General features: G+C 48.3%; 1 long non-coding RNA gene across 1 annotated transcript; it reads right to left on the minus strand.

Annotated features, from left to right (window-relative positions):
• Window positions 1–4,150: 4,150 nt before the first annotated feature.
• Window positions 4,151–23,966, minus strand: LOC140404290 (uncharacterized). The gene is made up of 2 exons (XR_011938490.1): window positions 23,853–23,966; window positions 4,151–5,676 (listed from the first exon to the last, which is right to left on the minus strand). It is a non-coding gene; the product is annotated as an uncharacterized lncRNA (long non-coding RNA).
• Between the last annotated feature and the right edge of the window lie 48,123 nt (window positions 23,967–72,089).

Here is a 72,089-nt window from a genome sequence, read left to right on the forward strand (position 1 = left end):
TGTTCTGTGTTCCCGCATTAGACAGCTGTTTTCATATGGACATATGTTTACATCCACTGCATGTATATCTGTTAATATTGGCCTATTCTTGTAAATACGTTCACATATGTCATCCAAACATTAAAGAAAAGGGGAGATGTCATGATATGCGGACACACACATAATGATATACAGACAAGCAACTAATGGACACAGAGAACAGGACATGACCAATAAGCAGGCAGGACACTCAGGGGTGGGATCTGACTATAAAAGACACGAGGCACTCACACTCCGCCTCTGAGATGATTAACATCTAGAGGGTCAGTCAAGGGTGTTGTTACAATCTCACACCTCCACCCAGCCAGCGCAGAGCTAGTCTGGTTCAGTCAGACAGAATAACCACACTTATGTTAGAAGAGAGTCGAACTCACAGAGAACTGTGCTAACTGTGCTATTAGTTCAATAAACCTGACTGAACTAACTTCAAGGTCTGGAGTATCTTTTTGATCTATGCTGCATCCAGTTGCAGCCAGTGTTATACCAGTGTACCTAACACGACAGTCAGCAATCACAGAATGCTGTTTATGAGCTGGTTTAGCTCAGTGGGCTAGATAGCTGGTTTATGATGCAGAGCAAGGCCAGCAGCGCGGGCTCAATTGCCGTACCAGTTTACCCAAACAGGCGCCGGAATGTGGCGACTAGGGGCTTTTCACAGTAACTTCATACATGTGACAATAAAAGGTTATTATATAATTATTATCCAACGGGGACTTACTCGATTCACTGCTGGGAAGGACGTTTTCTGAAATTTCTGCTATTTTAACACTCCCTTTAACCCCCTTCTCTCAGTTTCCCCCTTTTGCCATCCCTCACCAGTACCATTCACTGACCCCCAAGTGCCTTATCCTCTGCCTCCTGCTGTCTATCACTAATTCTGCCCCCACCCTGCTCACTGCTGGCTTTCCGCCTGCCTCTAACAAAAACCTCTTTCATCGCCTTCTTCACCACAACCTAAGTATCAGCTTTCACTTCTTCAAGGTATTTCCTATGCTTTTATAAAGAACATCACAGTGAGATCCCAGGTTACAGCCACGAGTAACAAATAAGACCGACAATTATCTATGCATTTAACAGAGTAAAATGCCCAAAAGCACTTTGTAGGAACTTAATCAAACTAAAGTTTAAACAATTTTTTCTTTTAAATTTAGAGTATCCAATAAATTTTTCCCAATTAGGGGCAATTTAGCGTGGCCAATCCACCTACCCAGCACATCTTTGGGTTGTGGGGGCGAACCCCACGCAAACACGGGGAGAATGTGCAAACTCCACACGGACAGTGACTCAGAGCCGGGATCGAATCTGGGACCTCAGCGCCGTGAGGCAGCAATGCTAACCACTGCGCCACCATGCTGCCCTTAGTCAAACAAAACTTGACGCTGAGCCGCTTAAAGGAGCCACATATAAGGCCAGGTGACTAAGAGCTTAGCAGATCTTCAGGAGAGTCTTAAAGGAAAAGAGAGTATCAGAGAGAGGTGACGCAATTTAGTGAGGAAATTCCAGGGCTTAGGGCCCAAGCAGCTCAATGATTTCCCACCAAAGGTCTAGTAATGTAAAACAAAGAAAATAAGCCTCTCCTCCAGGCAGTGGTGTGCTGATGGAGGCGAGGACCATTTTAGTAACAATCATTTTCATCCCCTCCCAACCCCTTGTACAAATCCACCTCGCATGCCTTGCTATAATTAAAGCTATGATGTGGAGATGCCGGCGTTGGACTGGGGTGAGCACAGTACGAAGTCTTACAACACCAGGTTAAAGTCCAACAGGTTTGTTTCGATGTCACTAGCTTTCGGAGCGCTGCTCCTTCCTCAGGTGAATTCACTTGAGGAAGGAGCAGCGCTCCGAAAGCTAGTGACATCGAAACAAACCTGTTGGACTTTAACCTGGTGTTGTAAGACTTCGTACTATAATTAAAGCTGGAGGATAAACTGAAGCATCGCAGAATGGCCAAGAGACCTAAGATACTGTAGGCTGGTTTCAGCGACTAAGTGCCCACTCCGTTTCAGCCAGCACTTAGTCCCTGAAACGGAGAATTCGCGGGGGTTTTACAACACCAAAATCGGCGCCGACCCTCATTGATTCCGGAACTGTTGAGGTTGTAGCAGCGGCTCCGGGTGAAACTCCCTGCTCCCGCACCAAAAACGGCCGGAGATTGGCCGATTCCCTGGCTGTGCATGCGCACGGCGACGACCTGCAGTGGTCACGCCGTACAACATGGCCCGACCGTGCGCGGACTCGGCCCGCCAAATGCGACCACACTGGCCACCCCCCACCAGTCCCCCCAGCCCTTATGGAAGTCCCCCCCCCCCCGGCTAGCGGCACGGATCCCGGCCGAATGTTGGGTTCCCGACTGCTCAGACCACACGTCAACCGCGCGGTCTGGAATTCGGCCCATCGGAGGCGGATCATTGGGGGAGGGCATTCCGGTGACGCGCCAACGCCGTTCCAAAGGCACGCGACACAATGATGCCACTTCGGAGGGGGCGGAGACTCAAAAACCGGAGACAAACCGGTGCCGCCCAAGATTTGGTCGTTGGAAGGGATTATCCGCCTGATCGTCGATTACAATATCGGCGTCGGCCCTGTGTGTGAAGCCTTCATTGGGCCTTATTAGAACAGTGTGGTAGGTCAAAACAAGAGAGGTTAAATTAGAAATGGCGGAGACAGTAAAATGAACCATTTGTAAACGGGCCACACTGGTGGACAGAGTGGAGATATTTGGCAAGGGGGCTGAGGTGGGGTTACTTAGGGAATTGAATTTTGCCGAGGAGGTTGGAAAGGAGAGTTGTGAAACCTGCTTGGCGTGACCTGTCTCCTCTAAAAGGGCCCCCGCCTGCCATGCTTCCATTACATAGGGGCGGGGGTAGGTTGGAGCGAGCTCACTGCCTCTGGAGGATGTTTGCGGTGTTGCCTTTTTTACTCGCTATAAATATGGTTGTCAATAAGGGTGCCCTTTTATATAGATATGAATATGATTTGCTCTCAGAGTCGCCAGGTACCAAATGATACCACCACAAAGTTCAACCGGGTGTCGATCAAAGAGCCAAACAACCAGTTAGTTAGTTCAAGATCAATGGTACTTTATTTACACACAAGATTAACTTACACATGCAACATAAACACTACTAGTTAAACTACACCTAACAACTATGCCAACCTGTACTTAACTTCAGGCACCCGGCTTAGGTCAGAGGAACAGTGGCCTTTGTTCGAATCTGGATCTACTGGGTCTGGAGACGTAACTGCTGCTCAGCTGGGCTCATCCATCTGGTAGCGAGCGTTGAACTTGGACTTGCTTCTGGTGGTGCTGCAGTTGGAGATGGACGTTGCCGGAGCTCCAGGTCCAAAAGAGATCGAACACATGGCAGTATTTCTCTTTATCCTTGCGGAGTTTCGCACTCTTTTGGGCGGTCCTTAGGTATGGACCCCACTAATTGGGCAGTTCTCGATCACTGCCTTCGATCTGAGCCAATAAAGGGGTGGGTGCCTTGATGGATGGGCGTGTCCTAAGCGGTCAATTACCCTGTTGTTTATGCTTCCTGAGTAAAGGGAGTGGCGCCGAGATGTCTGGACTTGTATCGGTTACCTGAGTATCAATCCTTTGTCTTATGGCGATGGGCCATTAAAATGCTAATCGGTTGGGGGTTTCGATGCTGTCTGGATTCTTTGCTCACAAATACACATGCAGGCTCTGTGCCTGCCTGAATCTTACATTGTCCATATTTCCCGTTAGGCTTTGCGAACGTCCATGTTTCATGTTGTAACTGGCCATCCCAGATGCTACAGTTCCGCCCTCTTGATCCTAAACGCGAAGTAGATTACACTACTGAATCTTCTTCTGTCCTCTGGTATGCCGGGTACCCTCCATCAAGGACAGGTTCTATCCTACTCTGTCCTATGGGTCGGAACATTTACCTAAGTTTTTTCTTAATACAACTGTTGCCTTTTTCTTTTACTTTGTCTTTCTGTGGCTCTGTTCCAATTATGGCAATCAGTGAGTTTGCCCTTCTTTCTGTGTTATCCATGTCTTAATGCTTAGAGTCACCAGATATCAAATGATACCACCACAAATTTCAACTAGCTATCGATCAAAGAGCCAAACACCAGTTAGTTAGTTCAAGGTCAAGGGTACTTTATTTCCACACAATTAGTCATGCAACATAAACACTACTAGTTAACTACACCTATCGACTAAGACAACCTGTACTTAACTTCGGGCTCCTGGCTTAGGTCAGAAAACAGTGGCCGCTGTTCGCTTCTGGATCTATCGGGTTCGAAGGAGTAACTGCTGCTCAGCTGGGCTCATCCGTCTGGTAGCGAGCGTTGAACTTGGACTTGCTCCTGGTGTTGCTGCACTTGGAGATGGCCGTGACCGGGGTACCAGGACCAAGAGAGAGCAAACATAAGGTGAACTCTTCTTCTTATACTCGGGGGGTTTCGCGCTCTTTTGGGCGGTCCTTCGTTTTGGGCCTTACTAATTGGGTGATCCCTGATCACTCTGTTCGATTCCTTAGCCAATAAGTGGGCAGGGATCTGGATGGCTGGGCATGTCCCAAGCGGTCACTGACCCTGTTGTTTGCGTTTCCCTTGAACAGGGAGTGGCACCGAAATGCCTGGGACTGTCCCGGTTGCTTGAGTACCAGTCCTTTGTTTTGGGGAAGATGGGCCATCAAATGCTAATCGGCCCCATTAAAATGCAAATTGGACGGAGTTTCGATACCGTCTGGACTTCTGGCTTATGAATATGCATTTCAGGCTCTGAGCCTGCCTGAATCTTGGCTTGTCCATTTTACCCGCTAGGCTTTGCGAGTTTCTCTGTACCTAGTTGGAAGTGGCCATCCCAGATGGCTACACTCCGTCCTCTTGCTCCTCAACGCGAAGCGTGAAGGATCACAATATTGCATCTTCTTTGTTCTCTGAAATGCCGGGTACCCTTAACCAAGGACAGGTTGTACTCTACTCTGTCCTGTGGGTCAAAAACATTTACCTAATTATCCCTAAACAACACATATCTAAAGATTTCTAAGGGGACATTTAACATTCAGTAAAAGGGGAACCTCCATCTGTCTCTAACGAGACTACACTAATGCTGCTATTTAACAATCAAAGAACTTATATTACAATACAAAAAAAATCCAATAGCAGCATCACATTTCTTCCAATCATTAACATTCATACACAGAAAAATAAACTTTACTAACAAAAGAACAACCGCGGAATTTATTAAAGAGGAAGATTCAGAAAGAGTGTGGGATTTGCTGGAGTCCGAAGAAAGGGGCTCTAAATGTGTGTACTGGAGGGGGGGAGGATCGCCTCCTCCATTTTCGCAATCTAATTGTCTGATACACTGTACAATATGGCTATCACTAGTAAGGCTTCCACTGTGTAGGACAGTGAAAACCACTTAACAAGATTCTCACACCATGTGGGGGTGTCGGTGGCTGGGTGTGTGTGGGGTGTAGTATCCGGGCTGGGGGTGTTGTGTTGGGTGGTCGTGTTCAGGGCCTGTGTGGTGAGGGGGTAGAGGTGGGTAACGTGCGCTACTGTACTGTTCCAGCGACGATCATGATGCCGATCATCAGGGTTGTCTTCATTTTGTTCAGGTTTTCCTTCGCCTTCGGGTATCTTTGTATCTTTCTAAGGGAACAAGCATAGTATTTGTTATAATCGTGTTGTTTAACATCTCGTATGGCCACCTGTCTCTCCTTAATGTCAATGTCCCATTAGAATCGTCACCATATGTTAAGTGACTCCCTCATTTTTTTTTTGAAACCAACCATTTGCGGAGACAAGATATCTGGAAACAAAATTCTTTGTCACAGTGCGAGCACTCTCGCAGCTTGTGGTCGATGGGCTGAGCGGGCGGACAATTTCTCCGTCCTCTGCTAACTTGTTTTTCTAACCAAGTGTTTCTGACATGTAAATAGTCGAAGGGTTGCCGGAAAGGGCAAAAGTTGTGGCAAAAGGCATTCTTTAAACCACAGGGGAGAAAAAGAACAGCAAACGAGTTTCGAAAACAATTATCCGAATGGGGTGGTGAGTATGATCCGCGGCATGGCAAGAATGGGTGGGATCCCCGGGCAGGGCGGTGATCAGTGCCGTTGCTCCACTACCCGAGCTTGGCTGACCAAATGTATAGGGGGTCCTCAGGCAGAGCGGGGATAAGCGCCGTTACTCCACTGCCTGAGTGACCTTCCAAGAGCGGTAAGAATTTGTAACTATATGGGCTCCAGACCAACTTGTTTCACGAACTGCCATGTGGCATCGGAAGAGTCGTTATGACTGCATCAAGAAAGCGTCCGTGAGGACGACACACAAAATCGTACAAGAGAGGACGAACAACATTTTAAACACAAACTTATCATAAAAGCGGGCAGGTTCCATCAGAGTACAGGACACTGTAAATCTCAATTGGTTCCTGACTCTCATCATTTGGACACCTCAAGGTTCCATTCCAACAAGATTTCTGAAGGGGTTACCATGTTGGGAGTCAGACTCGGAGTTGTCACCATCTCCCGGGTGCCAAACTTGTTCATGGAGTTTGCGTGCTAACTTGGGGTGTGCCGATGTGGGATCCATTTCATCATTCCTAGTCAGACGACAGGAATTGTCACGGTGCCAGTGCTTCATGTTCCGTAGGGAGATTGCAAGGGGGCTGTCGCTATCGTTGGGTGGCGGGTCCGGTGTGGGCAAATAAATTGTTTCAAAGAGGCTGAGCGTATCGTGGTCGGGGTCTCTGGGCCTGTTGTGACTGGGGCCTGGTTCGTGGGAGCTTCCTTCGGGTCTCTCAGGGCTTCAGTTGTGCTGTCATCCAGCAGATGGCAGTAGAGCGAGCTGCTGATTGGTTGTTCACCCTAACTTAAAGGTGTACCTGAGCAAAAGACCCTAGCTGTTCAACTGAAGACAAGCATCCAGCAGAGGGCAGTAGAGTGGAGCTGCTGATTGGTTGTTGCGGGGGCAATTTGCATACGCCGTTGTGCTCACCCTAACTTGAAGGTGTACCTGAGCAAGGGACCCTAGCTGTTCAAGTGAAGACAAGCATACAGCAGAGGGCAGTAGAGCGGAGCTGCTGATTGTCTGTTGCGGGGGAAATTTGCATAAGCCGTTGTGCTCACCCTAACTTGAAGGTGTACCTGAGCAAGAGACCCTAGCTGTTCAAGTGAAGCCAAGCATCCAGCAGAGGGCAGTAGAGCAGAGCTGCTGATTGACTGTTGCGGGTGAAATTTACATACGCCGTTGTGCTCACCCTAACGTAAAGGTGTACCTGAGCAAGAGACCCTAGCTGTTCAAGTTAAGACAAGCATCCAGCAGAGGGCAGTAGAGTGGAGCTGTTGATTGGCTGATGCAGGGGAAATTTGCATACACCGTTGTGCTCACCCTAACTTGAAGGTGTACCTGAGCAAGGGACCCTAGCTGTTCAAGTGAAGACAAGCATACAGCAGAGGGCAGTAGAGCGGAGCTGCTGATTGTCTGTTGCGGGGGAAATTTGCATATGCCGTTGTGCTTATCCTAACTTGAAAGTGTACCTGAGCAAGAGACCCTAGCTGTTCAAGTGAAGACAAGCATCCAGCAGAGGGCAGTAGAGCAGAGCTGCTGATTGGCTGTTGTGGGGGAAATTTGCATATGCCGTTGTGCTTATCCTAACTTGAAAGTGTACCTGAGCAAGCGAGCCTAGCTGGTCAAGTGAAGACAAGCATCCAGCAGAGGGCAGCAGAGCGGAGATGCTGATTGGCTGTTGCCGGGGAAATTTGCATATCCATTGTGCTCTCCCTAAATTGAAGGTGGTTTGTGGAGGAGCTGTTGTCAAGTGACACTTAAACCTGAAACACTTCTTCAGTGTTTCCCTCCCTACCCACTCCTCTAACCCAAAAAAAACCAACCGCTGTAAAGATCAAGAGGAAGGCTCGAGGGCAGGTGGAAGTCGAAAGAAGTTGAACCGTGACATCACAGCCTGCAGGTAAGGGTCTGGCTGGTGACTGGTAAGTAGTTTTTCTTTTATTTTCCCTCAGGTGTTATCGTGCGGGGCTCAGAGGTTGCTGAGTGAGTGCTTGCTGAGAAGGGGAGTGAATAACAGGTAAGTCCTTTCTTTGTCTTTTTTTATCTGGAGGGGTTGGCAGGGAAGGTAGTGCAATGTTCCTCCTGCAGAATGTTTGAGGTGAGGGACGCCGTCAGTGTCCCTGCTGATTTCATCTGTGGGAAGTGCACCCATCTCCAGCTCTTCAGAAACCGCGTTAGGGAACTGGAGCTGGATGAACTTCGGATCATTCGGGAGGCAGAGGTGGTCATAGATAGAAGCTTCAGGGATGTAGTTACTCCGAAGAATAAAAATAGATGGGTGATGGTGAGAGGGATGGGAGGAAGCAGTCAGTACAGGGATCCCCTGTGGTCATTCCCCTTAGTAACAAGTATACCGCTTTGGATACTGTTGGGGGGGGGACTTACGAGGGGTAAGCCATGGAGTTCAGGTCTCTGGCACAGAGTCTGTCCCTGTTGCTCAGAAGGGAAGGGGGGGGAGAGGAGTAGAGCATTAGTCATTGGAGACTCCATAGTTAGGGGATAGATAGGAGAGTCTGTGAGAACGAGAGAGACTTGCGGTTGGTGTGTTGCCTCCCAGGTGCCAGGGTGCGTGATGTCTCGGATCGTGTTTTCGGGATCCTTTAGGGGGAGGTGGAGCAGCCCCAAGTCGTGGTCCACATAGGTACCAACGACATAGGTAGGAAAAGGGACAGGGATGTAAGGCAGGAATTCAGGGAGCTAGGGTGGAAACTTGGATCTAGGACAAACAGAGTTATTATCTCTGGGTTGTTACCCGTGCCACGTGATAGCGAGACGAGGAATAGGGAGAGAGAGGAGTTGAACACGTGGCTACGGGGATGGTGCAGGAGGGAGGGTTTCAGATTTCTGGATAATTGGGGCTAATTCTGGGGTCGGTGGGATCTCTACAAACGGGATGGTATACACCTGGACCAGAGGGGTACCAATATCCTGGGGGGGAAATTTGCTAATGCTCTTCGGGAGGGTTTAAACTAGTACAGCAGGGCATTGGGAACTTGAATTGTAGCTCCAGTGTACAGGAGGTTGAGAGTAGTGAGGTCATAAGTAAGGTTTCAAAGTTGCAGGAGTGTACCGGCAGGCAGGAAGGTGGTTTAAAGTGTGTCTTCTTCAGTGCCAGGAGCATCCGGAATACGGTGGATGAACGTGCGGCATGGGTTGGTACCTGGGACTTCGATGCTGTGGCCATTTCGGAGACATGGATAGAGCAGGGACAGGAATGGTTGTTGCAGGTGCCGGGGTTTAGATATTTCAGTAAGCTCAGGGAAGGTGGTAAAAGAGGGGGAGGGGTGGCATTGTTAGTCAAAGACAGTATTACGGTGGCAGAAAGGACGTTTGATGAGGACTCGTCTACTGAGGTAGTATGGGCTGAGGTTAGAAACAGGAAAGGAGAGGTCACCCTATTAGGGGTTTTCTATAGGCCTCCGAAAAGTTCCAGAGATGTAGAGGAAAGGATTGCAAAGATGATTCTGGATAGGAGTGAAAGCAACAGGGTAGTTGTTATGGGGGACTTTAACTTTCCAAATATTGACTGGAAACGCTATAGTTCGAGTACTTTAGATGGGTCCGTTTTTGTCCAATGTGTGCAGGAGGGTTTCCTGACACAGTATGTAGATAGGCCAATGAGAGGCGAGGCCATATTGGATTTGGTACTGGGTAATGAACCAGGAGAGGTGTTAGATTTGGAGGTAGGTGAGCATTTTGGTGATTGTGACCACAATTCGATTACGTTTACTTTAGTGATGGAAAGGGATAGGTATATACCGCAGGGCAAGAGTTATATCTGGGGGAAAGGCAATTATGATGCGATGAGGCATGACTTAGGATGCATCGGATGGAGAGGAAAACTGCAAGGGATGGGCACAATGGAAATGTGGAGCTTGTTCAAGGAACAGCTACTACATGTCCTTGAGAAGTATGTACCTGTCAGGCAGGGAGGAAGTGGTCGAGCAAGGGAACCGTGGTTTACTAAAGCAGTCAAAACACTTGTCAAGAGGAAGAAGGAGGCTTATGTAAAGATGAGACATGAAGATTCAGTTAGGGCGCTCGAGAGTTACAAGTTAGCTAGGAAGGACCTAAAGAGAGAGCTAAGAAGAGCCAGGAGGGAGCATGAGAAGTCTTTGGCAGGTAGGATCAAGGATAACTCTAAAGCTTTCTATAGATATGTCAGGAATAAACAAATGACTCGGGTAAGAGTAGGGCCAGTCAAGGACAGTAGTGGGAAGTTGTGCTTGGAGTCCGAGGAGATAGGAGAGGTGCTAAATGAATATTTTTCATCAGTCTTCACACAGGAAAAAGACAATGTTGTCAAGGAGAGTACTGAGATTCAGGCTACTAGGCTAGAAGGGCTGGAGGTTCATAAGGAGGAGGTGTTAGCAATTCTGGAAAGTGTGAAAATAGATAAGTCCCCTGGGCCGGATGGGATTTATCCTAGGATTCTCTGGGAAGCTAGGGAGGAGATTGCTGAGCCTTTGGCTTTGATCTTTAAGTCATCTTTGTCTACAGAAATAGTGCCAGAAGACTGGAGGATAGCAAATGTTGTCCCCTTGTTCAAGAAGGGGATTAGAGACAACCCCGGTAACTATAGACCAGTGAGCCTTACTTCTGTTGTGGGCAAAATCTTGGAAAGGTTTATAAGAGATAGGATGTATAATCATCTGGAAAGGAATAATTTGATTAGAGATAGTCAGAGGTAGGTTGCTGTGTCTCGCAGTCGAATCAAGCGTCATGGTGAAATTTGCTTCTGGGGGCGTGGTCAAGGTCATGTCTGGATGTGCTGCTGCTGCTGGCGGAGGGGGGATTGGGTTGTCAATGGGCGGGTCCTCATTGTCTGCCATCGCCAATGAGAGGTGGTGCGCGTGGCTGCGCTGCGTTCCATAAACCTTAAGCTGATTTACATGGAACCATCCTGATTTTCCGTTTGGATACTTGATTTTATAAACTGAGGGGCTTACTTTGTCTGAGATTGAATAGGGTCCTGCAAATTTAGGGGAGAGGAATGAGCTGGGGTTGTATAAGGTGATCATTACTTGCTGTCCCGACTGTATGCTCTGTCGGGTGTACTGCCTTATCAAAGCACGCCTTACTCTGCTTTCGTTTAGCGCCTAGTCTAACAGCTGCAGCGAGCTGTGCTGCCTTAATATTCTCTACCATGTGCTGGACTGCTTTCTGATGGGTCAGGGCGGTGACTGCGGGGCTGGCCAAGTCAAGTCCGAATAAGTATTCGGTACCCTTCATTGTTTGTCCGGTTAAGAGGGTATGGGGGGTATATCCTGTTGAGCTCGACACTGTGTTCCTAATAAACATCAGTGTGAATGGGAGCACTGTGTCCCATGTCGTGTTGTACTGCTGCACCATTTTTCTCAGTGTGGCCTTTAGTGTCCGATTCATGCGCTCCACAATGCCGCTGGACTGCGGGTGACAGGCAATGTGGAACTTTTGATTAATCCCAAATATCGTCATCACATTTTTCATGACCCTTCCCGTAAAGTGGGAACCTTGGTCTGACTCAATACTACGGGGGAGTCGCCAACTCGTAAAAATTTGCTCTGTTAAGATCTTCGCCGTGGACTTGGCTGTGTTTGTTCTCGAGGGAAATGCTTCGACCCATTTCGTAAATGTGTCTTATCACCACTAACACATACTTGTATCCATTTCTGCAGGGGGGGAGGGGACCAATATAATCCAATTGAAGGTTTATCCACGGGCCATTTACAGGGCGGGTGTGTTGTAGCTGGGCTTTTTTCGCATACCTGTCGGGGTTGTTTTGAGCACAAATTAAACAGTTTTCGACGTAATGGGACACATCGGTTTTCAAATCAGGCCACCAGAAGAGGGGTCTGAGGTGGGCAAGGGTGGATTTAATACCTTGGTGACCATGTCCGTCATGGAACTCGCAAATTATCTCATTCCTGTCCTGGGTATAATTTGATTAGAGATAGTCAACACGGTTTTGTGAAGGGCAGGTCGTGCCTCACAAACCTTATTGAGTTCTTTGAGAAGGTGACCAAACTGGTGGATGAGGGTAAAGCAGTTGATGTGGTGTGTATGGATTTCAGTAAAGCGTTTGATAAGGTTCCCCACAGTAGGCTACTGCAGAAAATACGGAGGCATGGGATTCAGGGTGATTTAACAGTTTGGATCAGAAATTGGATAGCTGGAAGAAGACAAAGGGTGGTGGTTGATGGGAAATGTTCAGACTGGAGTCCAGTTACTAGTGGTGTACCACAAGGATCTGTTTTGGGGCCACTGCTATTTGTCATTTTTATAAATGACCTGGAGGAGGGCGTAGAAGGATGGGTGAGTAAATTTGCAGATGACACTAAAGTCGGTGGACTTGTGGACAGTGCGGAAGGATGTTACAAGTTACACTGGGACATTAGATGGGCTGAGAGATGGCAAATGGAGTTTAATGCAGAAAAGTGTGAGGTGATTCATTTTGGAAGGAATAACAGGAAGACAGAGTACTGGGCTAATGGTAAGATTCTTGGCAGTGTGGATGAGCAGAGAGATCTCGGTGTCCATGTACATAGATCCCTGAAAGTTGCCACCCAGGTTGAGAGGGTTGTTAAGAAGGTGTACCGTGTGTTAGCTTTTATTGGTAGAGGGATTGAGTTCGGAGCCATGAGGTCATGTTGCAGCTGTACAAAACTCTGGTGCGGCCGCATTTGGAGTATTGCGTACAATTCTAGTCGCCGCATTATAGGAAGGATGTGGAAGCATTGGAAAGGGTGCAGAGGAGATTTACCAGAATGTTGCCTGGTATGGAGGGAAGATCTTATGAGGAAAGGCTGAGGGACTTGAGGCTGTTTTCGTTAGAGAGAAGAAGATTAAGAGGTGACTTAATTGAGGCATACACGATGATCAGAGGATTGGATAGGGTGGACAGTGAGAGCCTTCTTCCTCAGATGGTGATGTCTAGCAAGAGGGGACATAGCTTTAAATTGAGGGGAGATAGATATAAGACAGACGTCAGAGGTAGGTTCTTTACTCAGAGAGTAGTAAAGGTGTGGAATGCCCTGCCTGCAACAGTAGTGGACTCGCCAATACTAAGGGATTCAAATGGTCATTGGATAGACATATGGACGATAAGGGAATAGTGTAGATGGGCTTTAGAGTGGTTTCACAGGTCGGCGCAACATCGAGGGCCGAAGGGCCTGTACTGCGCTGTAATGTTCTATGTTCATAGCAAGTTCCCTCCAGCAGTATTGTGATCTTAACCACATTGTGGTCGGAATTCTCCAACCGCTGCGATTTACTTTTCCCGCCGGGAGCGCACCCCCGCGTGGGTTTCCCAGCGACATGGGCGAGACTTCAATGGGAAATCCCATTGACAAGCCGCTGAGCGGGAAGGTAGAATCCCGCCTCCTGCGAACGGCGCACCTCCGAGGAACACACGGCTGAGGATTTGGAGAATCGAGCTGTTTGAGCGATGAGGGATATTGGCTGGGACACTGAGGAAACTTTGACAGACTTAATTAGATAAAATGCCACAGTTCTGAAGATTCATATGGGCTCGAAACGCTTGCTCTGTTTCTCTCTTACACAGATGCTGCCAGACTTGCTGTGATTCCCCAGCATTTTCTGCCTTTATGTCACAGTTCTTTAGCTGGAGAGGGTTGAAATGTTTTAAAGGTTAAAATGTCATCCGAAATCCCGGGAGTGCTGCCAAACATTTCACTGAAGCATGGTAACCGACGCAGTCAAATCAAGAAAATTAGCAACATTTGTATTTTACCGTTGAAATGCAACCGGCTGGAGAAACCATGATTTCTCCGACTAAACATTTGCTTTCGGGCGGCAGGGCAGTGCAGTGGTTAGCACTGCTGCCTCTCGCCGCCGAGGACCCGGGTTCAATCCCGGCACCGGGTCACTGTCCGTGTGGAGTTTGCACATTCTCCCCGTGTCTGCCTGGGTCTCGCCCCCGCAACCCAAAAAGATGTGCAGAGTAGGTGGAAAACAGAAAAAACATTGCTGTCTTGAAAATTGGTGAGAATGGTTGGTTCAATCAGTTTCTGCAAATAAATCCCTCTTGTGAAGCTGAATCTGACTAAACGCACGTCTGATTCTCCGGTCCGCCGGTCGCGTCTTCCTCGGCCAGTCGCTATTGGTTGTCAGCAGGATTCTATCTTCCTATCTTGTCAATGGGATTACCCATTGGAGCCACCCCACGGCGCAGCGAAACCCACTGGCGTGTCTGTGCCCCCGGCAGGAAAATTGAATGGCAACGACCGGAGTATTCTGGCCTTTGTTTAGAAAGGAAGAGTGAATACGCACTCAATACCCGTGACAGAACGCTGCAAACTTTGGCCCCGGCAATAAATATTCTCCTTAAACTGAGCCGTGATTCATCGACTTGGTTATCATGTCCACTGTTCCTTATGTAAATGATCTTCCAGAGGTTCATTCCTCTTCAACTAGCTTCAACTTGCTAATTTTCAGCAATTAGCAGGCTGGCATAATTAGATTTGTGCATTTCAATCATTACACGACCTCCAAAAGCAGTTTTCCCAGTGTAAACAACCATCTTCACATGAAAACGCCTGGGATTTGCTATCCTCAATTAATTTTGCATGTGCTTGTATCACACAATTGTCCTCGAGAGCTTTTGACTGTGAGCAGCCTCCCATCCTCACTATGTTACTTTATTCATCTTCTGAAGTTTCCCAGATAGAATTATTGCGATTTTGCGGCCAAGATAGATGAATTCAGTTTCTTTGAAAACTCAGAATTTTCCTGGTCCTGGATGATTCCTCTTCAACGAGCTTGTTTTGCACACATGGATTTATGCATTTCAATCATTCCACTATCAAAAGCGGCATAAACCACCAGCTTCACGTGAAAACTTCTGGATTGGAGTTGGGACTGGGACCAAATTTAGAAAATCTTGTGTCGATGGGCGTTCTCCCCATTGTGTGATCCTTCCGGAGCATGTTCTGACCAACAACGACGCTCATTTGAATGCAGCAGATTTTGTGTCCATTGCATATCAAGTCAGAACTTCCAGTGCTTCGGGAGACAGGGCAGCTATCTGTGCAGAACAAGGCCCCACAGATAGCACTGAGATAATGCCCAGGTAATCTGGCTAATTGATGTTGGTTGAGGGTTGAGCATAGGCTCAGTTCACCTTTGAAACAGTGCAACGGAAAAGGGACCTGTGTTATAAGTCTTGTCCAAAAAAACGGTACTTTCGACAGCTACACGCCCTCAATACCGCACTGCTGTAACAGCCAAGTCACGCACTCAAACCTTGAGCTAATGATGCAATTTTTAGTTTGGTTGGCAATATTATACGCACTGCTGTCTTTGGGCTCGACAGCAAACAGTCCCTCACATGGGGAGCGCAGTTATTTTCCACTGCGTTAATTTACACGTCAAATAAAATAAACCAAGAGCTTCAGAAATAGGGAGCTCAGCCATTGGGCATACAGACCGACACGGTCCGAGCTCAGCCATTGGGCATACAGACCGACACGGTCCGAGCTCAGCCATTGGGCATACAGACTGACACGGTCCGAGCTCAGCCATTGGGCATACAGACCGACACGGTCCGAGCTCAGCCATTGGGCATACATACTGACACGGTCCGAGCTCCGCCATTGGGCATACATACTGACACGGTCCGAGCTCCGCCATTGCGCATACAGACTGACACGGTCCGAGCTCAGCCATTGGGCATACATACTGACACGGTCCGAGCTCAGCCATTGGACATACAGACTGACAAGGTCCGAGCTCAGCCATTGGGCATACAGACTGACACGGTCCGAGCTCAGCCATTGGGCATACAGACTGACACGGTCCGAGCTCAGCCATTGGGCATACAGACTGACACGGTCCGAGCTCAGCCATTGGGCATACAGACTGACACGGTCCGAGCTCAGCCATTGGGCATACAGACTGACACGGTCCGAGCTCAGCCATTGGGCATTCAGACTGACACGGTCCGAGCTCAGCCATTGGGCATACAGACTGACACGGTCCGAGGTCAGCCATTGGGCATACAGACTGACACGGTCCGAGCTCAGCCATTGGGCATACAGACCGACACGGTCCGAGCTCAGCCATTGGGCGTACACACCGAAAGGGTCCGAGCTCAGCCATTGGGCATACAGACTGACACGGTCCGAGCTCAGCCATTCGACATACAGACTGACACGGTCCGAGCTCAGACATTGGGCATACAGACTGACACGGTCCGAGCTCAGCCATTGGGCATTCAGACTGACAGGTCCGAGCTCAGCCATTGGGCATAGAGACTGACACGGTCCGAGCTCAGCCATTGGGCATTCAGACTGACAGGTCCGAGCTCAGCCATTGGGCATAGAGACTGACACGGTCCGAGCTGAGCCATTGGGCATACAGACTGACACGGTCCGAGCTCAGCCATTGGGCATACAGACTGACACGGGCCGAGCTCAGCCATTGGGCCTACAGACTGACACGGTCCGAGCTCAGCCATTGGGCATACAGACTGACACGGGCCGAACTCAGCCATTGGGCATACAGACTGACACGGTCCGAGCTCAGCCATTGGGCATACAGACTGACAAGGTCCGAGCTCAGCCATTGGGCATACATACTGACACGGTCCGAGCTCCGCCATTGCGCATACAGACTGACACGGTCCGAGCTCAGCCATTGGGCGTACAGACTGACACGGTCCGAGCTCAGCCATTGGGCATTCAGACTGACACGGTCCGAGCTCAGCCATTGGGCATACAGACTGACACGGTCCGAGGTCAGCCATTGGGCATACAGACTGACACGGTCCGAGCTCAGCCATTGGGCATACAGACCGACACGGTCCGAGCTCAGCCATTGGGCGTACAGACCGAAAGGGTCCGAGCTCAGCCATTGGGCATACAGACTGACACGGTCCGAGCTCAGCCATTCGACATACAGACTGACACGGTCCGAGCTCAGCCATTGGGCATACAGACTGACACGGTCCGAGCTCAGCCATTGGGCATACAGACCGACACGGTCCGAGCTCAGCCATTGGGCGTACAGATCGAAAGGGTCCGAGCTCAGCCATTGGGCATACAGACTGACACGGTCCGAGCTCAGCCATTGGGCCTACAGACTGACAGGGTCCGAGCTCAGCCATTGGGCATACAGACTGACACGGTCCGAGCTCAGCCACTGGGCGTACAGACTGACACAGTCCGAGCTCAGCCATTGGGCATTGAGACTGACACGGTCCGAGCTGAGCCATTGGGCATACAGACTGACACGGTCCGAGCTCAGCCACTGGGCGTACCAGACTGACACGGTCCGAGCTCAGCCATTGGGCATTCAGACTAACACGGTCCGAGCTCAGCCACTGGGCGTACAGACTGACACGGTCCGTGCTCAGCCATTGGGCGTACAGACTGACACGGTCCGAGCTCAGCCATTGGGCCTACAGACTGACACGGTCCGAGCTCAGCCATTGGGCCTACAGACTGACACGGTCCGAGCTCAGCCATTGGGCGTACAGAGTGACACGGTCCGAGCTCAGCCATTGGGCATACAGACTGACACGGTCCGAGCTCAGCCATTGGGCATACAGACCGACACGGTCCGAGCTCAGCCATTGGGCAGACAGACTGACAGGTCCAAGCTCAGCCATTGGGCATCGAAACTGACACGGTCCGAGCTCAGCCATTGGACATACAGACTCACACGGTCCGAGCTCAGCCATTGGGCATTCAGACTGACACGGTCCGAGCTCAGCCATTGGGCATTCAGACTGACACGGTCCGAGCTCAGCCATTGGGCATCGAAACTGACATGGTCCGAGCTCAGCCATTGGGCATTGAGACTGACACGGTCCGAGCTCGGCCATTGGGCATTGAGACTGACACGGTCCGAGCTCAGCCATTGGGCGTACAGACTGACACGGTCCGAGCTCAGCCATTGGGCATTCAGACTGACACGGTCCGAGCTCAGCCATTGGGCATTGAGACTGACACGGTCCGAGCTGAGCCATTGGGCATTCAGACTGACACGTTCCGAGCTCAGCCATTGGGCGTACAGACCGACACGGTCCGAGCTCAGCCATTGGGCATACAGACTGACACGGTCCGAGCTCAGCCATTGGGCATACAGACTGACACGGTCCGAGCTCAGCCATTGGACATACAGACTCACACGGTCCGAGCTCAGCCATTGGGCATACAGACTGACATGGTCCGAGCTCAGCCATTGGACATACAGACTGACACGGTCCGAGCTCAGCCATTGGGCATACAGACTGACATGGTCCGAGCTCAGCCATTGGGCATACAGACTGACACGGTCCGAGCTGAGCCATTGGGCCTACAGACTGACATGGTCCGAGCTCAGCCATTGGGCATACAGACTGACATGGTCCGAGCTCAGCCATTGGGCATACAGACTGACACGGTCCGAGCTCAGCCATTGGGCATACAGACCGACACGGTCCGAGCTGAGCTATTGGGCATACAGACTGACACGGTCCAAGCTCAGCCATTGGGCATACAGACTGACATGGTCCGAGCTCAGCCATTGGACATACAGACTCACACGGTCCGAGCTCAGCCATTGGGCATTGAGACTGACACGGTCCGAGCTCGGCCATTGGGCATTGAGACTGACACGGTCCGAGCTCAGCCATTGGGCGTACAGACTGACACGGTCCGAGCTCAGCCATTGGGCATTCAGACTGACACGGTCCGAGCTCAGCCATTGGGCATTGAGACTGACACGGTCCGAGCTGAGCCATTGGGCATTCAGACTGACACGTTCCGAGCTCAGCCATTGGGCGTACAGACCGACACGGTCCGAGCTCAGCCATTGGGCATACAGACTGACACGGTCCGAGCTCAGCCATTGGGCATACAGACTGACACGGTCCGAGCTCAGCCATTGGACATACAGACTCACACGGTCCGAGCTCAGCCATTGGGCATACAGACTGACATGGTCCGAGCTCAGCCATTGGACATACAGACTGACACGGTCCGAGCTCAGCCATTGGGCATACAGACTGACATGGTCCGAGCTCAGCCATTGGGCATACAGACTGACACGGTCCGAGCTGAGCCATTGGGCCTACAGACTGACATGGTCCGAGCTCAGCCATTGGGCATACAGACTGACATGGTCCGAGCTCAGCCATTGGGCATACAGACTGACACGGTCCGAGCTCAGCCATTGGGCATACAGACCGACACGGTCCGAGCTGAGCTATTGGGCATACAGACTGACACGGTCCAAGCTCAGCCATTGGGCATACAGACTGACATGGTCCGAGCTCAGCCATTGGACATACAGACTCACACGGTCCGAGCTCAGCCATTGGGCATACAGACTGACAAGGTCCGAGCTCAGCCATTGGGCATACAGACTGACACGGTCCGAGCTCAGCCATTGGACATACAGACTCACACGGTCCGAGCTCAGCCATTGGGCATACAGACTGACACGGTCCGAGCTCAGCCATTGGGCATACAGACTGACACGGTCCGAGCTCAGCCATTGGGCATTCAGACTGACACGGTCCTAGCTCAGCCATTGGGCATTCAGACTGACACGGTCCGAGCTGAGCCATTGGGCACTGAGACTGACACGGTCCGAGCTCAGCCATTGGGCATAGAGACTGACACGGCCCGAGCTCCGCCATTGGGCATTGAGACTGACACGGTCCGAGCTCAACCACTGGGCATTGAGACTGACACGGTCCGAGCTCAGCAATTGGGCGTACAGACTGACACGGTCCGAGCTCAGCCATTGGGCATTTTGACTGACACGGTCCGAGCTCAGCCATTGGGCATTGAGACTGACACGGTCCGAGCTCAGCCATTGGGCATTCAGACTGACACGGTCCGAGCTCAGCCATTGGGCATACAGACTGACACGGTCCGAGCTCAGCCATTGGACATACAGACTGACACGGTCCGAGCTCAGCCATTGGGCGTTCAGACCGACACGGTCCGAGCTCAGCCATTGGGCATACAGACTGACACGGTCCGAGCTCAGCCATTGGACATACAGACTGACACGTTCCGAGCTCAGCCATTGGGCGTTCAGACCGACACGGTCCGAGCTCAGCCATTGGGCATACAGACTGACACGGTCCGAGCTCAGCCATTGGACATACAGACTGACACGTTCCGAGCTCAGCCATTGGGCGTTCAGACCGACACGGTCCGAGCTCAGCCATTGGGCAGACAGACCGGCACGGTCCGAGCTCAGCTATTGGGCATTCAGACTGACACGGTCCGAGCTCAGCCATTGGGCATACAGACTGACACGGTCCGAGCTCAGCCATTGGGCATACAGACTGACACGGTCCGAGCTCAGCTATTGGGCATACAGACTGACACGGTCCGAGCTCAGCCATTGGGCATACAGACTGACACGGTCCGAGCTCAGCCATTGGGCATACAGACTGACACGGTCCGAGCTCAGCCATTGGGCATTGAGACTGACACGGTCCGAACTCAGCCATTGGGCGTACAGACTGACACGGTCTGAGCTCAGCCATTGGGCATAGAGACTGACACGGTCCAAGCTCAGCTATTGGGCATACAGACTGACACGGTCCGAGCTCAGCCATTGGGCATTGAGACTGACACGGTCCGAGCTCAGCCATTGGGCAGACAGACTGACACGGTCTGAGCTCAGCCATTGGGCATTGAGACTGACACGGTCCGAACTCAGCCATTGGGCGTACAGACTGACACGGTCTGAGCTCAGCCATTGGGCATACAGACTGACACGGTCCAAGCTCAGCTATTGGGCATACAGACTGACACGGTCCGAGCTCAGCCATTGGGCATTGAGACTGACACGGTCCGAGCTCAGCCATTGGGCGTACAGACTGACACGGTCCAAGCTCAGCCATTGGGCATTGAGACTGACACGGTCCGAGCTCAGCCATTGGGCAGACAGACTGACACGGTCTGAGCTCAGCCATTGGGCAGACAGACCGGCACGGTCCGAGCTCAGCTATTGGGCATACAGACTGACACGGTCCGAGCTCAGCCATTGGGCATACAGACTGACACGGTCCGAGCTCAGCCATTGGGCATTCAGACTGACACGGTCCGAGCTCAGCCATTGGGCATACAGACTGACACGGTCCGAGCTCCGCCATTGGGCATACAGACTGACACGGTCCGAGCTCAGCCATTGGGCATACAGACTGACACGGTCCGAGCTCAGCCATTGGGCATACAGACTGACACGGTCCGAGCTCCGCCATTGGGCATACAGACTGACACGGTCCGAGCTCAGCCATTGGGCATACAGACTGACACGGTCCGAGCTCAGCCATTGGGCATACAGACCGATACTGTCCTTGAAGAACCAGCACTCTCTGAAGTTAAAAAAAATTCATTCAAGCAGAACAATTTAAAAATAAATTAAATGCAGATACGTGATAAGCTCGATATATTGTTGGAAGATAACTTTTCCATGAATTTAATTTCTTAAGATATGGGGCTGGATTCTCCGGCGTCGTGCTGCTCCGATTTGCCGGCAGCCCGGGGGGTTCTTGACGGCGTGGGGCTGCCCCACAATGGGAAAGCCCATTGACCAGCCAGCGTAACAGAGCATCCCGCCGGCGGAGTGAAACAGGAACGTGGCGCGGCGGGACGGAGAATTCAGCCACTGGTGTCCCACCTGTACCCAGTTGGTGTTTTGCTGACTTACTTTTGCCGACATAGAATCCCTACAGTGCAGAAGGAGGCCATTTGGCCCATCGAATCTGCACCGACCCTCTGTTACAGCAACCTACCTAGACCGGCTCACCCACCCTAACCCCGCAAACCTTTGCACACGAAGAGGCAATTTATCACGGCCAATCGACCTAACCTGCACGTCTTTGGACTGTGGGAGGAAACCGGAGCACCCGGAGGAAACCCAAGCACACACGGGGAGGACGTGCAGACTCCGCACAGCTAGTCACCCGAGGCCGGAATCGAATCCGGGTCCCTGGTGCTGTGAGGCAGCAGTGCTAACCACTGTGTCGCCGTGCCGCCCGGTCAAACAATATCTCAAAAATTGTTTACAAATTTTGAACTACTGATTCATTCTTCTAGAATATTCTGAAACTTCATAATCATGGTCCCAGAAGATGTCAGCCTCAGAGTCGCTTACTGACAGGTTGGCCTGGTGGATTAACACCAAGTAATTTAAACTGAATTGGCCAATTTATTAACAACCTTTGCGTTTGCAGAGGTTGGTGGAGAGTGCCAATGAATTCCAAGACCCTGACTGAAGAGCGAACAATCCACCTTCTGTTGCTTCATAGCCTCATGTGGCAGACTGACGGTTAAAGCAGCAGAACCAGTGAATGACCACATTTCTCACTGTGCAACCTCTTCAATTGACGGGAGGCTCCTAAACCCCCAGTTTCATCCCACGTCTCTTGTCACAGTGCAGCATTCCCTCTGCTGGGAATCTTCAGAGCTGTGCCCGTGCCAATTTGCAGCACGGCTGCTGAGCGCATGCCAGGGACATCCCCAGGTGGGGCTGTATTACTGGACTGGCGATTCAGAGCCTTTCCGGGATTTTCTCCTCTCATATTGGTGGTTCAGAGGTCTACGCTCGTAAGCCAGAGCAACGGGGGTGCAAATTGCACAGTGGCAGTTTGAGGATTTGAATTTTGGACGCTAGAAGCTGGCATCAGCAAACCACGAAGCTGTCAGATTGTCATAAAATCTTAATTTCCTCCAGGGGAGGTAAAGTTCCCTCTGAAGTGACCTCGCAAGCCAGCCAGGTGTACAAGTGGAACCAGGATGGACAATAAATGCCGGCCTTTCGCAGTAAAGAAGTTGAACATTTGGGACAATTCAAGGTGTTGGGGAGGGAGGACATAACCTTACCAATGCCGAAATCCGAGGGGTTTACAAAGAACAAAGAACAAAGAAAAGTACAGCATAGGAACAGGCCCTTCGGCCCTCCAAACCTGCGCCGACCATGCTGCCCGACTAAACTACAATCTTCTACACTTCCTGGATCCGTATCCCTCTATTCCCATCCTATTCATGTATTTGTCAAGATGCCCCTTAAACGTCATTATCGTCCCTGCTTCCACCACCACCTCCGGCAGCGAGTTCCAGGCACCCACTACCCTCTGTGTAAAAAAACTTGCCTCGTACATCTCCTCTAAACCTTGCCCCTCGCCCCTTAAACCTATGCCCCCGAGTAATTAATCCCTCTACCCTGGGGAAAAGGTCTCTGACTCTCCACCCTGTCTATGCTCCTCATAATTTTGTAGACCTCTATCAGGCCTCCCCTCAACCTCTGTCGTTCCAGTGAGAGCAAACCGAGTTTATTCAACGTCTCCTCATAGCTAATGCCCTCCATACCAGGCAACATTCTGGTAAATCTCTTCTGCACCCTCTCTAAAGCCTCCACATCCTTCTGATAGTGTGGCGACCAGAATTGAACACTATGAAATACATTCTCTTCAAACCCCTCCCAGCTCAGTGGCTGCGTCTATCCTGCATGCTGTGAGTTTACAGAGGAACCTATATTTGCTCCAACAGCTTTCTGTTAGTTGGAAATTAATCTGTAGAGCGAATACTTAGCTGCTAACACATTGATTTGAAGTGTCCAACCTTTATGTTTCCAAGGGCCAAGGGCCACAAAATAGAACCTAAGGCCCACGGCCTAGTGACCTGGCATACAGGTGTATGACATGCTGCTTCATGGAGCTTGCATGCAGCAAATGCCCAACCTCGTCCAGAACGGCAGGGAGAGAGGTCAATGTTCAGTATTGAGAAAAGGTTAAATCGTGTACCCACTCAGAATATATCAGATGTTTCCTTCCTTTCCTTTAGCTGAGAATGGTTCCTGGTCTGTGTCTTGAAGAGTAACCCGATAAAGTTCAGAAAAGTAACTGGAATACAAGGCAATGGAATTCAAGCAACCTTAAGGGTTTGAAGTTGAGTTAAACTGGTGCTGGCATGATCCGTCTGAAGCTCAATGCCACTCCCAGCAGGAACTTAGCGATACTGCAGTTACTTGTCCAGTCACTGCACGGGGAAAGACTTACAAGGGCTCATTATCACTTTCTGGAAACCTCTCAAAATAACTGGCTGGCAAAGTCGCTGCTTCGACGACGAGTGACGTTTTACCGATGCGAAGATAGCATTTTTGCACAGCAAAAAAAAAAAAAAAATCTCACAAACAAATTGGATAAATGTTAAATAACCAAAGCGGAAAACAGTGGCCAATCTCAGCAGGTCTGACAGTATCTGCGGAGAGGGAAGTGAGCTCACGTTTCGAGTCGCGATGACTCTTTATCAAAGCTGGAGAGATCTGGAAATAGGGTCACATTTATACTGTTGGGGGCAGGGAGGGTGTGTGTGGAGCAGTGGGGCTGGGTAGAGGGCCAGCGATAGGTGGAGATTGGCAAAGATGTCCTGGACAGAAGGAACAAATGTTGCCAGTCTGTTGTCAGTATCGCTTGAGGGAAAGATATTCAAATAGATTTGTGCGGAATAATGGCTCCAGAGTTTAAAGGAATGTTGCTGTCTGATAAGGTGTCTTTGTGAGATACATTGGCCAAGTACCTTATTGTATGTTGTGCATTACTGGTTAGATTAGATTAGATTAGATTTTGATTAATTGTCACGTGTACCAAGGTACAGTGAAAATTATTGTTCTGCGTACAGTCCAGAGAGATCGTTCCATGCGTGAAAAACATAGGAAATACATAAATACACACTGTAACTACATAGACATAGACATCGAGTGAAGCACAGTACTGCAACTGTAGTGAACATAGAACATAGAACATACAGTGTAGACGATGCGGAGAGACATCAGTTCAGTCCGTAAGAGGGTCATTCAGGAGTCTGGTATCAGTGGGGAAGAAGCTGTTTTTGAACCTGTTAGTGCGTGTTCTCAGACTTTTGTATCTTCTGCCTGATGCAAGAGGTTGGAAGAAAGAATAGCCTGGGTGGGAGGGGTCTTTGATTCTGCTGCCCGCTTTCCCCAGGCAGCGGGAGGTGCAGACAGAGGCAATGGATGGGAGGCAGGTTCGTGTGATGGACTGGGCTGTGTTCTCGAATCTCTGTATTTTCTTACGCTCTTGGGCTGAGCAGTTGCCATACCAGGTTGCGATGCAGCCAGATAGGGTGCTTTCTATGGTGCATCTGTAAAAATTGGTAAGAGTCAATGTGAACATGCCGAATTTCCTTAATTTCCTGAGGAAGTATTGGTGCTGTTGTGCTTTCTTGGTGGTAGCGTTGACGTGGGTGGATCAGGACAGATTCAATCATAGAAGTTACAGTGCAGAAGGAGGCCATTCGGCCCATCGAGTCTGCACCGGCTCTTGGAAAGAGCACCCTACCCAAGGTCAACACCTCCACCCTATCCCCATAACCCAGTAACCCCACCCAACATTAAGGGCAATTTTGGACACTAAGGGCAATTTAGCATGGCCAATCCACCTAAGCTGCCCATCACTGTGGGAGGAAACCGGAGCACCTGGAGGAAACCCACGCACACACGGGGAGGATGTGCAGACTCCGCACAGACAGTGACCCAAGCCGGAATTGAACCTGGGACCCTGGAGCTGTGAAGCAATTGTGCTAACCACTATGCTACCGTGCTGCCCCAGATTGTTGGTGATGTGCACAATCTAGGAATTTGAAGCTGTCAACCATCTCCACCACTGCGCGGTCGCAGTACTTCCACTCGTTGCTGATTGAGTTGGCGATAACTGGAAGTTAGCACAGATCTGAGACTACCTGCATCATTGGAACTGGTCACAGAAAGAGTTAATGGCCCCGTGGGTGTGTTGAGACTGAAGGTTAAGGGCTGGAAGAATTACTGCTGATCAGTAATTGTAGCGATGGCATTTCAGTGTTGATTTATGACATCTTTCAGTGCCACTGTTTAAATGTACTTGCTGAAGATCTATATCTGAACACAAGTCGAGCACTATTATTATCACATTATCACTGTCATTATCGGGAGCAGCCCTGTCATTGCTTTTCAAGCACAATGTCAGAATACTTTTCTGCTAAAGGCAATCAGTATATCAACAGGAATTCTCTGCAGCATTTCATTAAACGCTACACATTATCCATGCCTTTCTCTCAATGTGTCTGTGCGAGTTTCGATCTCAATGTCAATGTTATGGCTCTGCACTGATCTGTTTGCTCCTGCGCACCTTTGCCATGGCAATGACAAGTCAGGATCCCGAAAAGAGGAATGCTAACATGTCACAATCCACTGCCAAGAGAATGACGAGAGAACCAGCTCATCTCTTCCTGTCCAGGCGTAAGAAGAGCTACTGATGGTACTCTAACTGAGAGCAACTGACAGCATAGATCAGAGACGCCGGGCTGGATTTTCAATTTCTGCCGCTAAGTGCTGGCTCGTATGGAGAATCCGCGCGGGAGGTTTGTGTCAAAACAATCGGCGCTAATCCCTCAACGATTCGGTACCAGTGCGGGGCTAGCACCGACGTCGACTGTAACTCCTGCCTCCCGCGCCGAAAACGGCTGTAGAATGGCCGGGTCGAGGGTCGCGCATCCGCATGGCTGACGACCTGCAGTTGTCGCGCCGTACAACATGGCGTGGCCGTGCGCGGACCTAACCCGCCATCCTTGACCCCCTCAGCCCATCCCCTGGCCACCCCCCACCAGTCCCCTCAGCCCTCGCTGATGGCCTCACCGGCCAGTGGCACAGATTCTGGCCGAGTGTGGCGGCGCTGGACACAGTCCGCAGCTGCCATGCCGGCTTCACGATTTGTGTGACGACACGTGGTCCGCGCCACCGGGAACTTGGGGCATTGCGGGTGGGCTGGCTGATGAGGTGCCATCAGTATAGCGACTCCGCACACGCGTGTCACAATGGCACCATTTCAGAGGGGGCGGAGCATGGCTAACATGGCGTCAAACTGGCGCCAGCCCCGATTTCGGCGTCGGAGTCCATTTTCTGCCCGATCGCCGAACACAATTTTGGCATCAGTCTACGGAGTATCCCGCCCACCGAACCTGAAGGTAGCTCTGGTGTTGTTGGGGAGGGGTTTGTTGGTTGTTGCAATGGAATTTTAGGTTTCAATGGGTGGGCTGAATGGCCTTTCCCGCCTCCACCCAACCTGTGGTAAAATGTGATCCGAGGGTTAAGAGGACTTTTGCATACTTGTGGTTTCCAACTTTACTCAAGATCTTTGAACTATTTTGAGTTTGAACTAATTCAAAATAAATCAACAAACTGAGGGGCCCTGCCCTGAACAAAAAACAAATTGCAAATGAAACTTAGAAACATAGAAACCAAAAGGTGATTAAAAGGGTCAATAAAGCATCCCAGAAGCTGCGGTGCCCACCGGGCACGAAGGCTCCGATGGTGCCCGTGGACACTGCTGCTCCCTCTCCAGGGACACTCAGCCACGAATGAAGTCACAGAGGAGGGGCAGACAGTCTGGCTGGACGACCTCCTCGGTCACCTGCTGTCTAATAATAATAATAATCGCTTATTGTCACAAGTAGGCTTCAATGAAATTACTGTGAAAAGCCCCTAGTCGCCACATTCCGGTGCCTGTTCGGGGAGGCCGGTACGGGAATTGAACCCTTGCTGCTGGTCTTGTTCTGCATTACAAGCCAGCGGTTTAGCCCGCTGTGCTAAACCAGCCTGCACCTGTTAATGCCAAGTTTCGCCAGGCAAAGGAGCAAGTTCACGAGGAGGTCCTTCTCCTTCTCTGCCCCTCCCTCCAAGCGGGTGCCTCGAGACCTTTGAAGATGCTTCAGTTCCCTAACACACACTTGGAGCTATTTACAAAAGAAAATGCCACAGAATGTGCTTCGAGCCATAAGAAATGCAGCATGTGTTAATGAAGATTGTCCTCACAAAAACTAATCTCGGTACATTTAGCTCACAGATGCCATTCTCAGTTTCTCCAGAACATTATTGAGATAGCTTGTGCACCCTCTGATATAATAGCAAAGTCAACAGTGGCTTAGCATGCTGCTAGGTATAATTGTCAATTGCCTCTCCCTTGGTAAGCGTAAAAGGCATCAGTTTGCAACATGGGTCAATGCCCAATTATTTCTTACCTTACACCAATGATTCTGCGCCACTATGCTGCCCCTCTCTCTCCTAATTTATGGCCATTCAGATAATAGTCTGCCTTCTCGTTTTTGCTACCAAAATGGATGACCTCACTTAATCCAAATTATGCTGCATCTGCCATGTATTTGCCCACTCACTCAACTTCTCCAAATCACACTGAAGGGTCTCTGCATCCTCCTCACAGCTGTAGCCATCTGAGATGGCCACCTGCAAAGGACCATGGGAATTATGGCCAACCCAGGACTCAGACAGATACAGAGCTTCTGTGTATTTCAAACGCAGGTAGCTAGACCTGATCGAAACTCCCGCTCGTTTGCATTCTAATGGCCCATTTCCCCAGAACAATAGGACTGCACTCAAGAAACCGGTACAGACACAGACTGATCGGCGCCACTCCTTTTACTCAGCGAGCCCGACTGCCAAGGTCAATGACCGCTAAGGACCCGCCCAGCCACCAAAGCACCCGCCCCTTTATTGGCCAAAATCGAAGGCAGTGATCGAAGCCTTTCGAATTATTGGGTCCAAGATTAAGGACCGCACCAAAGAGCTCGAAACCCTAGAGGGATAAAAAGAGACACAGCCATGTGTTCGGTCTATTTTGGACCCGGCCTGTGCCAGCCCAACTGTAGCAGGAACAGCCAGCCAAGTTCAAGACCAACGATCGCTACCTGATGGATGAGCCCAGCAGAGACAGAGCCACTTCTTCAAACCAGCCACGTGAGATCAAGATAAAGGCCTTATCCACTTGCACAGTGCAGGTCGCCTGAAGTTAAGTATAGGCTATTGTAGTTGATAGGTGTAGTTTAACTTGTAATATATTGTGCTTGCATGTCGAAGTAACCCTTGTGTGTAAATAAACCATCTTTGAACTTGAACTGACTAACTGGTTGTGTGGTCATTTGACCGATATACGGGAAAGTCTTGTGGTTCAGTAAGAGAAATAGAAACACCCACAGTATTGGCGACGCTGTTGGGACATAACATCATATCATAAAAAGAGCCTCAGTATCATATTGGCGACTCTAAAGAGCAACATTATTGGTGACGCTGGTGGGATAGTATTCCATTAAATTGGCAACACAGCTTACCCTCCCACCTAGCTTTAATTGGAAAAAATGGATTGGGTCCTCTAAATTTATATTTTTAAAAAAAATTAGGAGAGGGGAATGTGCAACAAGAGCTGGGTGTCCTCGTGCACCAGTCACTGAGGGTAAGCGTGCAGGTGCAGCAGGCGGTAAAGAAGGCAAATGGAATGCTGGCCTTCATAGCGAGAGGATTCGAGTACAGGAGCAGGGATGTCTTGCAACAATTATACAGGGCCTTGGTGAGGCCACACCTGGAATATTGTCTGCAGTTTTGGTCTCCTTATCTGAGGAAGGATATTCTTGGTACAGAAGGAATGAAACAAAGGTTTACCAGACTGATTCCTGGGATGGCTGGATCGACGTATGAGGAGAGATTGAGTCGGTAGGATTATATTCGCTGGAGTTTAGAAGAATGAGTGGGTATCTCATAGAAACCTATAAAATTATAACAGGACTATACAGGGTAGGCACAGGAAAGGTGTCCCCAATGGTGGATGTGTCCATAACCAGGGGTCACAGTCTGAGGATACGGGACAGCCATTTAGGATGGAGATGAGGAGTAATTCCTTCACCCAGAGAGTGGACGGCTTGTGGAATTCATCACCGCAGGAAGTAGTTGATGCCAAAATATTGTATATTTTCAAGGAGCAGTTCGATATAGCACTTGGGACGAAGGGGATCACAGGATATGGGGGGAAAGCAGGATTAGGGGGTGTGGGAAGGCCTGAAAAATGGGGCGCCCCAGTGACCCCATAGTGGGGTGTCCTCACTTGGGTATGTGCTTGTGGGCAATGCCCATATGTGTGTGGAGGGGCGACATTGCCCGTGAGTGAGGGTGTGGGGGGACCTTCAAGCTCATTTGAGATCGGAGCACCCTTTCAAAAGCGAGGCCTGATCTCTGAGGAGCCAGTCTGGCCAGCGGGTTCAGCTCCCTAGTGATGAAAATAATTCTAAGCATGGACTAACCCGGTCAGAAACTCCCCAGGGCCCAAATAGGGCGACTGAGTGTGGTTAGATAGCGGTGGGGGACCCGCTGACAGAGCAGGGAGAAACTCCCAGCAAAACCCGCCACAAATGACACTTAGAAACCTTTCCCATAGATCGTGCCCCAAATCCCTCTTCAGCATTCACATTCCCTTCATCCACTCCCTGACCATTCCTTGCAAGTTATCACCATTAGCCCGCCTGTAAAGTAAAGCTCCATTTACTTTATTATTCCCGACTATCCAGCCAGAAAGGGAAGGCGGTACAGAAAACTGACCCCACACACACCTTCGCCCGTGCCCTCGAATGAACCGTCAATTATCAAGAGGGTGACGAGAAACTGTTCAGGTAAGGCCTTTACCCAAAGCCTCACACCAAGAACCAGAGAATGAGAATAGATACATCCTTCCCTCTGTACACCCGCCTCTTTGCTCCCAATATCCAATGTCAAAAAAAGAATGAAATGATGATCATTTGAAATTGGGAAACATTGTCCTTCTGATGTAACTGTTAATTATGGAATTATGGTGACCGATAGATATGTATGGGATTTCCTTCAGTTGCAATAAGTCTCTCTAAGAACAAGTAACAAGCTTACGGTTCCAATCTTTTCCATGAATGGTTTGCGTAGCCACATTGAACATTTAATATTGAAGATTGATTTACAAGGAGTGAAATTTAGAACGAAAGCAAACGCAGAGGGGACTGTAAAGATATTAAAGTGTCTCTGTCTGCTGGGGGATGTAGCGCAGTTGTTCTTTCGAAACAAAATCCAATTGAGTGAACTCTGAAGACTTGACAGGGTCCGCCCTGCGTGCTTGGAAATCAGCTAATGATTGCTTTAAGGTGACATCATTGGTCCACAAGGGTTACTCAGGCTCTGTAAATTTGTATGAATGTCACAACAGTTTGACAGATCATTATTTCACTAGCTTGGAACAAAGCTACACGTCAAGCGATATCTCACTTTCTTTCCTCTCACAGACCGCGCTATCACAATCTATTCATCCAACATCAATGCCCAGGCGCCGGACAATTCATTGTTTTGCATTTGCAACTCATCAATCATATGCGGATATTTGTTTTTTGCGCTCCGTGTTGCAAACCTGAATATCCATGTTCTCAAATTTTAAAGAACCTCTCTACCCCAAATGCCCTGTGGATGCACGGCACGGTGGCACGGTGGTTAGCATTGTTGCCTCACAGCTCCAGGGACCCAGGTTCAATTCTGGCCTCGGGTGCCTGTCTGTGTGGAGTTTGCACTTTCTCCCCGTGTCTGCATGGGTTTCCTCCGGGTGCTCCGGTTTCCTCCCACAGTCCAAAGATGTGCATGTTTGGTGGATTGGCCGTGCTAAATTGCCCTTCGAGTCCAAAAGGTTAGGTGGGTGTGGTAGTACCAGGTATTGCAGTACCTGAGAGGCTGATGACCATTGGTTAGACCCAGGAATCTACCATTGGCTGTATTGTGTAGCTCCGCCCTGAAGGCGGGGTATAAGAGATGGTGCCATCCCAGCAGCCTTCTGTATCGAAGCTGCTGGGGAAAAGGTTCTAGCAGATTAAAGCCTTCAGTTATGGAATCACTTTGTCTTGAGTGTAATTGATTGCGCATCAATTTAATCTGCTACAACTTAAGTTGGAAGGATGGATCTCCGAATCAAACCGGAGTGCCTCCAGCTCAGCCCCCACGCGGATAACTCTGCTGCTATTTTTAAACACTGGCTGGCGTGCTTTAAGGGCTACCTCGAAACGGCCGTAGACACCCCCACGGAAGGACAGAAGATGCATCTCCTGCGCTCCCGGATCAGCCCTGGGATCTACCCCCTTATCGAGGAGGTGGAGAACTATGCTGCCGCTTTCGAACTGCTGGAAGGACATTACATCCGCCCTGTAAACCAGGTCTACGCTCGTCACCTGCTTGCGACTAGGCGGCATAGCCCCGGGGAATCGTTGGAAGATTTCTACCGGGCGCTACTGGTGCTGGGCCGAAACTGTGGCTGCCCGCAAGTTTCGGGGAGCGAGCACACGGAACTTTTAATCAGAGATGCTTTCGTTGCAGGTATGACCTTCCCCAATATCCGCCGAAGACTCCTAGAAAGGGACACTCTGGGACATATAGAGGCACGGGCCCTGGCAGGGTCCATGGACGTTGCCGATAAAAACGTGCTGTCCTTTGCACCCGATCGCGCCGCGGCCCCTTGGGCTGCGTGGCACCCCGCAGCGGCAGCCCCTCAGACCTTCCCCTGACCCCGCAAGCCTGCACGGCGAGATGACCCGCTAACGCCGCCGGACCCCGCTGTTTCTTCTGCGGGCAGGCAAATCATCCCCGCCCGCACTGCCCGGCCCTTACCGCCACCTGCAAAGGGTGTGGCAAGAAGAGCCACTTTGTGGACGTCTGCCAGGCCCGCGCCGTGGCCTCCAGCAACTATGGACAGCCGCAACCCTCCCTTCAGGCCCCGACCGCCCCCCCCCCCCCATACTAACGGCACGTGCGACCCACGGACGTGGCCATCTTGCCCCCCGGACCCCACGCTGGACGGGTGGGCGCCGCCATTTTGTCCATCGCCGATGCCATCTTCTTCATCCCCGGACACCATGTGTGACCCATGGGTCACGCCATCTTGGATGGGGCCCCAGGCCCCCAGCTCGGTTGATTACACGCTGCCCGCTCAGAACTCGCAACTGCTTCATCTGGCCTCGGTGACACTGGACCAAAGTCGACCTCGGACACTCGCAACGGCTACAACGACGGTCCTCCTCAACGGCCACGAGACGTCGTGCCTGATTGACTCTGGGAGCACGGAAAGCTTTGTTCACCCCGACATGGTAAGGCCCTGCTCACTTGTAACCCACCCTGTAACTCAAATGATCTCCCTCGGTGGAGATAAAGGGGTTCTGCCTAGCGAACCTCACTGTCCAAGGCAGGAAATTTGACAATTTCCGCCTGTACGTCCTGCCGCACCTCTGCGCGGCTACCCTCCTGGGGCTGGACTTCCAATGCCATTTGCAAACCTGACTTTTAAATTCGGCGGCCTTATACCCCCCTTACTGTCAGCGGCCTCGCGACTCTTAAGGTCGACCCGCCTTCCCTGAGTGCGAACCTCACCCCGGATTGCAAACCCGTCGCCACCAGGAGCAGACGGTACAGTGCCCAGGACCGGACCTTCATCAGGTCTGAGGTCCAAAGGCTGCTGGGGGAAGGGGTCATCGAAGCGAGCAACAGTCCCTGGAGAGCTCAAGTAGTGGTGGTAAAGACCGGGGAGAAGCATAGGATGGTCATCGACTACAGTCAGACCATCAACAGGTTTACGCAGCTGGATGCGTACCCTCTCCCCCGTATAGCTGACCTGGTGAACAGGATCGCACAATACAAGGTCTTCTCCACGGTGGACCTCAGGTCCGCCTACTCCCAGCTACCCCTCCGCACTAGTGACCGCAAGTACACTGCCTTCAAAGCAGATGGGCGGCTCTATCAATTTTTAAGAGTTCCCTTTGGTGTCACTAATGGGGTCTCGGTCTTCCAGCGAGAGATGAACCGAATGGTTGACCGGTACGGCTTACGCGCGACGTTCCCGTATCTGGATAACGTCACCATCTGCGGCCATGACCAGCAGGACCACGACACCAACCTCTGACATACAATAAGGATAAATGCGTGTTTAGCACCGACCGTCTAGCCATTCTAGGCTACGTAGTGCGAAGTGGAGTCATAGGCCCCAAACCTGAGCGCATGCGCCCCCTTATGGAGTTCCCCCTCCCTCACTGCCCCAAGGCCCTGAAGCACTGTCTCGCGTTCTTCAGCTATTATGCACAGTGGGTCCCCAATTATGCAGACAAAGCCCGACCCCTGATCCAGTCCACAACCTTCCCCCTGTCGACGGAGGCCCGCCAGGCCTTCAGCCGCATCAAAGCAGACATTGCAAAGGCCACGATGCGCGTTGTCGATGAGTCCCTCTCCTTCCAGGTCGAGAGCGATGCGTCCGACGTAGCTCTGGCCGCCACCATCAATCAAGCGGGCAGGCCCATGGCTTTCGTCTCCCGTAATTCGCCACTCCTCGGTCGAAAATGAAGCACAGGCCATAGTCGAAGCTGTGAGACATTGGAGGCATTACCTGGCCGGCAGGAGATTCACTCTCCTCACAGACCAACGATCGGTTGCCTTCATGTTCGATAATGCACAGCGGGGCAAGATTAAAAACGACAAGATCTTGCAGTGGAAGATAGAACTCTCCACCTTCAACTATGAGATCTTGTACCATCCGGGGAAGCTGAACGAGCCTCCTGATGCCCTATCCCGCGGCACTTGTGCCACCGCACAAGTAGACCGCCTCCGAGCCCTCCACGAGGACCTCTACCACCCGGGGGTCACTCGTTTTTTCCATTTCGTCAAGACCCGCAACCTGCCCTACTCAATCGAGGAGGTCAGGACAGTCACCAGGGACTGCCAAATCTGCGCGGAGTGCAAACCGCACTTCTACCGGCCAGAGAGGGCGCACCTGATAAAGGCTTCCCGTCCCTTTGAACGCCTCAGCATGGACTTCAAAGGCTCCCTCCCCTCCACCGACCACAACACGTATTTCCTGAACGTGATTGATGAGTACTCCCGGTTCCCATTCGCCATCCCGTGCCCAGACATGACCACAACCACCATCATCAAGGCCCTCCAGGGTATCTTTATACTGTTCGGTTTCCCCGTGTACATACGCAGTGATAGGGGGTCCTCCTTTATGAGTGACGAACTGCGTCAATTCCTGCTCAGCAAGGGCATTGCCTCGAGCAGGACGACCAGTTACAACCCCCGGGGAAACGGGTAGGTAGAGAGGGAGAACGGAACGGTCTGGAAGACCGTTCTACTGGCCATCTGGTCCAGGAACCTCCCGGTCTCCCGCTGGCAATAGGTCCTCCCGATGGCACTCCACGCCATCCGGTCGCTGCTCTGTCGAACCACAAATCAGACGCCTCATGAACGTCTCCTTGTTTTCCCCAGGAAGTCCTCCTGCCGGACCTCGCTCCCAACCAGGCTAGCGACACCCGGACCCATCTTGCTTCGGAAGCACATGCGGGCGCACAAGTCGGACCCGTTGGTCGAGATGGTCCACCTGCTGCACGCTAACCCCCAGTACGCCTACTTGGCGTTCCCTGACGGCCGGCAAGACACAGTCTCCGTTCGGGACCTGGCGCCCGCCGGAACCCCACGCGCACCCAAGCCATTGCCCCCACCCCCGCCTCCCCCACAGCACCTCACTGGAGGGTCAGTACTCCCGCCGCTCCTGCACAGGCCCGACCACCCACCGCCGACGCCCCCTACAGGCGCCCCACCTCCCTATCAATCTTTTGCCCCTACAGCGCCGCCTAGGGGTGACGAAGCCGCCAGGGAGGACGATACCACGCTCCCGGAGTCGCAAACACCCCCCCGTCAGAATCACCGCCGAAGCCCAGACGCTCCAGAAGGATGACCAGGCCGCCCGATCGACTGATTGCTGCACTATGAACACAGCGATTATTAATGCTGGCCACCACCCCGCCGGGCTCTTTTTTAACAGGGTGTGAATGTGGTAGTACCAGGTATTGCGATGCCTGAGAGGCTGATCACCATTGGGTAGACCCTGGAGTCTACCATTGGCTGTATTACGTAGCTCCGCCCTGAAGCCGGGGTATAAGAGATGGTGCCGTCCCAGCAGCCTTCACTTTCTGTACCGAAGCTGCTGGGGAAAAGGTTCTAGCAGATTAAAGCCGTCAGTTATGGAATCACTTCGCCTTGATTGCGCATCAGTGGGGTTACTGGGTTACGGGGATAAGGTAGAGATGTGGGCTTAGGTGGGGTGCTCTTTGTAAGGGGTGGTGCAGACCTGAGGGGCTAAATGACCTAATTCTGCACTGTAAATTCTATGATTCTATGTTGGGGTGGCACAGTGCTTAGCACTGCTGCCTCAGAGCACCAGGAGCCCGTGTTCAATGCCAACCTTGGGTGACTGTATGTATGGAGTTTGCACATTCTCTCCGTGTCTGCGTGGGTTTCCTCCGGGTGCTCCGGTTTCCTCCCACAGCCCAAAGATGTGTAGGTTAGGTGGATTGGCCATGCTAAGTTGCCCCTTAGTGTTTAAAGATGTGCGGGTTAGGCGGGGCCACAGTGGATTAGGCCCAAGTAAGGTGCTCTTTCAGAGGGTCGATGGGATGCGATGGGATGCCTCCTTCTGCACTGTAGGGATTCTTTTAAAAAAAAATGTTTTTAAAAATAAATTTAGAGTACCCAATTTATTTTTTTCCAATTCAGGGGCAATTTAGCATGGCCAATCCGACTACCCCACACATAGATCATAGAATTCACAGTGCAGAAGGGTTGTGGGGGCGAAACCCACGCAGACACAGGAAGAATGTGCAAACTCCACACGGACAGTGACCCAGAGCTGGGATCGAACCTGGGACCTTGGCGCCATGAGGCAGCAGTGCTAACCACTGCAACACCGTGCTGCCCCTCTTTATTTTTTAAATGTTTTTTATTGTTTTTTTTTATACATGGCAGATTTACTGATGTACACATAGAGAAACCAACAACACTACAGAACTAAAAAGCAAGGGGTGGGCAAATAAAAACTGGGGAAGTGTATGTACATAGAAGCAACGGAGAGACAATTACGTTATACATGTCATGGGGGGGGGGGGGGGGGGCGGCTTTATTCCCCCCTTCTTTTCTGTTTAAAAAAAAATACATACAGAACAAACAAAACAAAACTAGGTGGGCAGGGTGCCTGGGCAGCGCCCCTGATGTTGCTTGCTTCGCTCGGTCGGTTTTCGCTGTTGTGTGTTTGCCTCCGCCTCGGCCGTCTGTTGTTCCTTCCTCCTGTACTTCCTTACTCTCAGTTGTCCTGCTGTGTTCATTGTGGTCGCTGTCGTTTCCCGTGTTCGCCTTCCAGTTTGTGTTGCCTCATCTTTCCTCTCCTCTAGCTCCTCTCTATTATTCCTCGCTCCCTATCCATCCTTCTTCCCTGCCCTCCTTCCCCCTACCCTGCCCTGTGCTAACCACTGTGCTACTGTGCTGCCCTCTTATGGACCCTGTCATGTGAGAGTACCTTTAAGAAATGGGTGTTTATAAATGGGTGTGTATATAAATATCTGTAGTGAGAATACCTTTAAGAAATGGATGTTTATTACTGCAGTGATGTGTCATGAGAATGTCGCTTTAAGAAATGGTTAGCTGCTCATGTTACTGCAGTGATGTCAGAGTGTGGGCGGAGCTGAGCTCTGGTTCTGCTTTTTAGTTTCACTTTGAGGAAAGCTTGGGTGTGTCTGTCTTTTTGGTTTCGTTTAGCAGTGTGTTGCAGCTGAAGTCAGCTAAAGCAGCTGTATTGCTGTTCTCTCTGCCATGAAGGACTATCTCTTGATCATTTGGTGAATTCAGAAGAATTATAAATGTTTTCAGTACTGAATGTAAACTCTGATGTGCTTCTGTTTAAAGGTTTGTTAAGTCTTTTGGGTGTAAAAGGACAGCATACAGGTTACTTAGTGTTGTATTCTTTGGGGGATATCTTTGAATTAATGGTTGCTAAAATATTCACTGTTTGTTTTAAAAAGGTTAACTTGAGTTCATAGAATAAACTTTGTTTTGCTTTCAAAAATACTTTTCCATTTCTATTGTACCATACCTGTAGAGTGAGCCGTGTGCTCCCCATACCACAATATTAAAAGTTGTGGATCAGGTGAACTCCATGATACACTTTGGGATTCTCTAAATCCTGACCCATAATAATTGGGGGCTCGGCCGGGATAAAAGTCTATCTATTGGATTGGCTTAGTGAACTTAAAGACAGTGAGGGGTGAGCATATTGTGGTTGCTTTTCAGGTGTGGTATTTTAGTTTAAGTGGGGAGTGTGTTGTGGATAATGGCTCTTTCAAAGGCTCAGAGGTTTTTGGGGGTGGAGATGGTCACACGCAGTACCTTACGGACAGAGACTAAAAGCAGACGGTTAGATTTGGCACAAACATTGCAGTTAACATTACCTGACAAAATGCGAAAAGATAAGGTAATTATGGCGGTGGTTAAGCACTTAAAGTTGCCTGAGATACGTTTGACACATTGGAAATAGCAAAAAAATTCAGTTACAGATTAAACAAATGGAACATGAGAAAGAATTAAAGCAGCTTGAATACGAAAGAGAGGAAAAAGAAAGAGAGAGAGGTAGAGAGGGCAAAGAAAAGGAGAGAGAAGAAAGGAGAAAAGAAAGAATAGCCCTAGCAGAACAAAAAGAAAAAGAAAGGGAGGTACAGATCAGGGAAAAAGATAAAGAGAGAGAGTTTGAACTTCAGAAAACGGCCATGAAACATGACAGTTAAAATTGGCAGACGTAAAGGGAAACGTACAGTTGGATGATAGTGATGAGGACAGTGAGAAAGAGCGCCATAATCGAAGGCGTGGTGGGATCTATTTAAATATGTCCAAGCATTGCCAAGGTTTGACGAGAAGGAGGTAGAAGCCTTTTTCAGTTCATTTGAGAAGGCAGCTAAACAAATGAAATGGCCACAGGACATGTGGATATTACTGATTCAAACAAAGCTGGTAGGTAGGGCTAGTGAAGTGTTTGCATCACTACCGGAGGAGTTATCTGGGCCTTATGAGGAGGTGAAAAAATCCATCTTAGGTGCATATGAACTAGTGCCTGAAGCTTACAGACAAAGGTTTAGAAATTTAAGGAAAGAATTTGGTCAAACATACATGGAGTTTGAAAAGCTCAAACAGAGTAATTTTGATAGGTGGATAAGGGCTTTGGAAATAGACCAAACGTATGAAGCTCTCAGAGAAATTACACTTTTGGAGGAGTTTAAAAGTTCAATTCCTGATGTAGTGAGAACTCATGTGGAAGAGCAGAGGGTTAAAACTGCGATCTTAGCAGCCGAAATGACAGATGATTATGAATTAGTTCATAAATCAAAGCTTGGTTTCCGACATCAGTTTCAGCCGGTGAGGAATAGAAACTGGGGACATGAGAAATACTCAAGTGGTAAAGGTAAAGGTGATCTGATGGGAGATAATAAGGAGAGTGTACCTCAGATTAAAAAAGAAATCCAGGAGGGTGGAAAAGAAATGAAAAGTTTCAAATGTTTTCACTGTAATAAACTAGGCCATGTAAAGTCACAGTGTTGGTTGTTGAAGAAAAGCACTGGGAAGGCTGATGTGGTAAAACAGGATAAGACAGTGGGGTTTGTTAGAGTGGTCAAGGAAAGCCCAAGGGAAGCGAAGGAGGTGCAAAAGATTGTACAGACTGTTCAAGAGGTGATTGATAAGAAGGTGCCAGATGTCTTTAAAGAATTTACTTGTGTGGGTAAATGTTTACTCATGTGTATCAGGAGGAGCAGTTAAAGAAGTCACAATTTTAAGAGATACAGGAGCTAGTCAATCTTTAATGGTAAGAGAGGAGGAGTTATGTAGGTTGGGAAGAATGTTGCCAGAAAAGGTGGTAATATGTGGAATTCAGGGTGAGAGGAGTAGTGTTCCATTATATAAGGTAAGGCTGGAAAGTCCAGTGAAGAGCGGTGAAGTGGTAGTAGGAATAATAGAGAAACTATCTTGTCCAGGAATACAGTTTATCTTGGGTAATGATATAGCTGGATCGCAAGTGGGAGTGATGCCTACTGTGGTTGATAAACCAGTGGAAAATCAGACAACTGAAGTGTTGAAGGACGAATATCCTGGGATTGTTCTGGATTGTGTAGTAACAAGGTCGCAAAGTCACAGGTTAAGACAAGAGGAGAAATCAAAGAGTGAAGATGAAGTTAAAGTGCAATTATCAGAAACGATTTTTGATCAGATGGTTGAAAAAGAACAAGACCAGGTGGAGGATGAGGCGGATATTTTTAGTTCAGGAAAATTGGCGGAGTTACAACAAAAAGATATAGAAATAAAACGGATATATCAGAAAGCATATACGGAAGAAGAATCTGAGAGTATACCAGAGTGTTATTACCATAAAAGTGATGTCTTGATGAGAAAATGGAGACCTTTACATATGCAGGCGGATGAAAAGTGGACAGAAGTTCATCAAGTAGTATTGCCGGTAGGGTATAGAAAGGAGGTGTTGCGAGTTGCACATGAAGTACCAGTGGGAGGTCATTTGGGAATAAGGAAAACTCAAGCTAAAATCCAGAAACATTTTTATTGGCCTGGACTACATAAAGATGTAGTTAAATTTTGTCAATCATGTCACACATGTCAAGTGAGAGGGAAACCTCAAGCAGTGATAAAACCAAACCCTTAATGCCCATTCCAGCATTTGAGGAACATTTTACAAGGGTCCTAATTGATTGCGTAGGACCGCTTCCTAAAACAAAAAGTGGGAATCAATATCTTTTGAGTATAAAGGATGTGTCTACTAGGTTTCCAGAGGCCATTCCAGTACGTAATATTACAGGTAAAAAGATTGTGGAGGAGTTACTTAAATTATTTACTAGATATGGACTACCCACAGAAATACAATCGGATCAAGGGTCAAATTTTACCTCAAGGTTATTCAAAGAAGTTATGGACAGCTTAGGAATAAAACAATTTAAATCAACTGCGTACCATCCAGAATCGCAGGGAGCGTTAGAAAGGTGGCATCAGACATTAAAGACAATGTTGAGGGCTTATTGTCAAGATTATCCAGAGGATTGGGATAAAGGAATTCCATTCGTACTGTTTGCAATTAGGGATGCACCTAATGAGTCAACCAAATTTAGTCCTTTTGAACTAATTTTTGGTCATGAGGTAAGAGGACCATTTCAATTGATTAAGGAAAAATTGGTGGGTGAGAAATCGGAAATTACATTATTGGATTACGTGTCAAATGTTAGGGAACGATTAAATAGAGCAGATGAATTGGCTAGACAACATTTGAAAGTTGCACAAAATGTGATGAAACGGGTAGCGGACAAGAAATCCAAAGTTCGTAGTTTTGCAAGTGGGATAAAGTTTTCGTGTTGTTACCAGTGGTAGGGGAGCCTTTAAAAGCTAGGTTTGGTGGACCTTATCGGATTGAAAGGAAATTAAGTGAGGTGAATTATGTGGTAAAAACACCAGATAGAAGGAAGACTCACCGAGTGTGTCATGTGAATATGCTTAAAAGGTACTTTGAAAGGGAAGGAGAGAAAAAGGAGGAGGTTTTAATGATTCTAACTCAAAGTGACGAACCAAATCCAGATGACTGTGATTTCGACATACCTCAAATTAAATTGGAAAATGAGGATGTTCTTAAAAATTGGGATAAATTGTTGAGTTATCTTCCAGAGGCAAAACAAACTGACCTGAAAGAGTTATTGATATCACGTGGGCAAGTTTGTAGAGATAAATTGGGAAGTACTAAAATGGCTAGACACGATGTAGATGTGGGGAATGCTGTTCCAATCAAACAACATCCATACAGACTTAACCCTTTAAAATTGGCACAGGTTAACAAAGAGATTGAGGGTATGCTTAAAAATGGCATAATTGAAGTGGGTGGCAGCCAGTGGAGCTCACCCATAGTGTTGGTACCTAAACCAGATGGTACCCAACGGTTGTGTGTGGACTATAGAAAGGCTAATGCAGTTACAAGAACGGACTCTTATCCTATCCCACGTTTGGAGGATTGCATTGAGAAAGTGGGACAATCAGCTTTTATTTCCAAATTGGATTTACTTAACGGTTAGTGGCAGGTATCTTTATCCGAAAGGGGGAAGGAGATTTCAGCTTTTGTGACTCCAGATGGTATATACCAATTCAAAGTTATGCCATTTGGCATGAAAAACACCCCAGCCACATTTCAACGGTTAACTAACAAAGTTGTTTCAGGATTACCCAATTGTGCGGTATACATCGACGATCTGGTAATATTTGGTATTTTAATGTGTGCATTTCTTAAAGGATGGTGAAAAGGTGAAAAATGAAACCATCTTGAAGTTGATGGGTTTTTTTTCTTGGGGGGAGGTGTCATGAGAATGTCACTTTAAGAAATGGTTCGCTGCTCATGTTACTGTAGTGATGTCAGAGTGTGGGTGGAGCTGAGCTCTGATTCTGCTTTTTAGTTTCACTTTGAGGAAAGCTTGGGTGTGTGTCTTTTTGGTTTCGTTTAGCAGTGTGTTGCAGCTGAAGTCAGCCAAAGCAGCTGTATTGCTGTTCTCTCTGCCATGAAGGGCTATCTCTTGATCATTTGGTGAATTCAGAAGAATCATAAATGTTTTCAGTATTGAATGTAAACTCTGATGTGCTTCTGTTTAAAGGTTTGTTAAGTCTTTTGGGTGTAAAAGGACAGCATACAGGTTACTTAGTGTTGTATTCTTTGGCGGTTATCTTTGAATTAATGGTTGCTAAGATATTCCTGTTTGTTTTAAAAAGGTTAACTTGAGTTCATAGAATAAACTTTGTTCTGCTTTAAAAAATACTTTTCCATTTCTGTTGTACCATACCTGTAGAGTGAGCCGTGTGCTCCCCATACCACAATCTATTAAACGTTGTGGGTCAGGTGAACTCCATGATACACTTTGGGATTCTCTAAACCCTAACCCATAACAGATGTCAGAGAGTGGGTGGAGCTGGGCTGTCTGTCAGCTTTTTACTTTCATTTTAGAACAGGCTACAGGGTGTGTTTTAGTTTCGTTTTCAGTGTTGGAGCTGAACCAGACCATGCAGGTGCACTGCTGTTCTCTCTGCCATCAAAAGACTATCTCCTGGTCATTTGGTGAACTCAGAATTAGAAATGTTTTCAGTAGTGACTTTAACCTGATGTGCTTCTGATAAAGGTTTTGTTTTTAAGTCGTATGGATGTTAAAAAGGAAAGCTTAAAGGTTTACTTAGTGTTGTAGTCTTTGGGGGTTGTATTTGAATTAATGGTTGCTAAGATGTTCACTGTATGTTTTAAAAAGGTTAACTTGAGTTCATAGAATAAACATTGTTTTGCTTTAAAAAATACTTTTCCATTTCTGCTGTACCACACCTGTAGAGTGGGCCGTTTGCACTGAGTGCTGAATTTGGTGCATTTGAGTGCTATAGTGAGAGTTTGGTGACTGAGGGATATAAAGGCTTCATTTTTATCTAAAGTCTAGTCTTTCTTTTATTTAGTTAATTAACTTAAAAGTTGCTGTTTGGTTTAGAAGAAGGTGAATTTTCAATCAGCTTTAAACAATGGTTCGACTTGTAGGCACTTGCAGCTGGCGCTTGTTAATTAGTTAATTGGATTAGGCCAGTTTTCAGAGGCTAGAATCACTGAGCGCTGAATTTGGTGCATTTGAGTGCTATAGTGAGAGTTTGGTGACTGAGGGAGTTAGGTGAGGAGGGAGTAAGGTGCTCCTTTCATTTTGTTTCCTACATTTCCGCAAAGAGCGAGAAGGGAGCCAGGAGTTTACAGAAAGTGCAGCTGACTGGGAGCAGAGTCGGAGGGCGGAGGTCCAGTTGGTCCACAGGGCAGTTATATTCTGTAAGGTAAGAGGGGATGGAGGCTAGGCCAGTTGCATGCTCCTCCTGTAGGATGTGGGTGGTGAGGGATACCACCGGTGTCCCCGCTGACAATACCTGCGGGAGGTGCATCCAACTCCAGCTCCTCAAAGACCATGTTAGGGAACTGGAGCTGGAGCTGGATGAACTTCGGATCATCCGGGAGGCAGAAAGGGTGATAGAGAAGAGTTACAGGGAGGTAACCACACCCAAGGTACAGGACAAGAGTAGCTGGGTTACAGTCAGGGGAAAGAAAACAAACAGGCAGACAGTGCAGGGATCCCTCGTGGCCGTTCCCCTTCAAAACAAGGACACCGTTGGGGGGGATGACCTACCGGGGGAAGGCCCTAGCGGCCAGATCTCTGGCACTGAGTCTGGCTCTGGGGCTCAGAAGGGAAGGGGGAGAATAGAAAAGCAATAGTAATAGGAGATTCAATAGTTAGGGGAATAGATCGGAGATTCTGTGGTCGCGAGCGAGACTCCCGGAAGGTATGTTGCCTCCCGGGTGCCAGGGCCAGGGATGTCTTGGATCGTGTCTTCAGGATCCTTAAGGGGGAGGGGGAGCAGCCAGAAGTCGTGGCGCACATTGGTACCAACGACATAGGTAGGAAAAGGGGTGTGGAGGTAATAAACGAGTTTAGGGAGTTAGGCTGGAAGTTAAAAGCCAGGACAGACAGAGTTGTCATCTCTGGTTTGTTGCCGGTGCCACGTGATAGCGAGGCTAGGAATAGAGAGAGAGTGCAGTTGAACATGTGGCTGCAGGAATGGTGTAGGAGGGAGGGCTTCAGGTATTTGGATAATTGGAACGCATTCTGGGGAAGGTGGGACCTGTACAAGCAGGATGGGTTGCACCTGAACCAGAGGGGCACCAATATCCCGGGAGGGAGGTTTTCTAGTACTCTTCGGGAGGGTTTAAACTAATTTGGCAGGGGAATGGGAACCGGATTTGTAGTCCAGCAACTAAGGTAGCTGATATTCAGGACGCCAAAGTGTGTAGTGAGGCAGTGGGGAAGGGAACACTGACAAAGGCGAGTACTTGCAGGCACGGAGATGGGTTGAAGTGTGTATACTTCAATGCAAGAAGCATCAGGAATAAGGTGGGTAAACTTAAGGCATGGATCGGTACTTGGGACTACGATGTGGTGGCCATCACGGAAACTCGGATAGAAGAGGGGCAGAAATGGTTGTTGGAGGTCCCTGGTTATAGATGTTTGAATAAGATTAGTGAGGGTGGTAAAAGAGATGGGGGTGGGGGGGTGGGGGTGGCATTGTTAATTAGAGATAATATAACAGCTGCAGAAAGGCAGTTCGAGGAGGATCTGCCTACTGAGGCAGTATGGGTTGAAGTCAGAAATAGGAAAGGAGCAGTCACCTTGTTAGGAGTTTTCTATAGGCCCCTCAATAGTAGCAGAGATGTGGAGGAACAGATTTTGGAAAGGTGCAGAAGTCACAGGGTAGTAGTCATGGGTGACTTCAACTTCCCAAACATTGAGTGGAAACTCTTTAGATCAAATAGTTTGGATGGGGTGGTGTTTGTGCAATGTGTCCAGGAAGCTTTTCTAACACAGTATGTAGATCGTCCGACCAGAGGGGAGGCCATATTGGATTTGGTACTTGGTAATGAACCAGGGCAAGTGATAGATTTGTTAGTGGGGGAGCATTTTGGAGATAGTGACCACAATTCTGTGACTTTCACTTGAGTAATGGAGAGGGATAGGTGCGTGCAACAGGGCAAGGTTTACAATTGGGGGAAGGGTAAATACGATGTTGTCAGACAAGAACTGAAGTGCATAAGTTGGGCACATAGGCTGTCAGGGAAGGACACAAGTGAAATGTGGAACTTGTTCAAGGAACAGGTTCTACGTGTCCTTGATATGTATGTCCCTGTCAGGCAGGGAAGAGATGGTCGAGTGAGGGAACCATGGTTGACAAGAGAGGTTGAATGTCTTGTTAAGAGGAAGAAGGAGACTGATGTAAGGCAGAGGAAACAAGGTTCAGACAGGGCATTGGAGGGATACAAGATAGCCAGGAGGGAACTGAAGAAAGGGATTAGGAGAGCTAAGAGAGGGCATGAACAATCTTTGGCGGGTAGGATCAAGGAAACCCGTTAAGGCCTTTTACACATATGTGAGACATATGAGAATGATTAGAGCGAGGGTAGGTCCGATCAAGGACAGTAGCGGGAGATTGTGTATTGAGTCTGAAGAGATAGGAGAGGTCTTGAACGAGTACTTTTCTTCTGTATTTACAAATGAAAGGGGCCATATTGCTGGAGAGTGTTGCTCTTATTAGCCTTAGTTTTATTAGCTCTAATTATGTCACCTTTGCTCACGAGTCGCCAGGTATCTTTCTGATACCGCCACGTGGTTCAAGCTCTAGTTATGATTAATAAGACAGCACACCGCTTAGAAAGATTGAAATCAACGGTCATTTATTATGTACAGCAATAAATACTTACACAATAATCCTACTTTCTAGACTACTACCTACCACTACTGGCCAATACTTAACTTTTGGGAATGGCCCACCAGGTCAGGGAAACGAATGGTTTATCGAATTGGGTCTGGCCTGCGGGATTCAAAAGGCTGATACGGGTCGATGGCTAGGAGTCTCTATCGGGTAGCGATCGCTGGAGTCAAACTTACGGTTTCTGGTCAATGTTCTTGCGAAGGTTGCGAGCAGGAGAAGAAGGGAGAGAGAGAGAGATCTGAACTTGGCCCCTCAATTTATAGGGCCCAGGGGCTTCCCGCCTCTTGGGGAGGCCCTTGACCCTGAGTCCCAAGTGATTGGACTTGTTCCCAATCACTGGGTTCGATATGCTCCAATAATGGGGCGATTCCTCGAGCGGGGGGTGGTCATTCACCTGTTTTTGTTTCGGCCACTGCAGGCGCCGACAGGTCTGGCCCGGCATTCAATTGCTAATATGTCGCAATTGTTCCCGGGGATAGCCGATTAAACTGCAGATGTCTGGGTTGATGTGCTGCTAATGGTCGCAGGTATCAATCTGGTCCGACTTCCCCAGAGCCGAATACGCTGTTCTGTCTGCAGCTGTCCGTTTGTGCCCTGTTGGCTGCTTTTCCCATCAGCCTTTTCGGTTTGCCATTTTATATCGGGTTTTGACCAAATTAATCGGGAATCAGCCATTTTAGGTGGCTACAAGAGGACAGTGTGAAACAGACTGGCGAGCTCGAGGAAATACTTGTTAGGAAGGAAGATGTGTTGGGCATTTTGAAAAACTTGAGGATAGACAAGTCCCCCGGGCCTGACGGGATATATCCAAGGATTCTATGGGAAACAAGAGATGAAATTGCAGAGCCGTTGGCAATGATCTTTTCGTCCTCACTGTCAACAGGGATGGTACCAGGGGATTGGAGAGTGGCGAATGTCATGCCCCTGTTCAAAAAAGGGACTAGGGATAACCCTGGGAATTACAGGCCAGTTAATCTTACTTCGGTGGGAGGCAAAGTAATGGGAAGGATAGGATTTCTGAGCATCTGGAAAGACACTGCTTGATTAGGGATAGTCAGCACGGATTTGTGAGGGGTAGGTCTTGCCTTACAAGTCTTATTGAATTCTTTGAGGAGGTGACCAAGCATGCGGATGAAGGTAAAGCAGTGGATGTAATGTACATGGATTTTAGTAAGGCGTTTGATAAGGTTCCCCATGGTAGGCTTATGCAGAAAGTAAGGAGGCATGGGATAGTGGGAAATTTGGCCAGTTGGATAACAAACTGGCTAACCGATAGAAGTCAGAGAGTGGTAGTGGATGGCAAATATTCAGCCTGGATCCCAGTTACCAGTGGCGTACCACAGGGATCAGTTCTGGGTCCTCTGCTGTTTGTGATTTTCATTAATGACTTGGATGAGGGAGTTGAAGGGTTGGTCAGTAAATTTGCAGACTATACGAAGATTGGTGGAGATGTGTATAGTGAGGAGGGCTGTTGTCGGCTGCAGAGCTGAGCTGAGAAGTGGCAGATGGAGTTTAACCCTGAAAAGTGTGAGGTTGTCCATTTTGGAAGGACAAATATGAATGCGGAATACAGGGTTAAAGGTAGAGTTCTTGGCAATGTGGAGGAGCAGAGAGATCTTGGGGTTTATGTTCATAGATCTTTGAAAGTTGCCACTCAAGTGGCTAGAGCTGTGAAGGCCTATGGTGTGTTAGCGTTCATTAACAGAGGGATTGAATTTAAGAGCCGTGAGGTGATGATGCAGCTGTACAAAACCTTGATAAGGCCACATTTGGAGTACGGTGTACAGTTCTGGTCGCCTCATTTTAGGAAGGATGTGGAAGCTTTGGAAAAGATGCAAAGGAGAGTTACCAGGATGTTGCCTGGAATGGAGAGTAGGTCTTACGAGGAAAGGTTGAGGGTGCTCGGCCTTTTCTCATTAGAACGGAGAAGGATGAGGGGCGACTTGATAGAGGTTTATAAGCTGATCAGGGGAATAGATAGAGTAGACAGTCAGAGACTTTTTCCCTGGGTGGAACAAACAATTACAAGGGGACATAAATTTAAGGTGAATGGTTGAAGATATAGGGAGGATGTCAGAGGTAGTTTCCTTACCCAGAGAGTAGTGGGGGCATGGAATGCACTGCCTGTGGAAGTAGTTGAGTCGGAAACGTTAGGGACCTTCTAGCAGTTATTAGATAGGTACATGGATTACGGTAGAATGCTATAGTGTAGATTAGTTTGTTCTTAAGGGCAGCACGGTAGCATTGTGGATAGCACAATTGCTTCACAGCTCCAGGGTCCCAGGTTCGATTCCGGCTTGGGTCACTGTCTGTGCGGAGTCTGCACATCCTCCCCGTGTGTGCGTGGGTTTCCTCCGGGTGCTCCGGTTTACTCCCACAGTCCAAAGATGTGCAGGTTAGGTGGATTGGCCATGATAAATTGCCCTTAGTGTCCAAAATTGCCCTTAGTGTTGGGTGGGGTTACTGGGTTATGGGGACAGGGTGGAGGTGTTGACTTTGGGTAGGGTGCTCTTTCCAAGAGCCGGTGCAGACTCAATGGGCCGAATGGCCTCCTTCTGCACTGTAAATTCTATGATAATCTATGATTAATCTCGGACAAAGGTTCGGCACAACATCGTGGGCCGAAGGGCCTGTTCTGCGCTGTATTTTTCTCTGTTCTGTGTTCTATACCACAATCTATTAAAAGTTATGGGTCAGGTGAACTCCATGATACACTTTGGGATTCTCTAAACCCTGGCCCATAACAACCCTCTTATGACTGACCTGAATAACACTACACTCCTGTATGCTTCACCCGATGCCGGTGTCTATATATTTACATTGTGCACCTTGTGTTGCCCTATTATGTATTTTCTTTTTACTTTATTTTCTTCTCATGTACTTAATGATCTGTTGAGCTGCTCGCAGAAAAATACTTTTCACTGTCCCTCGGTACACGGGACAATAAACAAATCCAATCCAATCCAGTAATATACCAACCAGCAAATACACAAACCAGCAAATACACAAACCAGCAATACACGAACCAGCAAATACATGAACCAGCAAATACACAAACCAGCAAATACACAAACCAGCAAATATACGAACCAGCAAATACACAAACCAGCAAATACACACACCGGCAATACATTAACCAACAATACACGAACCAGCAAATACACAATCTAGCAGTAACCACGAACCAGCAGTAACCACGATCCAGCAATTTATGAACCTGCAAACACATGAACCAGCAAATACACAATCCAGCAAATACACGCACCAGCAATACACAAACTAACAATAAACAATCCAGCATATAAAAGCTGAGGAGACCCGAGAAGGCAAATCCAAATGGAGGTTTGTTCTAAGCAAAACGAAAAGGCCGCAATACAGCGAACAGCACAAAGGTCCCAACTGGGACTGCTGATCATACCGGCTCCAATTCGGATGGCTTTTAAAAGGTGATGCTCTGAGCCCCAGCTGGTGGACCCCCACCCATTAGTGGGGGAGTTTGTATTTCACGAGCCCCGCGGGGTGATCAATCATGCATTTCCCTGGGTCCCGTGCGGGCTATTGCACAGAAATAACCACCAAATGAGTGTTTTTGGTGTATGTATCACTGACAATTAATTTCCTGCCTGTGTGTCCCATGTTCCTTGTGCTCCTCGTTAGGTTCTTCTTTCTGACCTGCAGCCAGGTCATTAATTCATATATTTTTACAGCACAGAAGAAGGCCATTTGGCCCATTATGCTGGTACTGTCTCTTTAAATGTGCTACCATAAGAACATGAGAACTAGGAGCAGGAGGAGGCCATTCAGCCCCTTGAGTCTGCTCCACCATTCAATACGATCATGGCTAATCGCCTCTCGGCCTTAACTCCACTTTCCTGCCCGTTCTCCATAACCCTTTAACCCCGTTACTAATGAAAAATCCGTCTAACTCCTCCTTACATTTACTCAATGTCCCGGCGTCCACCGCACTCTGGGGTAATCATAATAATAATCGCTTATTGTCACAAGTAGGCTTCAATGAAGTTACTGTGAAAAGCCCCTAGTCGCCACATTCCGGCGCCTGTTCGGGGAGGCTGTTACGGGAATTGAACCCGCGCTGCTGGCCTTGCTAAACCAGCCCCTGGTAGAGGTAGTGAATTCCACAGATTCACAACCCTTTGAGAGAAGTAATTTCTCCTCATCTCTGTTTAGTCTCAGTGGTCGGCTCTTTCCCCATAACCTTTGTGAATTTATATGGGCGTATGAATATATGAAATAGGAGCAGATGTAGACCATTTAGCCACTCGAGCCTGCTCCTCGCTCGGACAAGATCATGGCCGACCTGCTTGTGTTTCTATTTCCACATTCCCATCCACCCCTGATAACCTTTGATTCTTTGCCCAACAGGAACCTATCTACCTCCACCTTAATAATATTCAATGACCCCGCCTCCATCGTCCTCTGAGGCAGAGTTCTAAATTTGCACAACCCTCTCTCAGAGAAAATAATTTCTCCACATCTCTAATCCTAAATAACCACCCCTAATTTAAAAACAGGGCCCCCTGCCATGATATGCAGGCACACACACACACACGCATAATAATATACAGACAAACAGCTAATGGACACAGAGAACAGGACATGACCAATAAGCAAGCAGGACACTCAGGGGTGGGATCTGACTATAAAAGACACGAGGCACTCACACTCCGCCTCTTTCCACCGATGAACATCTGGAGAGATTGTTGTTACAATCTCACACCTCCACCACGTGGCTAAGAGCTAGTCTGGTTCAGTCAGACAGAGTAACCACACTTAAGTTAGCAGAGAGTCGAACTCACAGAGAACTGTGCTAACTGTGCTATTAGTTCAATAAACCTGATTGAACTAACTTCAAGGTCTGGAGTATCTTTCTGATCTAAACTGCATCCATTTGCAGCCTGTGTTAGACCAGTGTACCTAACACGACACCCCCTAGTTCTGAACTCACCCACAAAGCGGAAACATCCTTTCCACGTCCACCTCGTCAAAACCATTCAGGCTCGGCTTGTTTTCGTTGGAGCAGGGAAGGCTGAGGGGCGACCTGATCGGGGTGGACAAGATTATGAGGGGCATGGACAGGGTGGATAGGGAGCAGCTGTTCCCCTTAGTTGAAGGGTCAGTTACGAGGGGGGACACAAGTTCAAGGTGAGGGGCGGGAGGTTTAGGAGGGATGTGAGGAAAAACCTTTTTACCCAGAGAGTGGTGAGGGTCCGGAATGCGCTGCCTGGGAGGGTGGCAGAGGCGGGTTGCCTCACATCCTTAAAAAATGTCCTGGATGGGCACTTGGCACGTCTTAACATTCACGGCTGTGGGCCAAGTGCTGGCCAATGGGATAAGAGAGGCAGGTCAGTTGTGCCGATGCAGACTCGATGGGCCGAAAGGCCTCTTCTGCACTGTATTATTCTGTAATTCTGTGATTCTATATACTTCAATCAGGTCACCCCTGACCTTTCTAAACTCCAGTGGAAACAAGCCCCACCTGCCTCCTATACAATATATAAAATGCATGTGACATATCATTTTTAAGTGTACATACAATTTCCTTTTGTAAGTTACAGTTGAATCCACCACCCTTTCAGGCAACAAATCCCAGGTCAGTATAACTTACTTGGTTCAAAAAAACCCCACCTAATTTTCACTCTGTCTTGTGTCCATTTGGCAGTGTGTCAGCAAGGGTTCAGTTGGTAGTATTCTCACCCCTTGCTCAGAATGTTGTATAGTCAAGTCCCACAGTAGAGGCTGTCAGAGGATTCTTCTCTCCGATGAACCGTTAAACCAAAGGCACTGTCTGCCTCTCAGGTGGAAGCATAGAAAATAGAAGCAGGAGGAGGCCATTCGGCCCTTCGAGCCTGCTCTGCCATTCATTATCATCATCATCAAGTTAAATACCCCGATCCCGCCTTCCCCCCATATCCCTTGATCCCTTTAGCCCCGAGAGCTGTATCCAATTCCTTCTTGAAATTACACAACGTTTTGGCCTCAACTACTTTCTGTGGTAGCGAATTCCACAGATTCACCACTCTCTGGGTGAAGAAATTTCTCCTCACCTCAGCCCTAAATGGTTTACCCCTTTTCCTCAAACCGTGACCTCTTGTTCTGGACTCCCTCACCATCCGGAACATCCTTTCTGAACCTACCCTGTCTAATCTTGTTAGAATTTTGTAAGTTTCTACGAGATCCCCTCTCACTCTTCTAAACTCCAATAAATATAACTCTGACCAATTTAGTCTCTCCTCATATGACAGTAGGAGATTAAGTACTTGAGGGGGTTTAAATGTGTTGAATGAACCTTTAAGAATCGCAGCGTTTTAGTTGCTGTATCAGGCTCCTGTGGCAAGTGTACAGACGAATGCTCTGAGGGCTGGAAGGGGCTGGTCCGGGGGGGGGGGGCACAGAGTCTCGCTCTATGCAGACGACCCGCTTCTGTATGTATCGGACCCAATAGTGGGGATGGAAGAAATCATGAAGGTTCCAGGGGAATTTGGCCGGTTTTCGGGATATAAGTTAAATATGGGGAAAAGTGAGATGTTTGCGGTCCAGGCGAGGGGACAGGAGAGCTTTGGGGGAGCTGCTGTTTAGATTAGTAAAGGGAAGCTTTAGGTACCTAGGCATTCAAGCGGCGTGGGAATGGCTGCATCAATTATATCTGGCCCGACTAGTAGACCAAATGAAGGACGATTTTCGGAGATGGGACGCGCTCACGTTGTCATTAGCTGGGAGAGTGCAGACGGTGAAGATGACGGTCCTCCTGAGATTCCTGTTCGTGTTTCAATGTCTCCCCATCTTTATTCCGCGTTCCTTTTTTAAACGGGTCAACAAAGTGATCACAGGCTTTGTTTGGGCAGGCAAGACCCCGCGAGTAAGGAAGGTAATTCTTGAGCGGAGTCGGGGAGAGGGCGGGCTGGCGCTGCTAAATTTTAGTAACTATTACTGGGCGGCTAATATAGCCATGATCAGGAAGTGGGTGGTGGGGGAGGGGTCGGCATGGGAGCATATGGAGGCGGCTTCTTGCAAGGGCACCAGTCTGGGGGCATTGGTAACTGTGCCTTTGCCGTTCCCGCTGGCACGGTACTCCACCAGTCCCGTGGTGGTGGCGGCCCTGAGAGTCTGGGGGCAATGGAGGAGGCATGTGGGAGCAGAGGGAGCATCGGCCTGGTCCCCAATCTGTAATAATCACCGGTATGCCCCGGTATGTATGGATGGGGGGGGTTCTGGATATGGCGGAGAGCAGGCATTGAGAGGATGGAGGATATGTTTATAGAGGGGAGCTTTCCGAGTATGACAGCGCTGGAGGAGAAGTTTGGGTTGGTGAGGGAAAACAAATTCAGGTGTCTGCAGGTGCGGGACTTCCTACGTAAACAGTTGTCAACCTTCCCGCTCCTACCGCTAAGGGAGATTCAGGACAGGGTAGTTTCCAGAGGGTGGGTAGGAGAAGGGAGCGTCTCTGACATTTACAAGGAACTTATGGGGTCAGAGGAGACGCAGACCGAGGAGCTGAAGCGCAAGTGGGAGGAGGAGCTGGGAGGAGAGATAGAGGATGGTCTATGGGCAGACGCGTTGAGTAGAGTCAACGCGTCCGCAACATGTGCCAGGCTCCGCCTGGTACAATTCAAGGTCGTTCACCGGGCTCATATGGCAGCGGCCCAAATGAGCAGATCCTTTGGGGTGGAAGAGAGGTGTGCAAAATGTGCGGGAGGACCAGCGAACCATGTCCACATGTTCTGGGCATGTCCGAAGCTTAGAGGATTTTGGCAGTGGTTTGCAGATGTCCACGGTGTTAAAAATAAGGGTGGCGCTGAGTCCAGAGGTGACGATTTTTGGGGTGTCGGAAGACCCGGGAATCCAGGAGAAGAAAGAAGCAGACGTTCTGGCCTTTGCTTCCCTGGTAGCCCGGGGATGGATACTATTAGCTTGGAGGGACTCAAAGTCCCCGAAGTCGGAGACCTGGCTATCGGACATGGCAAGCTTTCTCTGTTTGGAGAAAATCAAGTTCGCCCTGAGAGGGTCACTGTTAGGGTTTGCCCGGAGGTGGCAACCATTCGTTGACTTCTTTGCGGAAAATTAATCATCAGCGGAAGGTGGGGGGGTTAGTTTAGCTTAGAGTACGGGGTTAATAAAGGTGGGACCTGTAAGGGAAGGAGACGGCTTTTGCACCACGTTTATAGTTTCATGTACAATGTTTATTTTGTTGTTGTTATAACACCAAAAATACCTCAATAAAATATTTATTGAAGAAAAAGAATCGCAGCATTGTTTTTAACATAGTGAAGTATATAATAGATATTTAGAATTTTATGTTATTTCATCTGAGCATGGCTCTTGAGATCTGTCCATGGTCGATAGTGGATGAATTGGTATGGAGGGTGTGAGCACAAAGGGTGAATGGGTTGACACTTAGTTGACATGGGGGCTATAAGGGACCTTGCAGCTGCGTGGGGTGCAGGAGTTGCCACGTGTTGGCACAAAGGTTTCATGTGGGTGGGTGGGCATGGGATTGCATGATTTGGCATATATTGGCATGGGTGGGGGTGGTAAGTGGTTGTGATGGGTGAGGCGTTGTGGGCCTAATGTTTAAGAAAACAACTGGGGCGAAGTCCCAGAGACCGAAGGCAAGCCTGCCTGCCTTGGCACTTGAAAAGATTTGTGCCCGGCTCTCATCTGCATGTGGAGGGGTGATGGGCCCCACTGCATCCTGCGCCCCCTCGCCTCCCTCCCGCAACGACGGTCTTGCCATTTTGCGCTCCTTTTCTTGAGACGAGTTCTGTGAGTCGGGACATTTCCAGGAAAAATCCAGGCCCTAACCTCAGTGTTCAGAAAGCGCCCATAAGACGGACAAGAGGTAGCTTCGAAACTACTGATAGCATCGGTATCTAAGAATCTAATTTTGCTTTTTAGCTCACTGCCACATGCATTATCATTCAATTTATTGCAACTTTTACTTCCCTAATCGTGACTAAAAATCGTGAGAGCTAACTTCATTTTTGACAACAATAATGTACCTGTAACCTCAATGTAAAAATAGATGGAGCACATTGTAAGTGCATCAGGCACATCAGAGAAAATGAGTTCCTCATAACTACTTATTGAATTGTTCCAATCTTCATAGGAACTATGCACAAAACGCCTGGAAAATAAAAGCGAAATGAAAGCAAGTGCTGGAAATAAAGACTTATATAATGGTGTTGCTGCTAATCTTGGTGTTCGCCCAATCAGTTTAATTGGAGCGCTGTCATTGAGTCGTTCCCATCTTGACGCTGCAAAGTTTAATTTGAAGTTTATTTTTCTTAAATTGTTTGCCACAAGCTTCTGAGATCTCGGCACTCCTCCAATTCCCACCTCTTAATATGGATAAAAAATAGGAGCAGGAGTGGGCCATTCGGCCCCTTGAGCCTGCTGCACCATTCAGCCAAACTCCATTTTCCTGCCTGCCACCTCCAATTCCCTTGACTTCCTTGAGGATTAAAAAGTCCGCCTCACCCGGCCTTGAGTATGTTCAATGGCCCGGTCTCCTCTGCTCCCTGAGGGGGAGAATTCCAAGGATTCATGACCCCCCCGTGCCTCTTGCACACGCACAATTTTCATTGCTCCACCATCGGCATCCACGGCGTCAGCTGCCTAGGCTGTAAGTTCTGGAATTTCCTCCACAAACATCTCTACCCTTTACGGTGCTCCTCAGAATTGCGACCAATCTTTTTGACACCTCTTCTATCATGTGGCTCCATGTAAAATTTAATTGGATAACACGACTGTGAAGTGCCTTTCGATGTTGGACTACGTTACCTCATGAGCAGCATAGATGCAATTTTTTCCCCTTTATTCTTTCATAAGGATGTGGGCGTCGCTGGCTGGGCAGCATTTGCTACCCATTCTTAATTGCCCTTGAATTGAGTGGCTTGCCAGACCATTTCAGAGGGGCAGTCAAGAGTCAGCCACTTTAATAACCCCCATGAGATCCATGGGGATGACTCGATTGATTTCCTTGTGGGGCTGGTGGAATACGAGCCCCCCCACTGAGGGGTGGAGGCCTAAGAGCGAGGCTCATTAAAACCCACCGATTAAATCCGGTCAGGGAGGGAACCAACATCTTTGGATGGCCCCAATTCTCCCTGCCGTTTTGTTGAATAAACCTTTTCATTCGAATCCTTCTGGGGACTCCTGTGATTGTAACAATCATATTGCTGTGGGTCTGGAGTTACACATAGGTCAGACCAGGCAAGGACGACGGATGTCCTTCCCTTCAGGGGCATTGGTGAGCCAGACGGGCCTTTACGACAATAGCTCCACGGTCACTATTACTGAGGCCGGCTTTCGATACCAAATTTTATTCATTGTATTCAAATTCCTGTAGTGGGATTTGAACCCATACCCCCACAGCATTAGCCAGATCATCCGGTTTACTAGTCCGGTGACATTACCGTGGTCTTCTTTGTGATTCTGTTATCAGGATGGATGTCGTAGTATTCACAAAGACCACAGAAGCTAAGTTCATTAACAAAGCTAATTTTTATTTACACTACTTATTAAAGCTCGACCACTTAGTCCTATAGTAAACAGTAATCTAGTAATCTACAATCTACACTCGACTAACACTAATCTCTAAACTCTATTCTCTCTCCTCTGCACTCTCCAGCCCTCTCCCAGAAGCATGTGAGTCAGTGCTTTATATAGTTCTGCATCTAGCTCCATCTAGTGGTTAATTAAGATATGACATTAACCCTTTGTATTCTGAACATTTCACATAATGTCACAATTACCACTCTGCCACCGTCTCCCACAGCTTTTGTTGTTAAAGAGATTCTGACCCTTGATGGGCACGATCTGTCTAACCTGGTCTATATTAGTTACCTTGCACCCCCTCTGCAAAACTAAGGGTGATAGCGAGTAATCAGTCCAGCTTACATTTTATCCAATTTTCATTCATATTGAAGTCTGCCAGGGAGTGGTTAGAATTGGGAACTTGGTAACTCATGGAAAGGTTCTGTCAAATAGCGCAGATGCACTTAAGGGGGAGATAGGTAAGTAATGGGTAAGGAAGCAGTAGAAGTGTAAGGTGATATGGTGAGGTAAAGGAGAATGGGAAGAGGCTTGTAAACACCAGTATCAATCTGGGCCGAATGTCCTGTTGCTATGCTGTAAATCCGACGTAAATTGATAGCTGTCGCCTCGCCTAGTTTTACACTATTGCACCAAGTCAAGTTCTACTCCATTGACATTTGCTGCACAGATACTGGAAACATCAGGGGCGCAGTCCAAGTAAACTGTCCTCATGTGTGAATGCAACAGTGAGCAAGTGTCAGCCTGCTACCTGTCCATAGGGAACAATACAGCTGGGACAAGGCTTATCGTGCCCAATGGACATATAGGAACATCGGACATTTATTCCACAGAAGGAGGCCATTCGGCCCAGTGTCTCTGTGTCGGCCAAGAAAAAGCTATCCCGCTCCTTCAGATTTTATCCCATAGCCTTATAGGTTGCGACACTTCAAGTGCATCTCAAATGACAGGAGGGCCTTAGCCACCCTTTCAAGCAGCGAGTTCCACCCCCTCTGAGTGAACCATTTCTCCTCAACTCCCCTCGAATCCTTCCGCCTCTCCACTTTGAATCTAACTCCTCTGGTTATTGATCTTTCTGCGAAGGGAACTAACCCCAATTTGACACAGCCCCTCATCATATTATACACCCCAGTTAAATCTCCCTTCAGCCAAAGAAAAGAATCCCAGCCTACTCAATCTTGTTTCATAGCTAGCATTCTCCAGTCTTGGCAGCATCCTGATAAATCTCCTCTCTGCCCTCCCCAATGTGATTATATCTTTCCTGTAATGCGGTGAGAAGAGCTGTATGAAGCACTCTACCTGAGGCCTGAACAGTGTTCTATACAGTTCTCGCATAACCCCCAGTCAGCTCATAAAGACAAGAACTCCATGTGTCTTCTTAACCACGATTTGCAGGCTTCTGATGGCATGAGTCATTTGATTGTGATCATTAGAGTATCCTTCCAGCACAGAGACTCAATGGCAATTGTTGTCTTCAACAGTTGTAACAGTTTGTCGTATAAGGAGACATTGAACAGTTCAGGCCAATACTCTCTAGAGTTTAGAAGAATGAGGGGTGATCAAATTGAGGTAGACAAGATGATAAAAGGTATGGATAAAGTAGACATGGAGCTGATACTTCCTCTTGTGGGGCATTCTAAATTGGATTTAGAAAAACAGATTTGAGGAGAAACTACTTCTCCCCAAAGGGTTGTGAATCTGTGGAATTCGCTTCCCCAGAGTGCGGTGGATGCTGGGGCAGTAAGTAAATTTAAGGAGGAGTACGACAGATTTTTAATTGGCGATGGGTTGAAGGGTTGTGGAGAAGGGGGAGGACAGTAGAGTTGATGGGTGATGGGACTGTCCGTGTGGAGTTTGCACATTCTCCTCCTGTTTGCGTGGGTTTCGCCCCCACAACCCAAAAGATGTGCAGGCTCGGTGGATTAGCCATGCTAAATTGCCCCTTAATTGGAAAAAATGAATTGGGCACTCGAAATTTATAAATAAATAATAGGTGATGGGATCGGCTATGATCACATTGAAGGAGTTTAGGCTTGGGAGGCTAAATTGCCCACTCCTGCTCCTAGTTCATGCGTTCTAGGGAAGAGATGCTCTGGCTGATTTTGCAACCCAGCATTGTAGGTAACAAACTCGAAAGGTCGAATAGCTTAACTCTGCTCCTGTACCTTATGAACTTATGAACAAGATTGATTTATATATTCAACCCAAATGCGCCAATTTGGGCCTCATTGCTGCCAACCATTGCAGCGCTCCTTTTCCCTGGAACTAAATGTGACCAAAAACTTTATCCTTTGAAGGGATTATAGAGAACCACATTGCTTGAAACGTTATCGCTCTCTCTTCACAAATGCTGCCTGACATGCTCTGTTGGCAGAGTATTCCCAATGGTTTTTTTTTGGTTTGCATTGAAGAACACACTGACAGGGGAGATATGTTCCTGCAGAGGAGAAAGTGAAGGAAGATTGTGACCAACAGGAAATGGTGCTTATGCATCTTAATCACCTTGTGGTTGTGCTCACGTCACGCCTGTGATCTGACGAAGAAGGTGGACATGTCACTCTTTTAAATGGAGTATGGAATATGGACAATTTACTTTAAAAAAAATCAGTATATTTAAATTTTTTTCCAATTAAGGGGCAATTTAGCATGGCCAATCCACCCACCCTGCACATCTTTGGATTGTGGGGGTGAGACCCACGCAGACACGGGGTAATGTGCAAACTCCACACAGTCATCTCAGGCGGAGGAGTGGAGTTTTTCTTGTACTTGAGGATCATAATTTTTATGACAGGAAACCGACCACAACTTCAGCTGAAAAAGCCAAAAATCTGCTTGTGTATGGGTTAACCCAGTGTAAATTCATCACGAGAGACCTTCAATCTCAGTTGTTCCTCCAATGAACTGAAAAAGAATTTTCAAGCCTGTTCTGCTTCTGACAACCTCCCCGAATGTAATAAGTCAGCGGAGGCAGAAGTCCCGTCACCAGAATTCCTTTCATTTACAAACCCGACAGCTGAACAACCATGTCCATTCAGTCTGCTGTCTACACCGGGAGTGCAGAGGATCTGACACTCCCTGTTATGTACACAGAAAGGGGCTCCCTGATTGGGCCACTAATCAGGAAACTCGTATTCTAATTGGCCAATCTCAAAGGCCTGGCCTAAGTCATTACACTGAAGAACTAGAGTATGTTGACTTTCTGGACTTTCAGAAATTGATTAACAATAATAACAATAAGAATCTTTTTAAGTGCATACTTGTGGTATTATCGGGTATTACAGTACCCAAGAGGCTGAAGACCATTGGTTAAACCTGGGAGTTTACCATTGGCTGTTGGTACGTAGCTCCGCCTTGACGGGCGGGGTATAAGAACCGGTGCCGTCCCAGCAGCCCTCACTTTCTGTACCGAAGCTGCTGGGGAACAGTTCTAGTCGATTAAAGCCTTCAGTTATGTTACTACCTCGTCTTTGAGTTTAATTGATTGTGCACCAATACTACACTTTCAGAAATCACCTTTTCTTGTGTGTGTAAGCATGTGTTTTTGGTGAATCACGACTTGGTGTTTGTTGCAATTACATTTGGTAATGTAACAACTTTTACATATTGTGAAAAGTAAATGTATTTTTTCTTTTGATTAAAACTGACAGGAAAGCCAACTTTAAGACTGTTCTTTAGAGTCACAATACTTAAGGGGTTAAAACACTCCTAATCTTTAATAGTGTCATAAGTAGGCTTACATTAACACTGCAATGACGTTGCACTGTGAAAATCCCCTAGTCGCCACACTCCGGCACATGTTCGGGTACACTGAGGGAGAATTCAGAATGTCCAATTCACCTAACAAGCACGTCTTTCGGGACTTGTGGGAGGAAACCGGAGCACCCGGAGGAAACCCACGCAGACAGGGGGAGAATGTGCAGACTTCGCACAGACAGTGACCCAACCGGGAATCGAACCTGGGTCCCTGGCGTTGTGAAGCAACAGTGCTAACTACTGTGCTACCATGCTGCCTAAATTTTCCAGCGAATTGTTACTGCAATGGCCGGAATCGAACCCGGGTCAACTGCTTGGAAATCAGCTATGCTTGCCACGAAACCACCATGGCTCACTCTGGTTCATGGGTTATTATTTCACTCAAGGCCCAGAAGGATAGGATGAGGATGGTAGAGGCGGATAGGAGGTATTCTGCGGCCCCCACCAAAGAGTTGTTGGCGAAAAGAAAGACGTTGCAGGGGCAGTTTGACCGGTTGACAACGGGTAGGGCGGTGGGTCAGTTTCGGCGGGACAGGGGGGTTGCTGGGGAGAAGGTGAGTCACATGCTGGCCCACCAGGAGTGGCGGCAGGCAGCGTCGAGGGAAATTATTTAGGTGAGGGCGGGTTGGGGGTTAGGAGGTGGGGTAGGAGGTGGTGTAGGATCCAGAGAGGATAAATGAGGTGTTTACGGTCATTTACGAGGGGTTGTATGGGGTCGGCCGGGGGCGGTGGGGAAGGGGGGGTGAAAGGAGGCTGATATGGGTCAGTTTTTGGATGGGCTGGTCTTCCCGAGCTGGAGGAAGGAGGAATAGGCAGGAGCTGGATGAGCCATTTGGGCTAAAGGAGGTGATGGCATGCATTGGCATGATGCAGTCAGGTAAGGCACCGGGGCCGGATGGCTTCCCGGTGGAAGTTTATGAGCAGTTCACGATGGAGTTGGTCTCCCATCTTTTGGGAATGTTTAATGAAGTGGTGGAAAAGGGGTGAGTTGCCGGCTACTTTGGCGCATGGCGTCGATCCATTGGAATGTGGATCCTATACGCTAAACACGCTGGTACATACGGCTGTGAAAGTCACGGCAAAGATATTGGCGAGGAGGTTGTAGGGGTGTGTGCCAGAGGTGGTTTCGAAGGACCAAACGAGCTTTGTGAAGGGGATTCAACTCTCCAGTAATATTAGGAGATTGCTGAATGCAATTATTTTTTTAAATAAATTTAGAGTGCCCAATTCATTTTTTTACAACTAAGGGGCAATTTAGTGTAGCCAATCCACCTAACCTGCACATCTTTTGGGGTTGTGGGGGCGAAACCCACGCAAACACGGGGAGAATGTGCAAACTCCACACGGACTGTGATCCAGAGCCGGGATCGAACCTGGGACCTCGGCGCCATGAGGCTAACCCACTGCAGCACCGTGCCGCCCCCTGAATGCAATTATGCCCCCCAATAGGGGGCGGGTTTCCGAGGTGATAGTATCCATGGGCAGAGAAGGCCTTTGATCGGGTAGAGTGGAGGTGGGGGAGGGCAGGATTGGGAGATCTAAAAATGTACAAACTGCATAATTTGATGGGATGTTAAGCTTGTGTTATTTTGTTAAATGTGTTTGGGATAAAATATCCTTTAAAAAAAAAACACTCCTTCTCTAAAAATATATCGTGTCCTGATCAACTGAGAGGAGGGGAAAAGGGGGAAATCATTCCACATCTTTCTGCTGTCCGTCACATCGTACTTAGCACTCATTCTATCAATGAGTTACGACTGATCTAAGTTATTTCTCCCTCGCTGACTTTATCTTTCACTTTCTCCCCTTTGGCTCTTGTCCTGAATCAGTAAATCAGCGTGGACAGTTATTGCCTTGGTCTTGTCATGTGGGTGCTGAGGAGGTGCCATGTTTCATTAATAGTGTAAAGGATGCCACACTGCACTGACTAATTTCACATGTCCTTCAATTTAGTTCTGCCTTCTTGTACAGGGACAAGGGTAATTTCTTTGCATATTTATTTTGTGTCAACTTCAATTTCATGGCACAGGTATTTTTCTTTCAGTAATGAATTTGTCCAACCTGTCCATGCAGCAAAAAAAAGCCCTTTGTGTCTACACGCTTACGATTAACTTCCACCCCTACAGCCTCGCTGACAATCAACCTTTCTATTCTTGCCTCAGTAGCAAAGTAGGAAAAGCAATTTGTTTGCACTTTGCTGCTCTTTCCGGTTCTGACTACTTTGATCAAATTAAATTGTTAGCACCAAAATTACAGGCCCTATTTTAGCTCTCGCGAGCTGTGCAGCATGATCTGATCGAGGAGGTGGGTGAGCTACTTACATACAGAGATCTGTAAATAATGCATTTGAAAGGCTTGCCTGGCATTAGCTTTGCAAGGGCCGCAGTTACAAGGTCTATACTTACAATGCAAGCTGAGTGTACCTCTCCATTCCCAGTGCATCTCCGTTTTACCATTCGCTAGATTCCGCAATGTGCCAATTCCTTCCCCCGTTTATGCTGTTCCTCATTATCCCAGGCCCCTTCCCTTTTAGTGTAATTAACATGTCAAGCCCCTTTCCCGCTCAGCTGCTGTGAAACCCCTCCTGCTATATTTGCACCAGAGTTGGGTCGCAAAGCATGTGAACATGTAAACAGAGCTTCTGCTGACTGCTGGCCTAGTTACAGCATGGATATCAGGCTTCTTCCTGTTCAATTTTAATCTGTTTGCTCTTTAAAGGAACAACGCACCTAGTGTCACTTCCCCACAATCCTGCACAATTCTTCCAATTCAGATAACAATCTAATTCCGCCTTGATTGAACTGGCCTCCACCACAATCTCAGGCGACGCATTCCAGATCCTAACCACTCGCTGCGTGAAAAGGTTTCTCCTCATGTCGCCATTGTTTCTTCTCTGTCCCTCTGATTATCAACCCTCCCACCATTGGCCCCCATCCAGCCCCCTCATAATTTTGAACCCCCTCCATTAAATTTCCTCTCCACCTTCTCTCCTCCAAGGAAAACAGTCGCAACTTCTTCAATCTATCTACAGAACCAAAGTCCCTCAGTCTTGGAACCATTTTTTTGTGAATCTTTCCTGCACTCTGGGAAGGCGGTGGTTTAGTGCTGATGTCACTGGACTAGTAACCAGAGACCCAGGCTAACTCAGCCCTGTGAGACATGGGTTCGAATCCCACCAAGGCAGCTGGCGGAATTTAAATTCAATGAATTAATCTGGAATTAAGAGCTAGTTTTGGTAATGGTGAGCATGAAACCATTGTCAATTGTTATAAAACCCCCATCTGGTTCACGAATGAGGGAAGGAAATCTGCCACCCATTTCTGGTCTGGCCTACATGTGACTCCACATCCACAGCAATGTGGTTGACTCTTCAATGCCCTTTGAAATGGCTTAGCAAGCCACCCAGTTGTATTAAGCTGCTACAAAGGCTACACAAAGGATTGAAACTGGACGGACCTCCCGGCATTGATCTAGGCACTGGCAACAACAATGGGAAACCGAGGCCTGTCGAGCCTGCAAAGTTCTCCTTATGAGCATCCGGGGACTTGTGCCAAAGTTGGGAGAGCTGTCTCACAGTCCAGTCAAATGACAGCCTGACATAGTTATACTCACTGAATCATACCGTACAGTCACCCAGACTTCACCATTGTCATGAGCCAGTACCTTTAAGAAATGGGTGTTTATAAATGGGTGTGTATATAAATATCTGTAGTGAGAATACCTTTAAGAAATGGGTGTTTACTACTGCAGTGATGTCAGAGAGTGGGTTGAGCTGGGCTGTCTGTCAGCTTTTTACTTTCGTTTTTGAGCAGGCTGCAGGGTGTGTTTTAGTTTTGTTTTCAGAGCTGGATAGCTGCAGTCACAGCCAGAAGGTGTATGAATCTCTCTCTGTAATATAAAGACTGTAAATCGATCCTGGTGATTTAAAACTAATAACAGTAGTGACTTTAACCTGATGTGCTTCTGGTAAAAGGTGTTTGAAGTCATATGGATGTTAAAAAGAAAAGCTTAAAGGTTTACTTAGTGTTGTAGTTTTTGGGGGTTGTATTTGAATTAATGGTTGCTCAGATGTTCACTGTATGTTTTAAAAAGGTTAACTTAAGTTAATAGAATAAACATTGTTTTGCTTTAAAAAATACTTTTCCATTTTCCACAACCAGAGAGACCTGGGTGTGCTAGTGCATGAGTCGCAAAAAGTTGGTTTACAGGTGCAACAGGTGATTAAGAAGGCGACTGGAATTTTGTCCTTCATTGCTAGATGGATGAAGTTTAAGACTAGGGAGATTATGCTGCAATTGTATAAGGTGTTAGTTAGGCCACACCTGGAGTATTGTGTTCAGTTTTGGTCTCCTTACTTGAGAAAGGACGTACTGGCACTGGAGGGTGTGCAGAGGAGATTCACTAGGTTAATCCCAGAGCTGAAGGGGTTGGATTACGAGGAGAGGTTGAGTAAACTGGGACTGTACTCGTCGGAATTTAGAAGGATGAGGGGGGATCTTATAGAAACATATAAGATTATGAAGGGAATAGATAGGATAGATGCGGGCAGGTTGTTTCCACTGGCGGGTGAAAGCAGAACTAGGGGGCATAGCCTCAAAATAAGGGGAAATAGATTTAGGACTGAGTTTAGGAGGAACTTCTTCACCCAAAGGGTTGTGAATCTATGGAATTCCTTGCCCAGTGAAGCAGTAGAGGCTCCTTCATTAAATATTTTTAAGATAAAGATAGATAGTTTTTTGAAGAATAAAGGGATTAAGGGTTATGGTGTTCGGGCCGGAAAGTGGAGCTGAGTCCACAAAAGATCAGCCATGATCTCATTGAATGGCGGAGCAGGCTCGAGGGGCCAGATGGCCTACTCCTGCTCCTAGTTCTTATGTTCTTATATTTCTGCTGTACCACACCTGTAGAGTGGGCCGTGTGCTCCCCATACCACAATCTATTAAAAGATGTGGGTCAGGTGAACTCCATGATACACTTTGGGGTTCTCTAAACCCTGACCCATAACACCATCACCATCCTGGGTATGTTCTGTCCCACCAACACGTCAGACCCAGCAGAAGTGGCGCCACGGTGATATACAGCCAGAAAGGAGTTGCCCAGCGAATCCCCAACATTGACTCTGAACCCCAGGAAGCCTCATGGCATCAGGTCAAACATGGGCAAGAGAATCTCCTGCTGACTCCCACCTATTGCGTCCCCAAATCCACGAATCAGTAATCCTCCTTGTTGACCACCACTTGGAGGAAATAACGAAGGAGGCAAGGGCACAGAATGTACACTGGGTGGGGGGGGGGGGGGGGGACTTCAATGTCCATTACCAAGAGTGGCTCAGAAGCACCACTACAGACTGAGCTGGCTGTGTCCTGAGAAACATAGCTGCTAGACTTGGTCTGCAGCAGGTGGTGAGGGGATTGTTCAACATCTATGGAATCTTGTGACTTTCTTTACTGAACAAGTGTCTCAAATCTCAAACATTCTCTACATTTAATAATATGTTATTGGTCGCTATCTGATCTCATCAACAACTTGGGGATCATTAAAAAAAAATAATTTGGAGTACCCAATTCATTCTTTCCAATTAAGGGGCAATTTATCCACCTAGCTTGCACATCTTTGGGTTGTGGGGGTGAGACCCACGCAAACACGGGGAGAATGTGCAAACTCCACCCGGACAGTGACCCGGAGCCGGGATCTAACCCGGGTCCTCAGCGCTGTGAGGCAGCAGTGCTAACCACCGTGCCGCCCCACCCCCAAGGATCATAACGCCCCGGAGTAGACACTGAGGCCGGGATTTCCGTTCACCTGAGGCGGAGGCAGCTCACCAATGGCCACCGGCAGGATCTTCCAGCCCCGCCAATGGCCATTGGCGACACTCGCTGGCTGAGCCAGCTGGGAACCCGCCCTTGGGGGTTGCCTTCCGCAGGAAGATGCTGCCGGTGGGAAGGGCTGCAAAATCCCACCACGAGTCTCCCAAAGTCCCTTAAAGTTGTTATGGGTATTGCGTTGCAAATGGCTGTGATGTAAACTATCCGTTTACTTTGAAGAAAGGACAGTACGAAGTCTTACAACACCAGGTTAAAGTCCAACAGGTTTGTTTCGCTGTCACTAGCTTTCGGAGCGCTGCTCCTTCCTCAGGTGAATGAAGAGGTATGTTCCAGAAACATATATATACATAGACAGATTCAAAGATGCCAAACAATGCTTGGAATGCGAGCATTAGCAGGTGATTAAATCTTTCCAGATCCAGAGATGGGGTAACCCCAGGTTAAAGAGGTGTGAATTGTGTCAAGCCAGGACAGTTGGTAGGATTTTGCAGGCCAGATGGTGGGGGATGAATGTAATGCGACATGAATCCCAGGTCCCGGTTGAGGTCGCACTCATGTGTGCGGAACTTGGCTATAAGTTTCTGCTCGGCGATTCTGCGTTGTCGCGCGTCCTGAGATGCCTTCGTACGAACGGGATATGGCACTCGACTCATCGAGCGACAGTTCCAACGCGCCACAGCGAAAAACCGCACCGATCTACGGCATCTCCACATTTTGAAGAAAGGAAGTTGAGGTCAAGAATAGTCATTAGCATTTCTACCTGGTGTACAAGTTAATGAGTTTCACTTTGCCAAGATGATCAGGATACAGGCTTCACTACAATTCAATGAATATCACAGGCAGTGCAGTCAGTCAAGAGGGGAGGCGGTAGCGTAGTGGTACTGTCACTGGACTAGTAATCCAGAGACTTAGAATCACGCTCTGGGGACGCAGGTTCATATCCCGCCACGCCAAATGGTGAAATTTGAATTCAATAAAAACAAAACCTGGAATTAAAAGTCTAAGGATGACCATGAAACCATTGTTGATTGTCGTAAAAACCCATCTGGTTCAGTAATGTCCTTTATGGAAGGAACTCCGTTGTCCTTACCTGGTCTGGCCTACATGTGACTCCCGATCCATAGCAATGTGATTAACTCTTAAATGTCTTGCCACCGAACCCCATGAACGAGTAAAAAAAAGGGAAAGGCTGCTTGCGTTATGAACTATCACAGCCGGTTATGGAAGAGAGATGGTCTCGGGGTAAAGACATATCCTACTGCCTTCAAAGGAGTCAGGAGATTTGTCCTGTCATGACTAAGGAGAAGAAGAATTATCCCACAGACTATTCTGCTGGCATAGATTTAAGTGCCTGGTGATCACCATTCAGAACCGGGGATACACATTGGCAGCTGGAAGCAATTTTGGACTGGTTAATTCAATCGTTCGTGGGATATTGGCACCACGGGCAAGGCCAGCATTTATTGTCCAATCTTAATTGCCCTTGAGAAGGTGCTGACCACGATGATAACCTTCTTGATCTGCTGCAGTCGATGTGGTGTCCGTGCAACCCAAAGGGCTGTTCGGGAGGCAATTCCAGGATTTTAATTCAAACGATCTTATATTGCTATAAGGACTATAATTCCTTGGAGACTGTGACCTGTGCTAAGTAGTAAAGGTGAACATTCCTTTTTCTGTAGTCTAAAGTATAAGTTGCCTTCAAAAAAGACCATATTATTTAGTCAGTGGTGCTTTTATTTGTTACAGTAAAAGCTTTGAGGTGCAATATCTTCCTGCGTCATTCTTTCAGCCAGTACCTGGAAGTTCTAATCTATTTTTGAAAGTTATTGATCTTTAAGGAGATCATAACAATATATATTGGTGAGGACACCAGGGAGAATCCCTGGCCCTTCTTCAAAATAGTGCCATGGAATGTTTTGCATTCATCTGCGGGGGCAGATAGGCCCCTGGCTTAATAGCCCATTCAAATGATGGCATTCAGGGTCCCAGGTTCGATTCCGGCTTGGGACACTGTTTGTGCGGAGTCTGCACATCCTCCCCGTGTGTGCGTGGGTTTCCTCCGGGTACTCCGGTTTCCTCCCACAGTCCAAAGATGTGCAAGTTAGGTGGATTGGCCGTGATAAATTGCCCTTAGTGTCCAAAATTGCCCTTAGTGTTGGGTGGGGTTACTGGGTTATGGGGATAGGGTGGAGGTGTTGATCTTGGGTGGGGTGCTCTTTCCAAGAGCCGGTGCGGACTCGATGGGCTGAATGGCCTCCTTCTGCACTGTAAATTCTATGATGATAAATCTCCAATAGTGCCACACTCCCTGAGCACTACATTGGCAGTGTCAGCTGAGATCTTGTATGTAAATCTTGTCAACCTCAGTGAGGATATCATTCTTAATTTTCAAGGTTCAGGAATGTGGATCTTCTTGGAAATTGACTTTAAAAGTGGACCATACTGCAAAGATGGCTGCCAGGGGTCAGGTGATCTTTGTAATTTCTGCACTGACAAAGAAGTGCCTTGGGTCTCCAGAAAGTCCCTAATTAAATAATGTGCGTACGAGCCTTCTCTTGAATGGGAATGCTGGAGATGATACTGCTCGTGGAATCTACAGCCTCATGGTCTATGTACCAAAACTCAAAATCTACAGTCCCCAGGCAAAGTGTTTGCGATGCACTGAGGGGAGGCTAGATCAGGGAGAAGTGAATAGAGGGTTACACTGATAGATAAAGATAGATGGGAGGAGGCTTGAGTCGAGCCTGGGCTGATGAGGCCGAATGGCCTCTTTCTGTGCGATGAACCAGGTAATTCTATGTAAATGTTTCCACTCACTATCCAATTCTAGTGCACCGAGTGCTTCAATCCCAGAGTATCAAATCCCTTCTCATTCATTTAAATTCCAATCAATGTGGACCAAGTTTTCTCATACACTCTAAAATCCCAATATACTAAGTCCCACCTCAGAATTTTGAATCCCAATCCAGCAAACCTTATCATTTTTGTTTGAGGAATTTCAATTCCGTTCCATTCACTGCACAGAACCTTTATGTGTAACTTTTCAACATGCAGTCTGGGTTTCTTGCATTGTAAATCTTTCATATTTGACAATAGAATTCCAGTTTATCCATCCTGTCCCAATCACGATAAGATTCCTCATAGAATCCCTACAGTGCAGAAGGAGGCCATTCGGCCCATCGAGTCTGCACCAACCCTCTGAAAGAGCCCCCTACCTAGGCCCACTCCCCCGCCCTATCCCTGTAACCTCACCTAACTTGCACATCTTTGATTTGATTTGATTTATTATTGTCACATGGGGCAGCACGGTAGCATTGTGGTTAGCACAATTGCTTCACAGCTCCAGGGTCCCAGGTTCGATTCTGGCTTGGGTCACTGTCTGTGCGGAGTCTGCACATTCTCCCCGTGTGTGCGTGGGTTTCCTCCGGGTGCTCCGGTTTCCTCCCACAGTCCAAAGATGTGCGGGTTAGGTAGATTGGCCATGCTAAATTTCCCTTAGTGTCCAAAATTGCCCTTAGTGTTGGGTGGGGTTACTGGGTTATGGGGATAGGGTGGAGGTGTTGACCTTGGGTAGTGTGCTCTTTCCAAGAGCCCGTGCAGACTCGATGGGCCGAATGGCCTCCTTCTGCACTGTAATTTCTATGATAATCTATGATGTACTGGTATACAGTGAAAAGTGTTATTTCTTGCATGCTGTACAAAAAATGCACACCGTACATAGGGAAGGAAGGAGAGACTGCAGAATATAATGTTACAGTCATAGAAAGATGTGGAGAAAAGATCAACTTAATACGAGGAAGGTCCATTCAAAAGTCTGATGGCAGTAGGGAAGAAGCTGTTTTTGAGTCGGTTGGTACGTGACCTCAATCTTTGGTATCTTTTTCCTGACGGAAGAAGGTGGAAGAGAGTATGTCCGGGGTGTGTGGGGTCCTTAATTATGCTGGCTGCCTTTCTGAGGCAGCGGGAATTATAGACAGAGTCAATGGATGGGAGGCTGGTTTGCGTGATGGACTGGGCTACATTCACGACCTTTTGTAGTTTCCTGCAGTCTTGGGCGGAGCAGGAACCATACCAAGCTGTGATACAACCAGAAAGAATGCTTTCTGTGGTGCATCTGTAGACGTTGGTGAGGTTTTGGACACTAAGGGGCAATTTAGCATGGCCGATCCACCTAACCTGCACATTGTTGGAGGAATCTGGAGCACCTGGAGGACACCCACGCAGACATGGGGAGACCGTGCAAACTCCACACAGTCACCCGAGTTCGGGATCGAACCCGTGTCCCTGGCACTGTGAGACAGCAGTGCTAAGCACTGTGACACCCTGGTGCTGTGAGGCAGCAGTGCTAAGCACTGTGACACCCCGGTGCTGTGAGGCAGCAGAGCTAAGCACTGTGACACCCCGGTGCTGTGAGGCAGCAGTGCTAAGCACTGTGACACCCTGGTGCTGTGAGGCAGCAGTGCTAAGCACTGTGACCCTGGTGCTGTGAGGCAGCAGTGCTAAGCACTGTGGCACCCTCGTGCTGTGAGGCAGCAGTGCTAAGCACTGTGACACCCTGGTGCTGTGAGGCAGCAGTGCTAAGCACTGTGATACCCTCGTGCTGTGAGGCAGCAGTGCTAAGCACTGTGACACCCCGGTGCTGTGAGGCAGCAGTGCTAAGCACTGTGACACCCTGGTGCTGTGAGGCAGCAGTGCTAAGCACTGTGACACCCCGGTGCTGTGAGGCAGCAGTGCTAAGCACTGTGACACCCTGGTGCTGTGAGGCAGCAGTGCTAAGCACTGTGACACCCCGGTGCTGTGAGGCAGCAGTGCTAAGCACTGTGACACCCTGGTGCTGTGAGACAGCAGTGCTAAGCACTGGGACACCCTGGTGCTGTGAGGCAGCAGTGCTAAGCACTGTGACACCCTGGTGCTGTGAGGCAGCAGTGCTAAGCATTGTGACACCCCGGTGCTGTAAGACAGCAGAGCTTCATAATCCAACAGGAAGAAGGACTGATTGAACAATGAAACACTTAAATTAGAGCTTCACATTAATCTTCACCCAAAAATCAGAATGATGCACTTCTGATCTTAATCTAACATTGCCTTTGTTCAAATTGCTGGGGGAGGTTGGAATTAAATTTTCCTTTGCCCAAATTGTAATTTAGTGGAAATAATTGACAAGGAAACCAATCACCATTTGCGAGCTAATTGGTAAAATATTAAATAAATGTTTTAAATTTGGCATGCCAATAAAGGTTACATTTCTGAATTGACATAATATGTAAATTACCCTGTCATTGATTAACTTCTTCTGTGAAATAATTATTTTTGGTTTAAGACCAGGGTCGTGTGAGGGCGACCGATTCAAAACAAAGGTCCACTCGGCCAATGGCTTTCCAAAGTGGTGGTGAATTGAGTGTCCAAACAATTTATTCACATGAAATATATTGAATTATAATTCACGCAGTGTCATGATATTCAGATAAACATCATGGTGCAAACATACACACACACTGATGGACAGATCAACGGACCAAGCAATACACACACAACACCACAGCCAATCACAGGCAAGAGCATACACACTATAAAACGGGGAACACGACACTTCCCGCTCATTCCAGCAGGAGACAGCTCAGGGCACAGAGCTCACAGCATGTGCTGAGTGCTTCTCCAAGACAGTGTTAGGGCTAGGTCCACAGGTTAGAGGGTAGTGAACGAACCACAGTAACCAGTTTACAGATGTTGTTATTGTTAGTAATAAAACTGAGTTGTACCTTCCGCAACCGTGTTGGTTCGTCTATGTAGCAGAGCACCCAACACGACAGGACTGACCGAGCAGAGGAGGCA

The sequence above is a fragment of the Scyliorhinus torazame genome, chromosome 30, assembly GCF_047496885.1.
Source record: "Scyliorhinus torazame isolate Kashiwa2021f chromosome 30, sScyTor2.1, whole genome shotgun sequence".
Classification (NCBI taxonomy): Eukaryota; Metazoa; Chordata; class Chondrichthyes; order Carcharhiniformes; family Scyliorhinidae; genus Scyliorhinus; species Scyliorhinus torazame.